The sequence below is a fragment of the Notamacropus eugenii genome, chromosome 4, assembly GCF_028372415.1.
Source record: "Notamacropus eugenii isolate mMacEug1 chromosome 4, mMacEug1.pri_v2, whole genome shotgun sequence".
NCBI classification, from domain to species: Eukaryota; Metazoa; Chordata; class Mammalia; order Diprotodontia; family Macropodidae; genus Notamacropus; species Notamacropus eugenii.
In genome coordinates this window covers 140,108,740-140,180,828 of record NC_092875.1, presented here as the reverse complement: position 1 = coordinate 140,180,828, position 72,089 = coordinate 140,108,740, and the positions used below count along the sequence as shown (strand labels likewise).

Here is a 72,089-nt window from a genome sequence, read left to right as displayed (position 1 = left end):
GGAATTCAGCATTCAAAATTCTGTTCTAATGTTTTTCCAGCTTCATTTTCCTTCAGTGGAGCCAAGACTTTTTTGAAGACTTAAAAAAAGAAAAAGTGACAAGTCATTTAACTCCATGAGAATTTATTTTCCTTGTATATAACATGAGGAGGTTGAATTAAATAATCTCCAATGTTCTTTCCTGCTCCAAAATCTTGACCCCACAATCTCCAAGAGGATGGAGCATTTTAAGACACCCTCCCCCAATCTCCATGAGGAGAACCAGACTTAGTGTCAACATAGGTTCTCCATAAGAGATTCCTGGTTTAAAAGATAATATTTTTCTTCTCCTGAGTTGATTGTCCCCTTGCCATTTTTGCAGGCATTTCTCTTAAGCCTAGGCAACTAAAGGAAATATCTTTCCCGCTTTCAAGCAGGCTGTTTCATGACCTCAAACACTTTCTTGCATTTTATAAAGCTATTCTATAGATCTTGTAACAAATCAAAATGGAAATGAGGGAAAATGTTAAAAAATATAAGGATGAATTTTTGCTACCTGCATTATGAAAAGATGGACTCTGGACCCAACACAGAATTATATGTTTTTACATGAGCTCATACCTTAAAATATAGGGTTAACAAGATTGATCCCCACTCCTGATCCAAAGGCATTACCATGCTTTAGGGCTGAGGAAAAGATGAGAACAAGAAAGGAAAAAGAAAAGATCAAGAAAAGAAAAAGAACCAAGATGACTGGCTTGAGGTGGGAGGAACAATGTCAAAGACATTTTATAATTGTTTCACCTCTCAGAAATAAAATGAAATTAAAACACTCTAGTCACTTATCTAATGCAGGAGTCGGCAAACTGTGCACCAAGCCAGCTTTTACCTTCCACCCGTCTTCATGACTTTTCACAGTCCTGCCTCACTTCAATCCAATTCACTTTCAAGTCAAGATATCATCCTCCTGAGATCATTGGTTCTCTTTGAGAAAAAAGGACAAAACACAATCTGTTAGTAGTAGTAGTTGCCTCATTGGGGACCCAACTGACCAGTTCCATTTAAGCAATACTTCCTCCTTCCTTCTTTCCTTCCTTCTTTGCTTCCTTCCCTTCCTCTTCTCTCTCTGTCAACATGGAGAATTATACCCTTACATGCGGGTGTGTTTTGCCCAAAGGAACATAAATTTTGATGCAGAAGCCTGGCAAGATATCTTGGAGTTTAGGATCTAGATTTTTTTTTCCTCTTCCCTACTTATTTATTTTATTATTTAAAAAAACTGGGAGCATTAACTCTTTTGTCCCATGTTATTTTACTTTTGATTCCTTGAAAGAGATCTCTAAAAAACCAGGCTTTAATAAAGCCCACTGGGATTCAAATGGAGCTACTTGACCAACAGCTTAAACTCAAATCACTCTGACTTTCAGTGATTGGCCAATAATAGGTCCCAGCCCAAGCCTCACTTGGTCATTATTCCAGTTTTGATGGCTCAGAGTGCAAATAGCAATTGTTTCTGTTCTAGCCAGAAACCCTGATGATCTTCCCCTTCCAGTTTGATGTTGGTTTGTGTGTGTGTGTGTGTGTGCACGCGCGCATGTGTGTGAGTAGGGAAATTAGGCCATCTTTTGCCTCATTTCTTACCTAATCTTAAATCACTGAATGGGTGCTGCTTCAGAAAAACTGAGACCTGTAGACCTTAGCTTAAAAAGGCCAAGGCCTCCCACTGCATCTGGGGTCATCTTTACTCATCCTGACCTGTGTCTTGCCTCTGGACTCAGATGATCTTGGAAGAGAAAGTGAGGTTGATAACTTTGCACAGCACTGCCTCACTTAAATCCAATTCACTCACAAGTCAAGAAATCACCCTCCTGATGTCCTTGGTCCTCTTCAAAGGAAGAGCAAACAACAAAAATGCCCCATAAGTTAAGAAGGATTCTAATTGTTCAAATTTACATAGTTCAGTTATTTATACCTTTCAAAGGAATTTACTCACAACAATTCTTTAAGGTAGATATTACAAATATTATTTCTATTTTATAGACAAGAAAACAAGGTCAGAGAATTTGATATGTTTTTTGTTGACTTTCCTTTGCATTCAGCCTATTATTTCATTCACTTTCAAGATATGAGCCATCTTGTCTGGATACATCTTCTCAGTGAAACATACACATACACATCTTAAATACTCAGTAGATTGGTTTCAGATGCTTACACCCTAGAAAACTAACAACCCATATAATTTCTCCTCCAAATGAATAGAATCCCTCACTTCCTTCAAAGCACAGTGCAGGTGCTGTTTTCTATGCAAGCCATTTGTGATCCTTACAGTTCCTAATGCTATCTCAGTCTTAAAAACACTTGACATAATTTGTACCAACCTGTTGCACGTCCTGAACAGCTCCAATAGGGTATAAATTCCCTGAGGGCAGGTGATAATTTGTGATTGTTGGGTTGGTTTTTTTTGTCTTTTCATCCTCAGAATCTAAAGCAATACTTTCTACATTGTAGATACTTAATAAATATTTGTTGCTTTACATTATATTGCATTGAATTTCAATTAATTTAATACTGATAATGACAGAAATATATTTAAAAGTCATGTATTTCTTATAAGTCACTAAAGAATCACCTAGCTATAATCTATTGGAGTAGGGTTATTATTAGCACCTTTTTGAGGCTCAGTCCCCCAACCAGCACCAGAACTAGAAGCGCAGGTGTTCAGAGGGGTAGTTACTACTACTACTCCAAGGGTTCTGTGGGTACATCTATGAATAACTAACCTCCCTGAAGCTCACAGTCACTCTGGTGTTGTTCCCCTTGAGAATCGATTAAGAGATTCAATTCTTTCGCAAGACAGTAATGCAAAGGCATAGCAAAAAACATTAGTTACAAAGCATGCCCTCTTCCCCTAAACTAGAGTTCATTCTCCCCACAAAAAGGAAGAAGGGCAGGAAATAAGCATTTATTATGTACCTACTATGTGCCAGACCCTGTACTAAAGTATGCTGCAAATATGATCTCTTTTGGTTTTCACAGCAATGCTGGGAGGCAGATGCTATTATTATCCTATTTTACAGCTGAGGAAACTGAGGCAGGATGCAACTAAATGACTGGCCTAGGATGACAGAGATAAGAGTCTGTGGTCTCACTTAACTCATGTCTTCTGGACTCCAGACCCAGCACTTTGTGTTCTATGGTGCCACCCAGCTGCTTCCAGGCCACAAATGCCATAGAGGCCACAGAGGGTAAGAGTAAGTACAAACTTAAGGTATAGCACATTAAGCTGGTAGTGAGATATGCATGAAGAAAAACATGTGTTGGGGGGAGGGGAACTTCCTGGCCTAGAGGGGTTTTCTTTCTTTTTTTTTTTCTTCTCATGGAAACTTTCAATGTGGGGCAGGATATTGGTGACGAACAAGTCCCTCTACTGTTATCTACTATGTATAGATTTTGAGGGGAGAGGGGAAGAAGGGTGATGTGGGAATCTGCCCTTGATTTGATTACTGTAGGGAACTTCACTGTGATTTAATAGTTCTAGAAACCCGAGAGTTTAAATAATTTCCCCCAGGCTGCATAGCCAATATGTAGAAGAAGAAAAATCATTTGAATTCAGGTCTTTTTGACTTCCAGGCAGGTTTTCTATCTCTTTGATCATGCTGTGTCTCACAACATTACTGTTTTACTTACTTAGCAGATAAAAAGAATAAGGGTAAGCAATAGCAATTCTCACAATAGTAAATTAAACAAAGTCCAGAAGCCATTTGATGAGTGAATGGTAAACTTGCCACATCCATTTATTACTTCAGTAGATGGAGGATCTCACTGGTGCTGGTAGCTAGCTACCCAACTTGTAAAAGTCATACCTTAGCCAAGACATCTCTTCTTGGATGATTCTTGTCTGTGTTCTTCCATAAAGTCTATAAAGAGGTATACCCAACTCTTTGAAGGCTAACGCTTCCCCAAGGCTCTGTGCCAGATTTTGCCTGGGATCTCCTCCATGTCCCTGGGGAGTGCCTTTCCAGGGGCAACTAGGATGGTACCTCTGGTAAATACATATCTCCTTGATGATGAACTTCTACAGGCAACCAAATTTTGACATAATTTTCCATAAGCCCTCACCACTAACAGTGTCAGAGGCCTTGGTCAAATCTACAAAAGTTGTGTATAGAACTCTGTTCTGCTCCTGGCATTTCTCCTGAAGTTGTCAGGCAGCAAACACCATATTGACTGTTCCTCAGCCTTTTCTGAAGCCACACTGGCTCTCAGGTATATGCCTGTCTTCCAGGTGAAGGATCAACCTATTAAGGAGGACTCTAGCAAGAATTTTGCCAGCAATGACTAAGAGAGAGATCCCCCTATAATTGCATGTTTGCCCAGGTTCTGGATAATGGACAATGCTGTCATGCTTTCCCAGTCACCAATGGAGTGAAACAGGGCTGTGTGCTTGCTCTCATGCTTTTTAGTATGATGTTTTCAGCCATGCTGACAAATGCTTTCAACGAGGATGAACATGGCATCAAGATCAATTCCCATACTGATGGTAAGTATTTGAAAACTATTTGAAAAGGCTACAAGCCAAGACCAAAGTGGAGGTTGGTACATGATTTTCTGTTTGCAGATGATTGTGCACTCAATGCAGCCTCTGAAGCTGAGATGCAACAAATTATGGATCAATTCTCTGCTGCCTGTGCTAATTTTGGTGTAATAATTAACACCAAGAAAACTCAGGTGCTCTATCAGCCACTACCACACCACCCATACGTGGAACCATCAATTACAACAAATGGAGAAGTTCTGAATGCTGTGGATAAGTTCACTTACCTTGGTAGTGTACTTTCCAGGGATGTACATATTGACAATGAGGTTGATGCACGCATTGCCAGAGCTAGCTCAGTGATTGGGAGGCTCCAGAAGAAAAGTTGGGGAGAGAAGAGGTATTAGACTGACTACCAAACTGAAGACCTACAGAGCCATTGTGCTGACCTCATTGTTGTATGCCTGTGAAACATGGACAGTCTACCAGTGCCATGCCAAGAAACTGAATCATTTTCATTTGAACTGTCTTAGGAAGATTCTGAGGATCACCTGGCAGGATAAGGTACCAGACACTGAAGTCCTTGTTCAAGTTGAAGTACCAAATATTCAAACTATGCTTCAGAGAGTGCAACTCTGATGGGCTGGCCATGTTGTTCAAACGCAAAATGTACACTTGCCAAAAAGATTGTGGAGAATTCTCATGGGACATGAGATCACATGGGTGATCACATGGTGGCCAGAAGAAGCAATACAAGAACACTCTTAAGGTCTCTCTCAAGAACTTTGGATTTGACTGTGCAACATGGGAGACACTGGCACAGGACCATTCAGCATGGTGTGCCCACATCAGAAAGGGTGCTGTGGTCTTTGAGCAAAGCAGAATTGAGACAGCACAAAGTAAACGCAGGATGCACAAATTTGGGATATCCAACTCAAATATTCACACGGACTATCTGTGCCCAACCTGTGGTAGAGCATTCCAAACTCATATTGGTCTGATCAGCCACAGCCAGACACACTGAAATTTCACTTTATCATGGCGATGCCATTTTGGTCCTCTTCAAAGACAAAGGACAACCACCATCTCCTTGGTATACGCTTGGTCTGATAACAATACTCCACAGCTCACTGAACCAAGTTAACTCTATGGTTTGAACTTTATTTTTGTGATTTTAAATGCTTTATTTGTGAAATATATCTTTATTAAAGAGTATCTTTAATCTGTTTTACTGAGTCAAATACTTTTCTCTTATTAACCAACAACAGAGAGAAACCTCATAATAGCGGCCACCTAAGGAATTAGTTTGCAAGGTGGAGAGAGGGCTGGACCTGAAATCAGGAAGACCTGAATTCAAATCCAACTTCAGACACTTATTAGCTGTGTGCTCCTGAGCAAATCATTTAATCTGTTTTTGTATCAGGTTCCTTATCTGTAAAATGGGGGTAATAATGACAACTACCTTCCAGGATTACCATGAGCATAAAATGGGATAATATTTGTAAAACACTTCATAAACAAGACTCTGTATAAATATGAAATTATTACTAATAACCAGTCACTCAATGAATCAGTTTAGCTTTATAGTTTTAATGAGAGATAGAAGGGGCTGGTGAGACCCTCACAAAGACCAGGGTACCAGGGTCAGGCTGCCTGGAAGTAATTCACAGATTCAAGCATTGTGGAGGTCAAGATAAAGATTTATCATGCTTTTCAGAGGGCAAGAGTTCTTAGGGAACCTGCAACTTTACAGGGGTATAGGTAAAATTTATATAGGATATTCTATAGTGAAGTATGTGTCAAATATAATAACTAGGTGTTTTGGGTTGAGATTAGGGAGTGGTTAAGGAGTGATCAGTTCTTAAAGGAATATGCAATTTGATATTTACTGTGCAGGAATTTTACCCAGAGTTCATCAGGGAAATAACCTAAGAGGGGGGCCACCTGGAGGTGTGGTTTTATGCCTGAAATGTCAGTAAGTCAATGAATGGTCAGGGCTGGCTCAGAAATACCAGGTTGCTCTCATAAATGTCTTGTTAGAAAAGATAAATGTAGGCGGAGCCAAGATGGCAGAGTAAAAAGATGCACATACTCTGGCTCTTCCCACGCAGCCCATAAAAAACATGTAAAGAAAGATTCTCAACAAATTCTAGAGCAGCAGAAGCCATAGAATGATGAAGTGGAGGAGATTTCCAGCCCAGGGTGAAAGCTGACAGGAAAAGTCTGTCACACCTGATGCAGAGCAGAGCCCAACCCAGCCTTGGCAGCAAGGTGCTGGGAGGAAGACTGGAGCAGGCTTCAATGTCAGAATTCCAGGTGGCAGCAGCCATAGTTCACAGATCACTCAATCCACAGATGCAAAAGGCAGCTTCAAAGGTCAGTGAAAGGATTTTTTCACTTCTGTGACAAGACAGCAGGGTCCTCCCCTAGCCCCAGATCCACGTGGCAACAGCAGGCAGCAGTGGCTATGGTGGCCAAGTAGGCAGCTGAGCAACCTTAGCCTCAAGTCTGGACAGGGAGTAAACTTCTCTCCCTTGAATGGGCCACCTTGGAGGAACTGAGATTTTACAGGTCCCCAGAATATATCCTACTCTTGACAAAAAACACAAAAGTCAAGTAACTGGTTGGAAAAATGCCCAAAAAAGGAAAAAAAAAAGACTATGTAAGGTTACTTCCTTGGTGAACAGGTATTCTCTCCCATCCTTTTGGATGAGGAAGAACAATGTTTGTCATCAGGGGAAGACAGAAAAGTCTAGGCTTCTGCATCCAAACCCTCCAAAATAAATATGCAATGCTCCCAATCCATGGAAGACCTCAAAAAGGATTTTGAAAATCAAGTAAGAGAGGTGAAGGAAAAATTGGGAAGAGAAATGAGAGCGATGCAAGAAAATCATGAAAACTGAGTCAACAGTTTACTAAAGGAGGAAAAAAAATGCTGAAGAAAATAACACCTTTAAAAATAAACTAATTCAATTGGCAAAAGAGGTCCAAAAAGACAATGAGGAGAAGAATGCTTTAAAAAGCAGAATCAGTCAAATGGAAAAGGAGGTTCAAAAGCTCACTGAAGAAAATAGTTCTTTAAATATTAGAATGAAACAGATGGAAGCTAATGACTTTATGAGAAACCAAGAAATTACGAAACAAAACCAAAAGAATGAAAAAATAGAAGATAATGTGAAATATCTCACTGGAAAAACAACTGACCTGAATAATAGATCCAGGAGAGACAATTTAAAAATTATGGGACTATCTGAAAGCCAGGATCATAAAAAGAGCCTAGACATCATCTTTCATGAAATTATTCAGGAAAACTGCCCTGATATTCCAGAAACAGAGGACAAAATAAATATTGAAAGAATCCACCAATCACCTCCTGAAAGAGATCCAAAAGGAGAAACTCCTAGGAATATTGTAGTCAAATTCCAGAATTCCCAGATCAAGGATAAAATATTGCAAGCAGTCAGAAAGAAACAATTCAAGTATTGTGGAAAAGCAATCAGGATAACACAAGATGTAGCAGCTTCAACATTAAGGGATCGAAGAGCTTGAAATATGATATTCCAGAAGTCAAAGGAACTAGGATTAAAACCAAGAGTCATCTACCCAGCAAAACTGACTATAATACTTCAGGGGAAAAATGCTCATTCAAGGAAATAGAGGACTTTCAACCATTCTTGATAAAAAAGACCAGAACTGAAAAGAAAATTTGACTTTCAAACATAAGAATCAAGAGAAGCATGAAAAGGTAAACAGGAAAGAGAAATCACAAGGGAAAGATAATATTTCTCTTGAAACTTTTCTCAGTATCTGGGTAGTTGGAGGGATTATACAGAGAGAGACAGAGACAGAGACAGAGACAGAGAGACAGAGAGCACAAGGTGAGTTGAATTGGAAGAGATCATATTGAAAAAAATAAAATTAAGGGGTGAGAGAGGAATATATTGGGAGGAGAAAGGGAGAAATGAAATGGGGCAAATTATCTCTCATAGAAGAGGTAAGAAAAAGCTTTTCTAATGGAGGGGAAAAGGGGGGAGGTGAGATGGAAAAGTGAAGCATACTCTCATCACATTTGGCTCAAGGAAGGAATAACATGCACACTCAATTTGGTTTGAAAATCTATCTTACACTACAGGAAAGTAGGGGAGAAGGGGATGAGCAGGGTAGGGGGATGATGGAAGGGAAGACAAATGGGAGGAGGGAGCAATTAGAAGTAAACACTCTTGGGGAAGGACAAGGTCAAAAGAGAGAATAGAAGAAATGAGGGGCAGGATAGGATGGACAGAAATATAGTTGGTCTTACACTACATGACTGTTATGAAAATTATTTGCAAAACTGCACATATATAGTCTATATTGAATTACTTGCCTTCTCGGTGAGGATGGCTGGGGAAGGAGGAAGGAAGAGAAGTTGGAACTCAAAGTTTTAGGAGCAAATGTTGAGAATTGCTTTTGCATACAACTGGGAAATAAGAAATACAGGTAACAGGGTATAGAAATTTATCTTGCCCTACAGGACAAGAGAGAAAATGGGGAGAAGGGAAGGGAAGGGTGTTAGAAGGCAGGGCATGTTGGTAGAAGGAGCAATCAGAGTTCCTGGCATTTTCGGGGGAGAGGAGAGATGGGGAGAAAATTTGGAACTCAAAATTTTGTGGAAATGAATGTTGAAAACTTAAATAAATTGTTAAAAAAGATAAATGTAAGGGAGCACACATATGTGTAAGTCTAGAATACATATGATTGGTCAGTGAGTAGCAAATGTCATTATGTCCCAGTATACAACCCATTCAGTCAATATACAACTGGTTCAAACTAATAAGTTCTATAGGTGCAGTTGGCTGCTATAGCAGGAAGGGAGATAACAGTTGTTGCTGGGGCAGACTGTGTCCTTGGGCTGGGGAGAAACTGCCTGAAATAATATTTTGAGGGTAGGAAAAAATGTAATTTTTAAAGAGAAATGTGATTTTAGAATTGGGGCCCAAGCTCATGCACCCAAGCACCTCATCAGTTTCACCTGTCATAGAAATGTGTATGTTTCTAAGTACCTTACATGTGAAAGACATTTTCACTCAAGACAGCCTTTAACCTGTTCTACTGATGTGTAGATAGATAGATGGACAGATGGATAGATAGATAGATAGATAGATAGATAGATAGATAGATAGATAGATAGATAGATAGATAGATAGATAGATAGATAGACGGATGGATAGATAGATAATCAATAGAGTCATATGTATATGCACATAAATATACATATATGTATAAATAGAGACAGAGACAGAGAGAAACAAAGAGAGACAGACAGCTCATAACCTCTATACCTCTCCTTCCATAGGGTGACTGGAATGATATGTTCTGCTGTAGAAACTCATCTGCCAAAAATTATCTGTTTCCTTTCTTTTTCATCAAAATATATGCAGAGACCATTCTCATAACGATTTTAGGGATGAGAAAATAGGCCTATGGATCAGTAGTTACTGATGGCATTTAAGAACTATATCATCTTCTGTGATCATTTCCATTTCTTTTAAATTTTCTCTCGACTCTTTCTGGAAAACCAATTCTCCAAGTGTCTTTAAAGTTATGTCACCTCTAAAAATTTTGTAGGTCTTTGGATAGTTGTTGGTTTTTTCTCCAGAAAATGATTATAGAATGGTAAAGGGGTAGATGGTGCTATGTGTATTGCTGATTATAGATTTCATATTCTTTTTTCTACTCCCAAATATGAAACTCTAATATATTTGGCATTAACGTATTTAATTAAAGTAATTAAAAAGTGCAATTGGCAAAGTCAAGTAGTTTATCTTTCCAATAATCCAGAGACAAAGAGAAAGTAATCTAAAGGAAAATAGAAAGGAAGACCAACCCGAACTCCCCCAAAGACAAACTTTAGGTGCAATTGACTTCTTGCATTAAACAAAACTTCAGGCTTTCATAAGAAGTGTAAAAACAGCATCACTTTGCAGGTAGGTTACATTATATAAACTGTTTTCATTTAGTCAAGGAAGACAAAGCATTCCTTCTGCTAATATTTGAAATGTCGGCAAAGAGAGATTTTGTCTTTTCTCTATTAAATGAAGGTTTTCCAAATACCTTTTTATTCCTTCTGTGGTTTACAGACAGCTTTGAAGTAAAGGGCCCAGTACAGTTTCCTGGGAAAAATTCCAAATAACAAAGCTTTTCCTGGAGCTCTCTCTTCTAGTATGTTATTTGCTCCTAACCTCAGTAACTAATGTCTTGTATCCAACAGAGAATGATGAATGATGCAGTAGAAAATCATGCAGCTGTGACAATTGGGTTCACTATAAATTTATTCTTTGCTCCTCCCCTGACTCTCATATACTCCACAACAAATATTCCATACCTTCACCCTTTCTCTTCAGATCTCCTACATTACCTTTTTTCACTAGCTCAGCTAAGGACCTCAGAACATAAAATCCCAACTTAGAGGTCATGTGTTTATAAGTTCTCTCTTCTCCATAGCTCCACACTCCAAAATTCCTTTGTCTCATTGCTCATTAACTCTTGCTTTGCTCAAGTCTTTGATGAAGAGATAGTTTTTATCTTTGCAAAGCTAATTCCTCTGTTTTTGCTTTTAATCCCATCTTCCATCTCTTCTAGGAGACAAGCTACTCAACTATTCTCTCTTTCATCTTCAGTCTGTCCTGTAACCTACAAGTATGTTCAGATCTCCTCTATCCCTAAGCCATAGTTGATCCTACTATCCCCTCCAAGTATTACCTTCTCCTTTTTGGAATGTAGAGCTAGGGAGAGGAGAGAATTCATAATATATGGCCTGTATGCCATCCCCTCAAGGTATCATCTTTTACTTTTTCTCCACTTATAACAACAAGGACCCTGACATACATAAGAGGGCCTGCTGTACAGGTTCCTAGATCTACTTTTCTAAGAAGAAAGCAACTTTTGAGGGGTCAACAATCACGTTAATCAAGAGCATATATCATTGACTTAGTTCAGCAGGAAAAGTCAACACCCTGAACTTCACAGAAAATACAAACAAAGAAACAAAGGTCAACCAACAGAGAGGACTTCCAACTGTCTGGCAGTAAGCAATACATACGTCACAGATCAGTAGACAGATCCAACTGTCTAATCATACACAAATAGTTACCAGAGAGAAAAGTACCAATATATGGGTTTTCAAAGCTCCTTAGTAGCTACTCAGAGATTTATCTGGCCAAACAAACACTTTCAATGAGTAAGCCCCAAAGTAAAACCTCACTTCAGAGTATTTATACATTTTTCAGAGTCAGAGGGCATCACAAATCTTGAGAACCAGTACATTAGAAATTATCAAAACTTGTGGGCCTTCCCTAATCAAACTTTCTTTAATGGGCAGGCCCATTAATGGGTGGAGAAGATCTTCAGCTCTCTAATTAGCATTACACCACTTCACAGCCAAACAACTAAAACATATTGTCTGTGATCTCAATTCTTTCACCTCCCTCTCATTTCTCAGTCCCTCACAATGAAGCTTGATTCAGACCATACCACTAAACTGAAAGTGTTCTCTTCCATGCTGCTAAGATCTCTCATGTGCTTAACCCTTCTTCAATTATCAGTCTCCTTGATCTCTCTTCAGCTTTTGGCACTATTGACCATCTCTCTCTCCTGGACAGCTTCTTTCTTGTTACTTTCTTGGTTCTCCTACTAATGGGCTTACTACTCCTCAGTTTCCATTGTTAAGGATCTTCATTATCCAACTACATATCCATACATAAACACATTTGTGTGTGTGTGTGTGTGTGTGTGTGTGTGTGTGTGTGTGTGTGTGTAGAGGTAATGTAGGATAGTAGCAAGAGAACTATCATGAAGCTAGGAATACTTGGACTCCAATATTGCCTCAAACACATCATGGCTACGCGTATTGGGCAAGTTACTTACCTTCTCAGTGCTAGACCAGAGGTGCCAATACTCTTCAGTGTAGGCTGAAAGAGATTAAAATATACTTGGGAAATTTTTAACAAAATAAATAAAAATACCATAAGATACAGATAATATTAATATATAGTCCTTACATATGGTCTAGTGGTCCTCCTTTTTATAGGTGCTGTGTGTGTGATATTTTGTGGCTAAAAAAAACTCCATAGTGAAAAAACTGCTTCTACCTACACAGAGTATACCCTGCTTTGCAATTTAAATTCTTTTAGAGTCCCAAAGTAATAGTGTCAAACACATAGAGATGGGGATCACTAAACCATATATAAGGATTCCCATATTGACTTAGAAAACTATATACTAACATCATCTATGTTGTATTATATCATATATGTTTATGTATATATACTATATTCTATGTGTATGTATTTCTATGTGTGTGCATGGGAGAGAGAGAGACAAAGAGAGAGACAGAGAGAGAGAGAGACAGAGAGAGAGAGAGAGAGAGAGAGAGAGAGAGAGAGAGAGAGAGAGAGAGAGAGAGAGAAAGCTACTTATATGAATCCCCTTATATGCTCTGAAGATCCTTATCTTAGCTCCTACTCCCCTTGATGACCTGGGTCCCCAGAAGGTGTGTGACTACATATCTCTCTCAAGGTTTTAGGGTTATCCCAAAGGGTTGGGAATGCCATTAGTTTAAACCCCACAAGTGTGCTTCTCTTCAAGATTATTAGGTGAGAATCAATTCAAACAATCAGCTTAAGAAGTTTTTAATTTTACTTTTACATATTAAAAAGCATAAGATATGTATTTATTAGATAACTAGGGATAAAGTCAATGTAGAATTATCCCACATGATACATGTATATAAATGAGCAAGAATAGTAATGAGCAACACTTCAAACTTGTGATTGGTTGTTGAGGATTTCAATAGAAAGAGTTCCCACTACATAGTGTCTAGGGATTGTTAGCTGGGGAATTAATTAGGATTATAAACTGAAAGTATGTAAATTTACTGAATAAAATTATCTGCTTGTAGCCTTCTTTTGACAATAAGTTATGAAATATTTACTAGGAAAATTACCCATGTACCTGGAGACCAATGTAACTTGCCAGAAGGAATTAAAATCTCCCTTGTTTTATTAGTATTTGTAATTGTTTTCAAAACACTTTTTGTATTAAGGAGTTGTGTCAAACATAAGTTAACTAGAAATAAATCACTAAAGAAAGGTAGGTCCAATGTATCTTACGATAATGACAGTAGCTTTCAGTTTTGATGATACGTGAATTCCCAGGAGTAATGAAAAACTCAAGATTTTTCTCTCAGTTCCATCCCAGATGTCTGCTTAAAAGAACCTTTTTTTTCAAGTTTCTAGACTTACCTAATCCTGATAAAGTACTACATGAGAATGTGATATGGTAGGAAATAACCTTTGACTTTTCATTGGTTGGCCATCTGACCTCTGCACTTTTTTTCTAAAGATATAGTAAGTGGTATAGTACAGTGATACAGTAAGGACAGTTGGTGTAAAAACATTCCCCCCACTAAAAAGAAAAATTTGTGACACACTCTCCCACCAAAACATATGGAGTCTAGGGGAAAGTAGGCTCAGGCTTAAAGAGTACCTAAGACAAAACGGTAACTCATAGCTCCCAGTTCTTAGCAGTTCTTTTCTCCCATTCATGGTGATTTCAGGAAATTCCCTTTAAGCATGGTGAATTTGCATTGTTTGTACTTGACTATGCAGGCATGTTGCCAGTTGATTTAAGAATGCCAGTTAGTTCACTGATTGGAAAATAGAAAGTCTAACATTTTCAAGCACCCTGGAAGCAGAAAAGTTCTTCCCAAGATAGAAGGGGTTGGGAAGAAAGATACCTGGCCAAGACTTCTCTCATCAATTTCCCGTGAAATCAGTTTCTCTTCAGGGATGCCCTAGAAAGTAACACTTTCTCAGATTTCTGCAGTTCTATTTTCGCTAACTCTGGGTTTGTTTTTATTTTTTTTATGTTTAAGATTTTTTTTTATTTTGAATTTCAAAATCTCTCCCTCTCTTCAGACTCTCACCCTTTAAGAAAATAAGTAATGTGATATCACTGTTACACATGTGGTTATGCAAAACATATTTTCATATTAGCCATCTTGCAAAAAGAACACAACAAAAATAAGGTAATAAAGACATGCTTCAATTGGTACTCAGAGTTTATCAGTTCTTTCTCTAGATGTGGATAGCATTTTTCATGATAGGTCCTTTGGAATTGTCTTAGATAATTGTGTTGATCAGAGTCAATAAGTCATTGCCAGTTGATCATTGTTACAAAATTGTTGTTACTGTGAACAATGTTTTGGTTCTGCTAGCTTCATTTTGTATTAATTCATATAAGTTTTCCCATGTTTCTCTGAAACTATCTCCCTCATCATTTCTTATAACACAAGGGTATTCCCTCATAATTATATGCCACAACTTGTTCAGTCATTCCTCAATTGATGGGCATCCCCTCAATTTCTAATTCTTTGTGCCACAAAAAAAGTTGCTATAAATATTTTTGTACAAATAGGTGCTTTTCCTCTTTGATCTATTTGGCATAGAGATTGGGTAGTGTTATTACTGGAATCAAAGGGTAGAAGCAGTTTTATAGCATTTGGGGTATAGTTCCAAATTCTTCTCCAGAATGGCTGGACCAATGCATAACTCCAACAATAGTGCATTAGTGTACCTATTTTTCCATAACTCTTAAATATACGTGTGTACAAGTTTTGTCATATATGTATATATATACACATAAATATAAATTTTGTCCACACAATCAGTCTTGTGACAAAGGTGCTGTTATTGCCTATTTAATAGTCTAATAGTCACAGAACCTGAGTCTGACAGAAGTTAAGTGACTTGCCAAAGATCACACAGTCCCTAATTGTCATAGCTAGGATTTGAACTCAGACTTCCTCACTCAAAGACCAAAGCTCCATCCACAATACCACCTAGATGCCTAGTATATCAGCAGAGTGTGCAGATTAGATAAAAAGCAAGTAAGACCTTACTAAGGAAGACCTGGATTCAGTTCCACCCTCTGACATATCCCAAGCAGCTCTCCAAGGTTTTAAATTGAAGAGCAGGTACCATTCTACATTGCAAGGAGTTTCATAACTGAGAGTTGCCAACACCAAAGAAATTGCAGATAGATAGATAGATAGATAGATAGATAGATAGATAGATAGATAGATAGATAGATAGATGGATGGGTAATAGATAAGGAGGTAAATTGATAGGTGGACAGCAATAGATAGAATGATAGGTAGATAGATAGATAGAGAGAGAGAGAGAGAGAGAGATAGATAGGATGAGTGAATGAATGGATGGATGGATGGATAGATGGATGGATGGATGGATAATAGATATAGGGAGGTAAATTGATAGATGGATTGCAATAGATAGATTGATAGATAGATAGATAGACAGATGTATCTAGATAGAAATGAGAGATAGGATTGATATAGAGATAATATTTATCTGTGTAAATGTTGTTTTTCTCCTATTGAATGAAAGCTCTTTAAGACAGGGACTTGTTTATATTTGTATGCTCAGTACTTAGCACATAGTAGACACTTAATAAGTGATTGTCAAACCAAATTTAATTGAAGTCTCACTGTCACTTCAGAAGATGAAGTTTGGGAGAACAGCTGGACCTGAGGAAATATAAAGTTGCAATAATAGCAGTTGACATTTAATTAATTCTGATATTTATTTACAATGTAATATATTTGCATACATTATCTCATTTGATCTTCACAACAAACCTTAAATGAATAACAAATTCTCTATACAGGAACATGATTTTCCTACTTTGAAAGAATTAAGTTATAGGTATTTTTCACTATCTTATCTGATAATGAACCAGTTCAGATGATTATGAATTTTTTGATGAATACATGACTTTTTTCTGATCTTTCCACCAGTTCTGATCGCTGGCCCTCTTCTCTGCACTCTCTTTTCTCTTAGATTCTCGTAATTCAACAAATATTTATTAGTATCTATGTGATGGGCATTAAGGAAACCTGGCATCATAAGAAGAAAGAAGATCTGCCTTGGAATGAGGAAGAGATTAGTTCAAGCCCTGCCTCCGATATCTAGAGGAAAATGAAATAAAGTCATGCTGTGGAGTCAAGTCACTTCTACCATGTGTTCTGCATGAAGGAGGCACTTAAAATGAATATAGCTCTTGCCATGTTTTCTTACTGTCTTCTTATAAGCACCCCTACTGATGGCCTAACTGGCCATAATCTTAGCTTTGACTGACTGTCAGGAATTGGAAGTTGGAGTTAGTGAAGATGCTGAGCAAATAAGGAAGAAAGGAAAGGGAATAAAAGTAACTACAATTTTTTGAGAGATGAGATATTTGGGATCAAGAATCAGGTCCACAAAGCTTAAGGGGGCAGAATTTTTCAGTCTAAGACTATAATTTTATCTGTATAAGAAATACCCACTGTAAAAACTACTTCTACCAATAGAGAATTACTCTCTGTAATTTGTAGTCTTAGAGAATTGCCTGTCACTGAGTAGGTGTGTGACATTAATATAACTTGTATGTTTCAATATAAAGGTGTAAACCTAGCTCTTCCTGACTCCAAAGCAAGCTGTCCATTCACCATGCCAGGTTTCACTCTGTCTTGCACATAACAGGGGCTTAGTAAATATTTGTGAAATTGATTTTTTTTAATATATTAAGAACAAAGGGAGAGAGAGTTTGGGATCTGCATTGATAGAGGAATTACTGACAAAGATATGATCTTAGATCTATCAAAATATTGATGACCATCTAAATTGGTTTATTTTCTGTCAAGGTGATGATATATAGATATAAACTATTTTTTAAAAAGGAAGTCATTCTCTTACATAGAAATTTTATTTAAGATTATTTTGATTCAGTGGTAAATTAGGCTTTTTGTAAATGTTGAATTTCATTGATAATTTCACTGAAGAACATTGGCAAATTGCTTCTAGTTGCATTTCTGCCAAGGTCTTTGAACTTCCTTGTTTTAAGAACATAATAGCAAGTTATAGGCAGGAGGGAAAGGATAACATACGGAATTAGGGCTTGCTCCAGGAAGCTTTTTCTTAGAATTTTATGCCATATTTTCAAGGATGCCATGATCTATGGTCAAAAATTCACACAATTTACACATGGTGAATTTATACTCTGCTATCACAGAATTTTGAAATTATACACTATCTATTTTTTTATCTTATTTTATCTCTCACTTTTATATCACCATAATTTCTGAAGATATTTCTCCCCTTTCCCATACTCAGCAAGTCATCCTATGTAACAGAATTTAAAAAGAAAGGGGGAGGGTGGCAGTTTAGGAAAAACAATTTAAATTAATCTGCTATGTCTGGCAGTATTTACAATATTCCCTACCCATAGTTCTCAGCAAAGAAGAGGAGGCATATTTTCTCAACTCACATTTCCTCTAAGTCCCAGTTTGCTCATTGTGATTACACAGCATTCAGTTTCAGGTTTTATGTTCTTTCCATTTACATTACTCTTGTCAATTTCATTTTTTTTCTGGCTATGGAGCATTTTATGTGTCTTCATAAACTTTTAAAGAATATATTCTTCTTTATCATTTCATATAGTACAGCAATATTTTATTATATTCCTGTGGCACAATTTGTTCAATCTATTCCCTAATCAATGAATTCCCTAAACTATTTCTGATCCATTGTGCCAACTACATACCTTTTGGGGGATCCTTATTTTTATCCAACATATTATCCATCACTGCCATCTCTCTAGCATCTATGAATCTGATAAATACACTCTCTATTCTTAAAAAATAAAAATGTTAAGTAGCATAGGGCCAAGGAGGAAGTGGTTCCTGGGTTTAAAATGTTGGAACTGACTATAACATTCTTAGAAATAAAAGTCAAGTATAATCTGACGTACTGCTATACTTTATCTTCAAAAATCACCTAGTACCCATTTTGTTTTGACTTTTATATGAGCGTATTTCTTCCCTAACTAGAGTATAAACTCCTTGAGGGTAGGGACTTTTCACTTTTGTCTTTGTATCCTCAGTGCCTTCTACAGTTCCTCACATGTAACTAACATATAATAAGAGATTGCTGACTAAGTGAGTGATATGTACTTAAACTTCTGAGAAGCAGATTTAAAAAACAAAACAATTTTCATTAATGTTTTGCTTTTCATTACATTTAAAAATTATTTCTTCATGAGAGGTCTCTTACAAGAAAACAAAGCAAGTAAATTTGGTAAAGCTTGATATAAATGTATATAATCTGCAAAAAAGTAATTATTTTGTTTTTCTTTATCTGTGTGTATGTATATGCATGTGTATGTATACACATACACACACATATATGTGTGTACATATGTAAGTATATTCTGCATCTTAAATCCACCACCTTTCTGAAATAGATGTCATGGTTCATCATTGGTCCTTGAGAACCATGAATGGTCGTTGTATTGAACATAGTTCTTAGCTTTGAAAGTTGATTATTTTAATACTGTTGTTAATGTGTAAATTTTTTCTTGGTTCTGCTATTTTCATCTTTCATCAGATTATAAAAGTTCTCTAAAATATTCACTTTTATAACATTGATTTTATAAATTAAGTGTAGATTATTCTTCAGGTTCCACTTACTTCATGATGTATCAGTCCATATGTGAGTCCACATCCATTTCCTCATTTCTTACAGAATAATAGTATTCCATTATATTCATAAACCACAACTTATTCAGCCATTTCTCAACTGATAGGAATTACCTTGTTTTCTAGTTCTTGGTTCGAGGTTTTTTGCCACTATCATAAAGAGCTTCTATAACATTTTTGTGCATTTTGTAGAGTTTTTTTCTTCTTTCTTTGATCTCTTTTTGTCTATAGACTTAGCAAATGTATAATAATAAGAATTACTCCTCAATTAATCTAAGAATATGAATACAGAGTTTTCAAGGGAAGAAACCCAGCGTATCTATAGTCACATTTTTAAAATGCTCCCAGTCAATACTAATCAAAGAAACACAAAATGGAGCATTTTTAAGACATTACACTCATCAAAGTGGCAAATATGACAAAGAAAAGGAAAATTATAAATGTGAGGGATTGTGGGAAAGTAGACACATTGATGCACTGTTGGTGGTCCTATGAATAGTTACAACCCTTCTGGAAAGCAATTTTAAAATATTTGCAAAGATGTTAAAATAACACAATACTAAGATTATACAGTATGATCAGGCTGGAATTACGCCATGAAGTTATTGTTAGTTTAATATTATCAGAACTATATATTTAACCATATTAATAATAAAATCAATAAGTTGAATAACTGTATCAATAGATTTAAATTCTATCATCATTATTATATCTTCTATAACAAAAGAAATATTTAAAACACAAAAGATTAATAAATTCAAGCAAGCAAATAAAATAAAACCAAAAAAAAGAGATGTAGAAAAAAGCTTTTGACAAAATATACTACCGATTTCTGTTAAAATCCTAGGAAATATAGGAATAAATGAATTGTTCCTTAAAATATGTATATTTAACTTTAGTGTCAACTCAAATTGCTTGAAACAATAGCTTCAGCAAAGTTGCAAAATATAAAAAAAGCCACACAGATCATTAGCATTTTTGCATATCACAATCCAGTAGGAAGAGATAAGAAGACAAATATCACTTAAGATTACTACCTAATATGCTACCTAATGTATTACTACCTAACTTCTAAAATATTCACAAGGACTATACAAATACAGCTATAAACCACTGTTTACATAAACAGAGATAGAATTTAGCAACTGGGAAAATATTTCTTGCTCATGAATAGAACAATATAATAAAATGATAACTCATAACCCCATGGACCATACTGGAGTAGTTTGCCATCTTCTTTTCCAGTGGTTTGAGGCAAACATAGATTAAATGATTTGTCCAACGTCATCCAGCTAATAAGTGTCTGAGGAGATATTATGTGGACTGGAAATAAAAAAAAAAAAATAGCTAATAGAGAGCTGTCATTAACACCTTGTTCCTGTTTCCCTCTCTTGTCCACAATGATTACATGAGAGATTTTTTTTCCCAAGTGCTTTCCTGAAGTTTAAGTAAACTATCTATGTAGCATTCTATCTGTCAAGTAATCCTATCATAAAAGCTAATGTTAATTTGGCATCCATTCCAGTGGAATAAGAATTTGTTTTTCAAAGAAACCCATATATCCAAATCATAGCAAAATAGAATTCAGAGAAAAGTACACATAGAAAAATATCTACCAGACAATACTGAGGGAAGGAGCTCTCCCCCTAGGAGCAATGTTACTCAGCTCAACTGAGAGAGCCCACCAAAGGGAAAGTTCCCCAAAGTCTCTAGTGCGGCAAGACAGGGGCATAATGGAGACAGCTAGCTCCTGTCATATTGACAATCTGAAAAAGCGTTTATATAGCACCTACTATATATTATAGAAAGGAAGGAAACAAAGATTTATTAAGTGCCTACCATGTGCCAGGCATTGTACTAAGTGCTTTACACATATTGCTTCATTTGATCCTCCCAACAACTCTGTGAGAAAGGTGCTATTTTTATCCATATTTTGCAGTTGAGAAAACCAAGGCAAGTCACATTAAGTGACTTGCCCAGGCTCAAACAACTAGTAAGACCTGAGGTCAGATTCAAATTCAGCTCTGACTCCAGGCTCAGAACACTATGCATTATGCCACCTTGCTGTTTAGGAAGAAAACCATCCCTACTCTTTATGATCACTGCTCCTTTGGATGAGCATGGTATAATGGGTATAATTTAAAACATGTTCTAGAATTTTGCCCACAGAGTCAAGTTTACCAGTTTCAAATGAAGCTCCAATATTTATACTTTTTGAAGATCAGGAAAATCATTGTTTTTCTCCAGTCCTACAACATCTGTCCCATCCACTATGAGTTTTCAAAGATCGGATGAGAGTAGCCCTGAAATCACATCCATAAGTTATTCCATTGTCCCATACAATGTTATCAGACTCAAAAGATAAATGGAGGCCACTAATCAGTACCTTTCTTAGGTTCCACGTGTAATGTTCATTATTATTATCTAATTAATAATCCATTAACATTTAAAGTATTATCTGTGTTTTATTATATTCTTATTCGAGGCAGCTATGCAGATAGACAGCTAGACCTGGAGTCAGGAAGATTCTTCTTCCTGAGTTCAAATATGGCCCCAGACCCTTACTAGATGTGTGACCCTAGGCAAATTACTTAACCTTTTTTGCCTTTGTTTCCTGATCCATAAAATGGGCTGGAGAAGGAAATGGCAAACTACTCCAGTATCTTTGCCAAGGAAACCTCAAATGCAGGTTACAAAGAATCAAACACAATTGAACAAGACCAATTTATTTTATTAAATATTTCCCACCTACATTTTAATCTGGTTCCGGCTGCATAGTGAAGATTACTGGCCACATGGGACTCTCTGGTTGAGTGTTTCATACATCTGCCCTAGAATATAGTTTAACTTGGCCTGGTATTTTGAACTTAGGGGCAGCTGAGCATTCTCATAATATTGTCTTATTTATCATTGAACTGAATTTCTTGTTCACAATTTCTGTTCTTTCTTTTCCAGGCCAAGGAGTGTTCTCCTGGGCAGAAAAAATAAGTAGCAGGATAAGAGTTGAGTTTTGCCTTGTCTCCATCACTGAGTATAATCATCCCATTTCTAGTTCATTTTGCTAGTTACCTATGCTTTATATATTTATGTATAAACATCTGATTCCTTTCTCAGATTTTATATTTTATTCATTACTTGCTGTCTCTAAAAGTCTTCTTATATTATAGCTATTTTCTGTGGATGAAATTGAAAAAGCATTTATTAAGAATTTTCTGTATGTCAAATACTGTGTTAAGTATTAGGGCATACATAGCAAAAAACAAAGTCCTTTCTATCAAGAAACTTCCCATCCTAGTTAAGGAAGATACGTATGAAGGTTCAGATGCCAGGTGAACAAGACAGATGACAAAGCCTAAGAGATCTTAAAATTCATAAGGATTTGAGTGGTCAATATTCTGAAATCCAGAGTCAGTGGTAGATTTAAACCTGGGTCTCAGGTATTTTTCTCCCTCCTCCTTTTTCTTCATTTTAAAGCCTTTTCGATTAGATTTTCATAGCTCAAGCAGAAAAAAATTATCAACCTGATTAGACACACTCCATTCCTGGCTAAGAGCCCATTATTTCTATAATTTAAACTGTGGTACAAAATTTCAAATCCTGTCCTCTTATACTATTTCCTTAACCTGTTATTCACTTCACAAATCTGCTTCTCTCATCTGAAGCCCTTACCTTTGATCAACTACCATGATGGGAAAACCAACTGACCCCTTTTTATTTTATTTCTGTTTTCTTGCCAAGAAGAATGACCTTTGAATTGGAATGTGCAGAACAAAAAAATGGCTTACAGGGAGTTGATAACCAATATAAAGAAAGAGACAATAAATGAGCCGTGAATACTTATCTACCTTGATGAATTCAAATCACCTGACCCAGATCAACTACATGCCTGGGTGCTGAAAGAACTGGCATTTGTGACTACCAAATTGTTCAGTGATGTTTTAAAGATTGTGCAGGATGAAAGAGGTGCTACAGGATAGGAAGAAGACAAATGTTGATCTGTTTTACACATCCACACCCACACCCACACCCACACAGACACACACAGACACACACACACACACACACACAGGTGTGTGTGTGGGTGTGGGTGTGTATAGATATATAGATATTTGATTATCAGGAATTTTATTTTTCTCCCTCCTATTTTCCCCCACCCATTGAGAAGGAAGGAAGGAAGGAAGGAAGGAAGGAAGGAAGGAAGGAAGGAAGGAAGGAAGGAAGGAAGGAAGGAAGGAAGGAAGGAAGGAAGGAAGGAAGGAGAGGAGAGGAGAGAGGAGGAGAGAGAGAACTCTTGTTCTATTTAAACAAAGTAAAGCACCCTGGTTTGACAATAGGAAAGAAAATAGAATCTCCAAACTATAAGCCAGGAACTTGACCTTAATTCCTAGAAAAAAATTAGAATGTATTATTAAAGAGGGTCTAGTGACCACCTAGAAAGGAAAACAGTGAACATGAAGACCCAGCATGGGTTCATCAAGAACTGGTCATGCCAAATTAACTTATTCCTTTTTTAACAAAGTTAATAGATGAGGGGAATGCTGTAGAGTTTCCTTAGATTTTAGTAAAATGTCTAATAAAATATTTCATGCTTTCTTTTTTACTTATAATATTATTTTCAGTAGTAGGTCACCACATTTTAGGAAGGGAATTGATAAACTTAGAGAGGATATAGAAGACAGCAGCTCTGATGGTGAAGGGTCTCAAGATCATGCTTTATATGGATTGACTGAAGGAACAGGGAAAGTTTAACCTGAAGAGAAGACTTATGGAGAAATAATAGCTGTCTTCAAGTATATGAAAAGCTAGAATAGAGAAGGGGGATTAGACCTGATCTGTTTAGAGGAGAATAGTGGGCAATGGGTACCATATGCAGAAAGACAGATTAAGCTTTGTTTTAGAGGATTAGGCAGATTTAGGGCTAGGAAATCATGATAAGAAACACTCTACAAAAGTGGAATGAATAATATACCTTAGGAAGTCTGGGAGTCTTTTAGCACAGATTAGATCATCAGTTGCCAGGAATGTTGGATAAGGAATTCTTGTTCAGGTGTGATTTTACTAAGTTCAAGCACTTATTAAGCACCTACTAGGTACTAGTGTCACCTAGTAGTGTCATACTTGTCACACTTACTATGACCCTAGGAAACTGTTTGATTTGGTCTCACCTCAGAGTAGAGCAAAGATCTAGTCAAGAATTTACAGAAAACAGGTATTTGGGAAGCTAATACGAGCATGAAGTACAGCAAGAAGGCAAAGACAAAAGCATACACACATACACTACAAGGCAAAAACAGAAATTAGGTCACACAGTGCCTTACTCATGTAAGGAAGACATAGACATAGACAAAGAAGGCAAAGATCTTGATGGAACTACACTGTCAGAGTGAGTCTTGAGTGGGCAAGTTTTATACATTAAAGATAAGCTTGGTTGAGTACTTGTCACTCATGCCGTATACGGAAGGGAGCATCAGACTTGGATGTGGTAGGGAAATTCTTTTGATTGCTTATGAAGACTCAAGTGGGAGAATTTCCTCATCTGGAATACAAGGCTCTTAATCCATAATCAAGGATCCCAGAAACAGGTGCTGGTGGGTAGTTGCTCTAGGAGCCTGATCTAATCAAGAGCCATGATTAACTATATGTTTGACAGAATTAAAAGGAGTCAGGACAGTTGAAAAGTACAAGCTATCACTGCTTCAAGTGGCTCCATATTGGAGTCCCATTACTAATAACCATAATATCAATGTATTTCAAAAATCACAGCTGTCTCAGAAACACATTGAACTTTTCAGTGCTAAAGGCAGCTTTCTTAATCTATAAATTACTGAAGAGTTGCAAATCTGTAGTAGTAGAGAGAGATCCATACATTGATTGAATCTCTCTGTACTATAAGTTAAAAAAAAATGCAACAGGGACAATGCTAGGCTTTGAAGATAAAAAGACAAAAACAAAACAGTCCCTCATATTCAACTAGAGAAACAACGTGTACTCCAGTAAGTAAATACAAATTAAATACAATTAATACAGATTAGTGGACGGTGTCACTGTCAACGAGGATGTATCAATCAATATAGACTTGGTTGGGATTCAGAGAAGTGGAAGTGAGCAGGGAGTGCATTCCAGACATGAAATAGAGCCTGTGCAAATGCATGGAGGTAGGATATGAAATGCCACAGATGGAAAACTATATGCATGCAAATTTAGTTGGAACCTAGAGGGTACAAATGGTAGTAACATGGATTAAGTTTGGAAAGGTAGACTGGAAACAGACTGTGAAGGTCTTTAAGTAACAGATGAGCTCTTGAGCAGAGGAATTATATGATTATATCTGTACTTTAGGGAAATATCAATTTGACAGCTCTGTGGAGGATGGAAGAGAAAGACTGGTGGTAGGGAGACCAATTAGAATGTGACTGCAAAAGTTCAGGCAAGAAATGATGAAAACCTTTGGTGTCACTTGCATTTCTGAGATTCTGTGAAACTCTAGCTGTGCCTGAGGAGTGTAAGGATAATAAAGCCTCACTTTTTTTTAAACCTTTTCCTCATCATGTCCATTAACCAATTTGAATTTGCCCCCCTTCCTGATGTGATTCCATAGCCTTTGGATTTTTCCTGTCCTTTGTTCAGATTTACTTGTTCTGAGTTGTGTCCTCTCAAGGCTCTGTCTTTTGCCAGCTAACCCAGAAAATGGGGTAAATTGAAGTACATTTCTATTTAAGGACTTTTCAATGTGGTGCCTTTACTAAAAGAACAGTTCTAATTCTCAAAGTTGTGGCCCTTGTATGAGTCTCTTAGTAAAGAAATTTTGAAGTAAGTCTACCCATCAGAATCTCAACACGCTGTTATGCTACTATCCCATGATTAGAAACATCTGAGTGGCGCAGTAGATACAGCACAGAGCCTGGAAGACCCAAATGCAAATGCAGCCTCAGACACTTATTAGCGGAGTGACTCAGGAGAAAGCACCTTTGTTTACCTCAATTACCTTAACTGTAAAATGGGGATCATAATAGCACCTACCTCCCAAAGATTTTGTGAAGATCCAATGAAATCGTATTTGCAAAGTGCTTAGTGCAATGCTTAGACTTAATAAACATTCCTTTCCTCCTTCCTTCTTTCATCCCTCCCTTCCTCCCTCCCTCCCTCATTTCCTTCCTTCTTTCCTTCCTATATATACATAAGGTCCAGCCCAGGTAATATAATAATAATTACACACATTTACATTGCCTTTCAAGATTTGTAAAGTGCTTTCCCCAAAACAACACACTGAAGTAAATGGTACAAGCATTAATTTCAGTTACTTTGAGGAAATTAAAGCTCAGAAGCTAAATGGTCCCACTTCCCCATAGTCATGTGGCCCATGGACACACAACTAGCAAATTTTAAGAACCCAGCTTTTGAAAGAGTGAATATGAATGACAAAGTATTTATTAAGTTATGATCATGGGCCAGTTACTGTTCTAACAGCTCCCATCCTCAAGGAGCTGACTTTCTAACAGAGGAAGAAAATAATTAGGGAGAATGCCAGAGAGGCCTGGTTTGATCTGGAAAGTCACAAGGATGGTGGAGGAGCAACTGAATGACACATCTTTTCCAAGAATGGTAGTGCTGATTTGATTAATTTTTCCAGAGCTAGGAACTTGGGGAGATGTAGTTGGAGAGGTAATAAGGAAAAAGATACCCGTGCAGCTGCATTGTGCAAAGATGACCAGAAAGCAGCAAGGTGGGATGACCTTAGGCTACATATGGAGGATTCTGAGCTTTTAGGGGTGAAGACCCTACCCAGAAGCCCAGGGCCCCAGGGCAAGAGCTGGAGTGCCCAGGGGGAGGCAGAAGTGGAAGCCAGTACAACTTCACCACATCACCACAAGATACTACTAAACTGAAGGCTAGAATCTAATGTCTATGAATATTTTGGGCTTCTAGTCTGAATTTCCACTCTCATTTATTTTCCAACACTAGTGTAAAGAACCTCGGGAATCTGAGGCCCAGGTTCAAATTCCATGGGTGATACTTAGTGTTTGTGTGATCTTGCCCAAGTCACTCTACTTCCCAAGGCCTCAGTTTCCTAATCTCTAAAATGAGAGAGTTGGACCAGCTGGTCTCTGATATCCTTTCTACCTCAAGCTTTATCATAGATTTTTCTTGTGGGCTTCTTGGCCAGCATTTGGGAAATATATTTTTCTCTTGGATACTCAGGGTCTGAAATACTAGAAGTACAAAACTTCCTAGTTGATAAGAACTTAATATGCCCCTTCCTGAATTCTCTGTATGCTACAGTTATACCCCTGAATTGGCATCATAAGTTATGTATAAATATTTGGAATAATAAATATTGACTGGTCTGGAGCTGGAGGCAATAACTTGATATAAATGCCATTGTTTTGTAAATGTGAATTTTAGGTGGGTATGAAATTGATTTATAGACACGGAACCTCTGCAGAATAGTTTGGGGCCAATATGACTATAAGCCAGGAGGTATGAGGCACTATGGAAAATATCATGGAGGAGAGTAAAAGAGAAGAAGCTGAGAATGGATGGTATGAGCCAAGAGTAGACTGGAGATAATAATTCACTCCAAAGCTGAAGTGAAGAGAATGACAGCTTGTACAATTGGACCAAGACTGGAAATTTATGGAAGAGATAAGTTCAAAAAGTTCTGGAATGGCAGAACACTGCATGGATAGCAGCTAGAACCCCAATCTGGATACTATGAATAGAGCTTAGACAGACTGGACCTTCCTTTTTATGAAGATCACAATCTGAGTATACCTGGCCTCAAGTGGCAATAGGTGCAGGGTTTCTGAAAAAAGTCGGAATTGTGTATGGGGATGAATAAAGATGGGTTGTATAACTATTCTAGGTATACCAGAAGTGTCAAAATCCGCTCTGCAAAAGTGGGAAATGTTAAACAAAATAAGTAAAAGTATAAGACAATGTAGATAATGTTAATTTGTTGGTTTCTGTCAACACATTACCTACAAGGACCTTTCGCTTTCTACTTGAGTTTGACATCACTGGTCTATACCATCAGATCCTAATATTATAGCACAGTATACCATGCCTGTCTGAGTTTAAGATAAACTGATAATCATCGATGGAGGAGAAATTTTTCTCCCTTCTCACCTTCACCTCTGGAGTCCCTCGCTTCTTTCAAGATTCAACTGAAGTTCCACCTTCTATAGGAGACTTTTTTTAATCATTTCTCTCTCCATATTTTGGAGTTTTTCCCATCTTACCTTGAAGATGCTTTATTTTGCATGCCCACATATCATATGAATGTCATGTTGTATCAGTTCATATAAGACTCCCCATGTTTTCTGAATTATGTATGGATATATACATATATATCCACGTATATGTATACACACACATATATGTGTGTTTGTGCATGGATAGATGGATGAGTGGTTGAATGTATGACTGGATGGAAAAATGAAGCAGATAATTACTACATAATCACTCTTCCATTCATGAGACATACATGCTGTCTCTAATTGTAAGCTCTCTAAGGATAGGGACTACTTCACTATTTTCTTTGTACCCCCAGAACATAGTAGGCGCTTAATAAATATTTACTAATTCATTCATTCATTAACTGATCAAGTTCTATTAGAGAGAAGCAGATGCCCACTCTATACTACCAAGGTATCCAAGGTACACTACCAAAGAATCCAATTCCCATTTTCCCTGGGAACAGCTGCAGAATCAATAACAGCCTATGACACAGGGTTCTATTTGAAAGTGATCTGCCAACTTCATCACAGTTCTAAATCAACACCTGTGTTTCTTGAAGATGTCAGTTGAATGATCAAGACTAATACTGCACTGGCAAAAGAAAAAGGTATAACAAATGGACAAAAAAACCCAGAGTGTTATTAAAAAGAACACTAGATTTGGAGTCAGAGAAGCTGGGTTCAAATCTCATGGCCGCTATTTACCATATATGTGAATTTAGATGTTTCTTTACCTCTCTTGGCTTCAGTTTCCCCACCTATAAAATGAAAGGAATTGAATTGAATGATCTTTAAGTTTCCTTCCAATGTTAATCCCATGACCCTTAATGCTAGAAGGTGCCATGATATAGTAGATTCAGTATAAGACTGGTATGAGTACCACCAGAGACGGTACTCAGTAGTGCTTAACCTCTCTAACACTCACTTACCTCATCTGTAAAAAGGGTATAATAATAACAGAACCTCCAAAAGACAGTATATTATAGGGATAATGTTTGTAAAGTACTTTGAAAATCTTAAACTATTATATAATTGTAACCTATTATAATTGTTACCTATAATTCATTATAGATAACGCCATTTACTCAATAGTGCAGTATAATGTGTACTTTGAGGAGATTAGGAAAAAGACAATCAGGCTTAAGTGACTTGCCAGTTACATGACTGATAAATATCTGATATCATATTTGAACTCAGGTCCTTCTGACTCCAGGGCTCCTACTCTATCCACTGTACCATCTAGCTATCCCCACATACAATGTATATTGAAAAAATCTTTTTTGGCATCTCACTGGTGCCTGGGACTATAAATGATTTTGAGGGCCTATAAATCACTAAGCAAAGATTTTTTTTATATACCTGAAAATAGTACCTGTTTATGAGGAAGAATTTCATACAGAAGCCATCTAATCCCATCTAGTCAACAAAAGGGTCATCTAACTTCCTACATTTAAAAAAATAAAGTTTTCTGAAATTTGTTTATTTGTTTTAAAAATCCATAACATAAGGAAGGTAGTAAATTAATGAAATAGCTCCAAAGAATATGTATCCAGGTTTTAAGAGGGTTGAGGAAGAAGATAATCAGATTTTTTTTTAGCCCGACCTCCTCTTCCTTATTTTCCTGGTGTTCCCTCCCTGCAAAAACAAAGCACTCTCTTGGTTATATCTGATTACATAAGGGCTTTCTTGGTATAATTAATTAGTGGTACAAGAGAAAGACTGCTGGATTTGGCATCTGAGAGTGTGGGTTCATATCCTGGCACTACTATTCATTACCTGTTTGGGCAAGTCACTTAATATCTCTAGGATTCAGTTCCTCATCTGTAAAATGAAAAGTTGATCTAGGTGATTTCTAAGGTTCTAGTTCGAAATCTAATTATATTCACTTGAAAAAATCTCTCTATCCTATATCACTTATTTACTTTTTAACTGATGAAGAATGGAAGAGAGTACGTATTTATAATGTACCTACAGGCACTATACTTTAATCTTATCTGAACCTCATTAGCAATGATGGGCTATGATAGGTAAGCAAAAGGAGCTTAAATGACTTGTCCAGGGTCATGCAGCTAGTAAGTATGTGAGGGTGGATTTGAACTTGGGTCTCCCTGACCGGCCCAGCACTTTTACCTAGCTGCCTCTGACAAAAAACCCTTAGTCCACCAGCAATATTGCTTCTAGTACTATATCCCAAAGAGGTCATAAAAATGGGAAAGGGTTCCACATGTACAAAAATATTTATAGCAGCTCTTTTTGGGGTGGTCAAGAACTGGAAATCAAGGGGATGCCCATCAATTGGGGAATGGCTGAATAAATTACAGTATTTGAATGTAATGGAATACTATTGTGCTATAAGAAATGATGAACAGGAAGACTTCAGAGAGGCCTGGAAGGACTTATATGATCTGATGCTGAGTGAAAGGAGCAGAGCCAAGAGAACTTTGTACACTGCAACAACCATAGTGTGTGAGGAACTTAGCCTTTCACAGCAATGCAAGGACCTAAAAAATTCCCAAAGGACTCTTGAGGCAAAATGTCTTCCACATCTTTCTGAACTATGGAATTGGATTGCAGAATGAAGCAGACCATTTTCTCTTGTGTTATGTTTTGTTTTTATAGTTTCTCCCATTCATTTTAATTCTTATATGTAACATAACTAATGTATTTAATAAGAATTTAATAAGAATGTATGTGTAGAACCTATATAAGATTGCACACCATCTTGGGGAAGGAGGGGGAAGGGAGTGGAGAAGGAAGGGGAAAAAATCTAAGATATATGGAAGCAATTGTAGAAAACTGAAAACAAATTAATTAGTTTTAAAAAAAAAAAAACCTCTTAGTCCAGGAGCAAGGAGTCTTCTAGACTGGATTTTTGGAGGGATGACCTTCAAGTGATTGACCAAGGGAATCAAAGATGTGCCAGATATCAGCACTCTTGAATTTACCCCTGGTCAGGTAGATAAAGAAGCACCATGAATTATGCTTTATATCCAGACTGACTGACCTTCCAACTAAATGACAATTCAAGCTTCTTTTTGAAAAATTTCTATTGACATTTTTAGAATTTATATCTCTTTTATTTTTAAGTCTATCCTTCTGCCCTTCACTCTCAAGATGATTATCCCTAGCAACAAGGAATAAAAAAGAAAGAAAAAGGAGTAGGGAGTTGTTCAGCAAACCTAATTAGCACATGCATTTGATAGTATAAGGAAGGAGATACATTGTCTCTATCTTTCTCAATAAAACTTGTTCATTATAGTTACAGTGTTAAATTTGTTTTGTGGTTATTGTTATTTCCATTCATATGTGGTTGTCATTATACATATTGTTTTCCTGGTCCTATTTATTTCATTCAACATCAGTTTATATAAGCCTTCCCATGTTTTTCTGAATACTTCATATTTATTGTTTTTGACAATGCTATAATATCCCATTCCACTCATGTTGAGACATTGCCTGATCAATAGACATCTAATTTATTCCTGAACTTTCTGTCAAAGGTGGGGAGGATGACATGGGGATAGTGAAAGAGTTGCAAATTGTCTCCTATTTCATAGACTGATCTTGCATCCACTTCACTATTACTGGGCCATTTCTTATACAGTCTGACCCAGTCCTCACTACTAGAATTTGACAGTTTCCATTGTAATCTCTGAAAGGTGGTATTTTGTCAAGATCAATTAACAAGACAGAGGAGGCTAACCACTGGTTTTGAAAAGACTAGTATTCTGGGTCTACTGAATTTGGGGAAGATGGATTTATTTTCTGGACTTTCAGTAGAGGTAATAATATTTGCATAGGAGTAGTACCATCAAGAAGTGAGAGTCAGGTTAATAACCCCCTGGGTCAACAATGTAGCAGGAAGATTGCTTTTTCTGGAAAATTGCCTCCAGGAACCTTCCTTTACAGGACTCAGTACCAAAAATCTGCCTTGAACTCTATTTCCATTAGAATCCTCTTTGACCTAGGAACAAGGTGCAATGGAAATACGACAACAGAAAAAATAGGGTGGTGCTGGAGCACAAATGAAGAAAAAGAAATGGGTGGAATATTTAGAATCATTTGACAAAAGAGACTAGTACTCCAGGGCCAAAAAGTTGTAAATTTGGGTCATTCCTACCCTCAAAATTGTGGTTTTTCATACACCATTTTAAAATATTTTTTTTCACAGACCCTGAAAGATTGAAACGGAAATGCTTCAGAATCGATTTAATCTTCCTTTTCTCTCTCTACAGTCTGAGAGATGAGAAGAGCCAATTTCTCTCTTTTGTGAGGGGAAACAGTCCACAGGTTTCTAAAGCAGAGAGTGAGAAATTGATTTCAGCTCAGACCCACAGACGTTTTCAAGATGCAGAGCCTCTGGATACCTCTTTAACTCTGAACTGAGGAGATGTTGCTAGCCCCTTTCTCACTGCAAGTAACATTAAATAGCAGGTGACTGACTCAGAGGCAGAAGTTTCATCAAAAGAGGAGAGAGCACATCCACATTTCAGGTTAGCTTAGCTTAGAAATGGGAATTTCTGCAGTGCTGCTCAGACTCCCCATAAGCAACTGAGAACCCTGCTTTCTGCCAGGTTTCTCTCTTCTGGTTTGTTGTGTGTGTGCGTGCGTGTGAGTGTTTTTTCAAATTCCTCTTAGTTAAGGCTGTCAGAAAAGGAAATCTCCAAAGAAAAGATTCTGAATTGGTGAATACTGGGTAGCAAGATCATGTGTGTGTGTGGGTGCTCTCCTTAAGGGGACGGTCTGTCATTTGACAGCTTTACTGAGGCTGTATGGTCTGCCGTCCCTTGGAAAGGGCTGGGAGGGTGGAGAGGGTGGAGGGAACTGCAGTTCTGAGGACTGAGCAGCTGCCAAGTGAGCTCCTCATGAAATAAAGTACAGACAAGATTTTCTGCAGGACTGAGAACTTGGACCTGTTACCTTTTCAGCTACCCAGGAAATCAGGCAGTGCTACAGAGAACAAGGTAAGGGAAGAAGCCCATCTGTCCCTATCTGGTAGGCAGGGACTGAAAAGTATTAGGTGAAATTACGATCCTAATATTTGCTACTTTGTTGCATAGGGACCTTTATAGGAAAAAGGGGGAGAAATGACTTACTTAAATGACTGGTGTTTCTCTCTGATTTTTTTCATCTGTTTTTATGCTTTCCCTCCCACTTTGTACTTCTCTATAACAGTTAAGTTGGACTGTTGAAATTTTCAGTTCTTTGTATTTAGTCTCACATTAGTTTCACATCACAGTCAGAATAAAGAGCTCTCCTTTTCTCTTTTTCCTCTCCCATTCAGTTTTCCCCAAGTGGGGGTAGGGGGGAGGCAGGGAAAGAAAGGCTTTATTTCTGCAAATTATTCCAATCTGCTGTCATATTCTACAACAGAAGGGTAATAGAATTACTGAATGTCCCTCTGCTAGACACACCATAGAAGGGGGAGAGGTTAAATGAGAAGTTAAAGTTACATGGGAGGGATTGTAATTTGCAATGAAGTGGTAAAAAAGGTGAATGAGTATCATAGAATCATGTATTTGTATCCACTTTGTTACAGAGAGGGCAGTAACACTGAATGAAAGTGAAGACCCTGGGGGATAAGATGTGCTGAGCACCAGGGGCTTGGAGAAGTTTCAAGCTGCTAAAGATGGAAAACAAGACAGGAGGCGAAGTGAACCAGACGCAACTTCAGACCCGAGCGTTGGTATCTCTAGAATACCAAGTGGTCACCATCCTCTTAGTTCTCATTATCTGTGGACTGGGCATCGTAGGCAACATCATGGTGGTCCTAGTGGTGATGAGAACCAAGCATATGAGGACCCCGACTAACTGTTACCTGGTGAGCCTAGCAGTAGCAGACCTTATGGTGCTGGTGGCTGCAGGTCTCCCCAACATCACTGACAGTCTCTATGGTTCCTGGGTCTATGGCTATGTAGGATGTCTCTGTATTACCTATCTCCAGTACTTGGGCATTAATGCTTCTTCTTGCTCCATCACAGCATTTACAATTGAGAGGTATATAGCTATCTGCCACCCCATCAAGGCCCAGTTCCTCTGTACCTTTTCAAGAGCTAAAAAGATCATTATCTTTGTGTGGGCTTTCACCTCCATTTATTGTATGCTTTGGTTTTTCTTGCTTGACCTCAATATGGTCACTTACAAAGATGCTACCGTAGTGTCTTGTGGCTACAAAGTATCTAGGAATTACTATTCACCCATTTATCTGATGGACTTTGGTATATTCTATGTCGTACCAATGATTCTGGCCACTGTCCTCTATGGACTCATAGCTAGGATACTATTCTTGAATCCCATCCCTTCAGATCCTAAAGAGATCTCTAAGACATGGAGAAATGACCCAACTTATCAGAAGAAGAATTTGAATGTTAAGACAGCCAGCAGATGTTTTAATAGCACCATTTCTTCCCGAAAGCAGGTAAGAAATCCAATTAAATGAATAAGCAATAGGGGGTGCAATACAAGAGTGAGGTGGGACTTTCTTTTAAGTGCTCAGCTGATGAAAAATATAACATGTCCAATTTCCCATGTTTCCTATCTTTGTGTTTCCCATGTTCAGTTAAGGCTAAAATCATCAAGTCTAATTCCAAAACAACTAAAAAAATCCAAAAACTCATATGATAAAGTTTTTAGTATATATGGTAGATCTTAAAAGTTGAGCTACTAATAAGATTCAAAGGAGTACCAAAATTCTACTTTTAATTTTTTATTCCTCTTTGGGAATTGTTGTAATAACTATGTTACACAGACCAACATCAAGAAGGCACTCTCATCTGAGGATGTTAGAAGTATGGTGTAATTGACTATCAAGAAATTGACAAGACCATAAGGCTGAGTAAAAACATGAGAATTTTTTTTAAAAAAAGTACTCTTGTCATTCTACAGTGACTTACAACTTAGACTCACAACCTCTATTGAGGTGCTTGAATTATTGCTCTAAAGTACAGTGAACAGAGAGAGAGAAAAATGAGCTGATAAATGTCCTTCCTCTTCCCAGGATAGGAATTCTCAAGAATGGTATTTAAGAGAGAGTGAGCAACAAGCCCAGTCTAATGCAAATAGTGATTGAAGTTTAAAGACTACCTTTCATTTTTGCAAAGCTGATTCTTACAAATTCTTACAATATCAAAAGCAATAGAAGCACATGTGGTCACAACTGCATGACAAAACTGTAGGGCAGCTATGTGTAATCATAATTATACAATAAACAAATGCTCATCAAAACAGAAAGATGAATAGCTACCAAATTACATATAAGGTACATATATGTTTCTATTTGACTATTTTCCTTGTTTCCATGCTTTTCCACATACAAGGGCAGATAAAAAACATTCAGTCTGTTTTAGGTCTTTGCTGAAGAGACAATACTTAGCAAACATCAATTGTCATTGAAAAAAGCGAACACACTAGAGTGTTGCTGCTTTTACACGGATGCTGAATATCGTCATGATGCTTGGATGATGAATGCAGTGCTTACTATGTGTAGTCAAAAAACAGTGTATTTTTGCATGTTTTTTTTAAAGGTTAAGAGTTAAAGCAGATACAAGTAAATATGATCAGATATAGAATACCCTTTTCCTTTCCAATCATTTCAGATCTATGAAAGACATTAGAAACAATAGGTAGCTGATAAATGTTTGCTGAATGGAATGAAATGGGATGGGATGGAATGGAACTGAGGAGTCAGAATGTACAGTGGAAGGAGCAATAGCTTCACTTAGAGGCCCTGGGTTCCGTTCATGGCTCCTACACTAAGTGATATTACACAAATCATTATTAGCCTCACTGGTTCTGAATTTCCTCCTCTCCTGGCCTAGATTACCTGAGTTTCATTGAAGTTTTGAATCAATCATCCTATGTATATCCTAGAATGGAAAACAAACTTTTTCACTGATGTTTTCCAATACAAAGTTTCAGCACTGACCAACACATTTGGTAGAGATAGTGAAAGCCCTAATTTGATTTGGGGAACTGTAGAGAACAGATTGATTGACCGCTACCAAATCTATGACTAATTGATATAATAAAATAGTAAAACAATGGCAGAAACGGGGGAGGGGAAGGGAGATGGCATGCTTAGTAGCAGAAAGGCCTGAGTTCAAATTCTATGTCTGATATTATGTGACCTGAACAAATTACTGATTGTCTCTATATCTCAGATATGTCTCTAGGAGCAATCTACTAATACTATATCAAGTAAATGCAGATATATTAAGCAGCTACTATGTGCCAGGCACTAAGTTTGCTTTGGTAAAGGGATTTTCCCCAATCTAGATGAAATCAAAGACATATAACACTGATAAAAGTCATGATATGGACTAATACCTGACACTAATACCAATTAAGAAGTTGATTAATTATGTTCCTATTCAAAATTCTGTTATCAATTCTAAGCACATTCTAAGCACAAGGTCTGAATACCTTTGATGCTTAGCATAGTATCTGGCATACAGTAGGATCTTAATTAATGTTTATTGATTGACTGAATGAAAGTTCCTATACTTCATCTCATTATTATCTAATAATGAATGAAGTGTGTTTCATGAATGTTACATTTTTTATACTCAAGCGTTTCAAAGCAGATGTAGAGGATCTGTACTGTCTCCCCTCCCATACCAATACCTGTATGCAAAGTAGAGAAAATTTTTATTGTTCAGTCATTTTCAGTCACGTCTGACTCTTCATGGCCTCATTTTAGGTTTTCTTGGCAAAGATACTGGAAAGGTTTACCATTTTTTTCTCCACAGAAATTCATCTAAGGTAAAATTTATTCATTCTTTTATTGCTTCAACAAAAATTCTTTGAATCTCTTCTGACTATTCCTACTGCCCCAAGGACCTTCATTTAAATCTGTTCTTTTCCCTTTACCAGGCAAGTGTAATTTACATTTTAATAAATGTCTCGTCCAAGTCAGCTTGTTGTTTATAATAAAGCCAATTTCCTGCAACTTAAAAGAACTATCCAGAAAGGAAATAAGGATATAAAAATCTTTCTAGGAAATAGGAGGGGCAAATAGTTTTTGTGAATTTCTTTCTAATGAAGGGACTGCAAAGAGTGGGGTGTTGGGATAGTAGAAAGAATGTTAAGCTAAAAATAAGGAAACATGGGTTTTAATTCTGGTTCTGACATATATATATGCTGTGTGACTTTGGTCACATTTATGACCTCTGTGAGTCTCATTTTTCATACCTGTGAAACAGGGATAATATTGACTGTATCTCTTTTATAGGGTTATTGAGGAGAAAGTGTTTTGCAGAATCCATTAGATGATTAAGCATAAATTGCTGTAATATTTACTTATATTGGAGTCCGTTCTGATGCCTCTTAATGGTTGGAAAATTGACCCTGAGTTCTCAAAAGCCATAATATTAGAGTCCAACTCAAGTAGGTAATCTAGAAAGACTTTGAGGTCTGTTGCGTGTCTCATCTGCAGACCTGTCTAGGTTAGTTCAATGAGCTTTAGCCACATAACAACAGTGATGATCTTTTGGGACTTAGAAATTCTCAAGACCATATGCCAAGTCATGGAAGGGTTGTAATCTACATTAGCCAAGGGAGTGCCCCCACTGGTGAAGTCAATAGTCCATGAAATAATGAAACATTATTATTGTACACAGTAGAGAAAAGTGGAGGCAAGATCCTTTTCCTAACATGAACATACCTAAACACCTAGTTAACTGAAGCAAATCACTGAAAAAAAAATTGTCAAACTAGTCCTTCAACATCACAGGTAAACCAATTGGCTGGTTTTTTCCCCTTTTCTACTTGTCTGGAGGTTAAGTAGACCTCAGCTGATATCAGGATCATTTTCCAATCATTTCCTTGCTAGTGATTTTTAAAATTCTGTGTGCCAAGTGTCTAAAAAGCCAAGAATTCAAACATTATCCAAATGATTGGTGTCATGCAAACAAAATACCCCAGTGGTGGACTAAATTCTCTACTGACCTGACTAGATATTTTCACATTGTGAGTACAGCCACAGCAGAACACACTTTGGTAAAAATATTGGTTTACAGGCAAATTGTAACACAGTGGAAAGAATCTGAATTTACATCCAGAGAACATGGGTTCAAATTCTTCTTCTGCTATGCTCTGTGTGACTTCACACAGGGACTAATGGACCATAGCTTTCCTTCTACCTCAAAAATCTATAGTCTAATAGGAATGTTTTCTTTTAAAATTAATCTGCCTTCTACTAAGTACAAGAGAAGCAAGTAAGACATTTTGCAGAGCAGATTTGTGCTTCTGCCTTCTGCCAATACCCATTAAAATGTTCCTTTGCTTTTCTCAGAATGAATGGTATAATAACAATGTGTCATTTCCCAAATGAGAAAACTTCAAGAGAGCTTGGCAAATTGTTTAGAGTAAGTTTTACTGACCACTAGATGTTTTTAATCAGTATCAAAATCCATGTATTCATCGGTGTTTCCAAGACATTTCTTCAAAGGGGCTATTTTAGTAGAAAAAGTCATTATTATTCATACCAACAATGCTGCAGACATTAGGTAAAATCATGGGTTCAGTAAAATTTTCCTTTGCTATTCTCTACATCCAGAAAGCTTTCTCAATACCTTGGTTTATCGAGTTTCTCTCCACTTTCACTGCCACCACCACAACAGTGTCCCTTTCATTCTGTCATTTGCATATCAATTAGTTACTGCTAAGGTGTTAACTGAGTATGAGTATAGTCCAAGGTATGACCCTCTCCTAGGAGCATTTATATTTAAAAAGCAAACTCTTGAAATTGAAAAGCAAAGCATCCTGATAGGCAGCCCTTCTCAAATTCAGAGAGAGGAAGCATACCATACTTCCTCAAAACAGCATAGCACATATGAAGCTGTTAAGTCTGTCTTTTCCTATGACCGGCCTCTGTCTTACATAATTGTGAACCACAGCCTGATGGGTAAGTAAATGGCCATCCACAAGGCTAAATAGACTCAGTAATAAATATTCACTCATATCTATGATGAGTATTATGGGAAATAATCCTTACCTTTCAAATCCCTCAATCAAAAGTATTTAAGTGCTATGATTAAACACTGAGGTTACAGAGGCAAAAAGTCTCTTCCCTCAAGCAACTTATATTCTAATGGAGAAAACTACATGTAAAAAACTACGTACATACTCTATAAGTAGGATGTCTCGAAAGTCTTAGTGCAGTGTTAAATTGCTGAAAAGTGATCTCAAAGGGAAAGCAGTAGACCAACAGCATAGAGGTGGGGTGGGCAGGAAAGGTCTCCAGCTGAAGGTGGGATTTGAATTTCAGTTTGAAGGAAGCCAGAAAAGTCATGAGGGAAGAAGAACAGCATTTCAGGCATGGAGAGAGCAACAAGTAGACATGTCTAATGTGTAACAGAGATAGCAAAAAGACTAGCATCGCTGAAACAAGGAATGTGGAGGGGAATAAAGTGTAAAAGGACTGGAAAAGAAGCAAAAGGTCAGGCTGTGAAGGATACTAGGTGTCAATGAAAGCATTAAAAATTTGACCTTGGAAGCAATGGGGATTCACTGGAGCTTACTGAGTAGGGGAGTGGCATGATCAGAACTGTGTTTTATGAAGATCACTTTAAGAGCTGATTGCAGGATGGATTGGAGTGGTGAGAGACTTGAGGCAAGGAGATCAGCCAGGCTGTTGTAATAGTCCAGGCAGGAGGAAATGAGGGCCATATATCTAGGGAGAAGGGGATGTATGCTAGAGATATAAAATTAGAAGTGACAAGACTTGGCAACAGATTGAAATGTTTGGAGTGAGCGTGAAAGAAGAGTCTAGAATGACATTGAAGTTGTGAGCATGAATAACTAGGAATTACTCATTCATAATAGGGAAACTCAGGAGAGGGGATGGTAGGGGAAAAGATAATGAGTTCTATTTTGGACTTGTTGAGTTTGAGGTATCTACAGATTATCTAGTTCAAGATATCCAAAAGATATTACCACCTTCAGGTAAGAAGGGGAGATGTGGAGGGGAATAAAGTGTAAAAGGACTGGAAAAGAAGCAAAAGGTCCGGCTGTAAAGGATACTAGGTGTCAATGAAAGCATTAAAAATTTGACCTTGGAAGCAATGGGGATTCACTGGAGCTTACTGAGTAGGGGAGTGGCAGTGTTATACAAACTTATAGAGAGAGAGTACCTAAGAGAAAATGGTGATGAACAATATCAAAGTGTTGAGGAGCATTTGAAGAAGGATATGGATAGAGAAAAGCTATTAGACAATTAAGAGATCATTGATGATTTTGGAGAGCACACCTTCAGTCAAATGATAAGGTCAAAAGATTAGTTGCAGAGGACTTAGAATTGAGTAAAAAAAGAAATGGAGTCATCAGTTGTAGTCTTCTCAAGGTGTTTATCCAAGAAGAGGAGGAAAGATATAAAAGAGAAAGATATAGAAGAGAAGATAAAGAAGAAGAGTGGTAGGATCAAGTGAAAGGTTTTAAGGATAGGGGAGACACAAATGTGTTTGCAGGCAGAAGGAGAGGAGCCAGTAGAGATAGAAAGATTGGGGATTAGAGGAAAGTGGAGATGATAGAGGAGACAATCTATTGAAGAATATGATAGGAAATGGGTTCAGGAATGCATGTAAATAGCTTTGCCTTGGGAAAGAAAAGGGTCTCCCCTCTTTATGAGAGGTAAAGGAAATAAGGAGGGAAGTGATGTGAGATGAGAAGAAGGAACAAAGTTCTTGTGGCTTCAATTTTTTAGTTAAGTATGAAATCAGATCATCAGCTGAGAGGACTGGGGGAAGGGAATATTGTGGAAGGCTTGAGAAAGGATGAAAAGACTTTCAAGAGCCATTAGGTAAAAGGGAGGGCAAATCAATTAGGGAGATATAAAAGAATTGTCTTACTCTAGAGAGGATCCAGTTAAGATTATATAACATAACTCCCTGGCAGTAGGCACTTAAATGTTTGTTAAATCAAACCAAATTATTGCATTCCATCTATAATCAAGTAAAGGAAATAAAAGACCTAAGCAAATAACAGCAATCTAAAATGAATTCTGATATGTAAAGTAAGAGCTATGGAAATTCATAGGAAAGAGAGGTCAATTTTTAGCCATGGTTGGATTGTTCATGAAAAATTTAGTGGAAGAGGTGACTTAGGACCTGGAACATGGCATTTGACCTGTAAACCATAATGATAATAAACACCAAGAGTGAGAGAAATCCTGAAGTCATATTTATAGAATCCAAGAGAAGTTGAAGGACTAGGTCTGTTATAAAAGACAATTTGAGGAATTCAGGTAAAATATAACATACAGGTATAAATATTTATATGCTTAATCAATCCCCCATAATAGAATATAAATTCCTTAAGAGCAAAGACAGTTTTTAATCTCTTTTAATCCCTAACACCTATTAAAATGCCTGGAACATAGTGGGCTATTAATTAATGCTTGTTGAATTGAATGTACGTGTCTATTGACCCAACCCCATAATAAAAATTGCTGAAATGAAATAGTATATAGTTAAAGGAAATGGTAAGCGAATAGGTAGCTTCCCTTGATAATTTTGTCACCTAGTTAAGAAGAACTATATCCTCTGTATTGAAATAATTGGCTGATAAGATTGCTAAATCACTGTCAGTGATATTTGAACAAACATGGGAAGCAGGAGAGATATGACAGGAATGGAAGATACATATTGTTCCTATTTTGAAATACATAAATGAAGGAAGGAAGGAAAGAAGGAGAATGAAATCTGCAAACTAGAGACAGCAAGCTGACTTCCATTCCTGGCAAAATTCTAGAATGAATTATCAAAAATATGAGAAGTGAACATCTAGAGAAGGAAGCAGCAGTCACAATAAACCATCATGATCTAATGAAAATAACGTCATTACAAACTAACATCATATACTTTTTTTTGAAATGAGTTACTGAACTGGTTGATCAGAAGTAAACTATAGATGTAATTAAATGAAGTTTTAGCAAAGAGGTTAACAAGGCATTTCATGTTATTCTTGTGAAAAATACTGGGGAATGTCCAGGGTTTTTTAAACTTTTTCCACTCGTGACTCCTTCAGCACTTCTTAAACTGTGGGTTGTAACTGACAGTTTAAGAAGCACTAGACAATAGTGTAATTTCATGGATTCAGCACTGACTGAAAAGCTAGACATAAAGTAGTTATGAATGGTTCCTCTTCCTCTGGTGGAGTTCCCTGGGGATCTGTCTGACCTTGTACAATTTACTACTGTAATATGCATTATTTATGTTACTTTGTTTTAACCAGTGCCTTAGATAAAGACATTTTGTTGAGTCATTTCAATCATGTCTCACTCTTCATAACGCCATTCAGGATTTTTTTTGCAAAGATACTTGAGTGGTTCATTATTTCCTTCTCCAGCTTATTTTACAGATGAGAAAACTGAGGCAAGCAGGGTTAAGTGAATTGCCTGGGGTAACACAGCTAGCAAGTGTCTGAAGTCAGTTTCATACTCATGAAGATTAGTCTTCCGGATGGTCCTTTTTGGTCTAGAGGATATTTTGTATATGATATCTCACTTGATCCTTATGTATCCCTGTGAGACAGATAATAGAAATATCTTTATTCCTATTTTGTATGTGAGAAAAACTGAGGCATGACTTGCTTGTATGGTTGGTTGGTTGTTGCCCCTCTTTCTCGAAGAGGACCAAAATGACATCACTATGCTAGAGTCAAGTTTCAATGTGTCCACCTGTGACTGATCAGACCAATGTGAACTTGGGATGCTCTATCACAGGTTGGGCACAAATAGTTCATGTGAATATTTGGGTGGATACTCTAAATTTGCACATCCTGCATTTTCTTTGAGCTGTTTCAATTCCTCTTTGTTCATAATGCATAGCACTTTCTCTGATGTGGACGTACCATGCTGAGTGATTCTGTGCTAGTGTCTTCCATGTCACACAATCAATTCCAAAGCTCTTAAGAGAAACCTTGAGAGAGTCCTTGTATCACTTCTGATCAAAATGCGCTTAATCTTGTCTGATCTCATCTGACTTGTTTGTATAGAACCTTAATACAGCCTATGGTTGGTATTATTTTTCAGTATAGATCTATGTTTTCTTATCCTTTGAAAAAGATCTCATTTTTTAGGGATATGGACTCTTTTTGTTGGTAGCCTATACCCTCCAAGTAGATATGTTACATTCAGCTCCCACACGTTTGTCTGTACTGTCCAGAGAGACACTCAGTACAATCTAAATCACCAGGTAATTGAACAATTCTATATTTCACTTCCACTATGAAGCACACGCTAAGAGAGAATTGCTGAGTTTGTCCAATTTATCATGTCTCTTCTGGTAGCACGTGGATTGGTATATGGGAACGCATGGAGTCTGAATTTCTTTGCTCTGTTAAGCTTGTTTTTCTTTTCATGGGTTTCTGGCTTAAAGCATCTCCTCAATCACACAGAGATGGCCAAGTTTAAAGAAAGGCAGTTTGATCATCAAGTACCTGGCTGCCTGTTTGCTCTTTCATTTTCTGTCTTAATATGGCACCTTTCCACAGCAGCCAGAAAACAAAGCAGCACACTGTGCAGAGCGAACACTTTCTGATTTACACATCGGACATGGGAAAGCTTGTGCATGTATTCCATCAATTGACTGGATGGAAATGTCCTGTAATTAGGAGCTTTTTTTCTTATGTTAAAGAATAAACCATCTGTTTTCATCTAATTTTAGATTCTTAGTCACAAACTATCTTTTCAACCCTAGGAAAAATGCTTCCCCCCCCCAAATGTCCAAGAGAAAATAGAATCTTTATTCTTACGAATTCACCAATTTGGCCAAAGTAAATTTGTTAAAATTACTATAATCTTGTCAACAAATATTTATTGGGTACCTACTATGTTCAAGGTACAGCATTAAGTACTAAGAATGGGAAGGCAAAAATTTGCGAACAGTTACTGTTCTCAAGGAGCTTACATTTTACTAGGACAACACAACATGTGAGAAAAAAGTATATTCTAGTCATAGAGAATGGTTTTCATGAATGAACAAAGGCCAGGATGGATTATTGAGCTTGGGAAATGATAAACAATCCAGTTTGGTTGGAACATATGGGAAGTATAAAATAAGACAGTTTCTTTGTTATTAAGAGTTCAGCCCAGTTTCTTACACATGCTAAAGTGCTTAAAGATTATTTGATGATTGACTGATTGAAAGCTAGGTAGGAGCCAGATTAGGGGAAACTTTAAATAAATGCCAGGTTAAGAAATGAGGTTTTCTAAAAGACTTTGCACACAAGTTCTTGCTCAAAACTTCTCCTAGTCACCATTTGCCTGTGTCTCAGTACATAGAGTCCTCCTTTTCCTTAGAGTTCCTCTTCACCCTCTCATCTTCCCTCCATTAAGGATAGATCCTAGAGTAAGACCACCAGAAAGTCCATCTCCTCCCCTCGCTTTCTCCTTCCTACCCTAACTGACTTTGAAACATCTATTTTGGTCTTTTTGAGTTCCTCTTATAGAATTGACTGAAAGTAAAGACTAAGAATCTTTTTTGGTCTTCTGGGATCCCCTTCCTACCTGCATTGGATAAAGATATAGGGGCTGGTCTGTGTGACCCCATGGAGACCCTTCAGTTGTTTAAATGGTGTTTCCTTTCATATCCAGGGATGATCCCTGAGAAGAAGAAGAAAAAGAAAATTATCTATGACTTACTAGTAAGATTTTAGCTCTAGAAGGACCCTGGAGGCCTACTAGGTCAAACTCCTCACTTTACAAAGAAAAAACTTGAATCTCAAACATGTGATTTACTCACAGTCACATAAGAAGTTTAAAGCAGAATTGAGACTAAAATCCAGACTGCCTAATTCCCAGTTCAGTTATCTCTTCATTAAATAGCACACTTTATTTAGCCACCAAAGCCCTCTACAGTCTGACCCTACTCAACTTTTCAGCTTTTTCTCCTGTTGTTGCCTTTTATAAACTTGTGAATCCATGCAAAATGCCTTATTCACCTCTTCTTCCCAAGAAGGAATTCCTTGCCTTCTATATTGTGCTCAAGTTTCTAGAAGATTTATATAGCAAAATAGACATATTTGCTTCAAAAGATAAATGTACTTGGCCAGTGGTTTAGGAGGAAGAACAAATATGGTCACTCTCTTCAAATATCTGAATAGTTGTCCTGTGAAAAAAGGATTAGATTTGTTTTCCTTGTCTCTGATAGGGTAAAACTACGACCAATAAGTAGATATTATATGGAGACAATTTTTAACTCATAATAAAGAAAAAATCTACCTAACAATACCTAGGGTTGTACAAAAGTGGATTTGGTACTTCATGAAGTAGCAAGTTTCCTATCAATGGAGGTCTTCTAGTGAAGAGTGAGTAACTACTTGTTGGCAATCTAAACCTTGATCCAAAGTATCAATCCTATATGATCCACTCCAGGGATAAGATTTTAAGCTTCTGTACTTCTATGACATTCACATGTTCTACATATTGCTGCAATAGAAAAGGTCCAGACTAGTTCTTAATTTAGGGTCCATGGAGCATTTGCAGATACATTCCAAGTGGTCCATGAACTTGGATGGGAAAAATAACATCCTTGCTTCATTAGCCTCTAATTAAAATTTAGCATTCCCTTCCATTATGAAGGTAGATTACTCTGAAACGGGATCTGTCCTTAGATAGGTTTCATCAGACTCTCATAGAGTGTTCCATGATTTTCTCCAAATAGTTGTCTCCTTAAAACTGAAAATTCTAGACTCAGAGTTGTAAGTGCTCTAATCAGGCCTTGTCCCACTGTGGTGCTGACATCCAAGTGGTAGGAATCTTGTAGCATAATGTCCTTGTTTCTCCATTCCTCTGCCGGGACCTTGCCATGGGAGACCCCACACACATACTGTGTCATGACTATTGCTATTCTCTCACCCCTGGGTGAGCTGTTACCCCTGGTGTCTTATCAGTACCATCTCCTGGAGTTTACATTCCCCTATCAGTAGCACCTCCTCCCATCTCTGCCTGCAAGTTGAGGTCATCTGCTGTGACACAGGCCAGATTCTCTTGAGGACCAGCTTCACCTCCTTCACAACTGCATTTGGCAAGAGCAGGCTACTTGGGCCTCACTTCCCACCACAAAATAAACTTGCCCCAGGTACTGGAATTGTTTCACATGTATGTCTCTGCCTATGTCAAATAAGGCCACAAAGAATTTAGAAATTTTAGCATAGATGAATCAGGTAATTCATCTCATATGTTCAACAACTAAAGAAATTGAACAATCAGTTGATAGGTATGTGTTGAGTGCCTATTAAGTGTCCAGTACCACAATAAGTAGATGTAAGAGAAGAGAATTTGTGGAATAATACTTCCTAATATTATTCATAAATCACATATCTAAAGATGATTAGGGGTAGCTAACACTTAACCTACAATTTCTGGATAGTCTTCTTACTGTTGCTTCTTCTGATCAACATCTATCTCCTCCTTCCAAAACTTTGGACACCACCTCTTAATCCGCCAGCTTTAATAGGTGAGATTTTGCCTTATCTTCCCAGGACACAGGCCCCTGTTCCATTTGACTGTCTCCTCATCTTATCTCTGCTGTTATGCCCATCTTTTACTAGCACCCCTTTACATGTTGTTTTTTCTCATTAGAATGTGAATTCCTTCAGGGTAGAAACTGTCTTGCTTGTTTATGCTTAAATCTCCAGGATTTAGCACAGTGTTAGACAAATAGTAAGTGTTTAGTAGATGCTCGTTAACTATTGGACTTCAAGTACTATCTTTGGAAGTACTGCATCATCGGTTAAACAAAAATTAGTTAGATTGCTTCTCAGAACAATTCTTCATAATGGGAAGACCTGACTGAGTAAAATGCCATGTTTTCATCTTCAGATCCCTTCTTAGAATGAACAGTACACAACCAAGGACCAAGGAAGAATGACTTTGATATATTGCCACAGGAAAGTGATTTCTGCAACTGACAAAAAGTGCAATAGAAAGTCCTGACTCCAAAATCATTTTAGAGTGAGTCTCTCAATGATAAATCCCTTACTCAAAAAAATCAATCCAGTCAATTTCATGAACAATCATTCTTCCTTTGTTTTTAGAAATGCTTCTGGTAGGAAAGATCAACTTAGTTTTCTGTCTCCTTAACTATCAGTTTTCTAGCAGATGAAATTTATTTTTCCTTCCCCCAAATGATCTCACTACTGCCCCGTTATCTTTCTGACCTTAACAAATGACAAACAATGCAAAATGAAATACTCCTTGAAACCATTATCTGAACTCTAAGATCTTACTCATCTTACTTATGATTCTTGACTTTCTCTACATAAAAAATAGATGATACTGCAAGATGCAAGCACATAACATGTAATAAATTGAGATTACTAGGGCCCGGAATTCTGGATACTTTTGTTTCCATCTCCTTTTATTTTCCAAATACATAATAGAACCATGAGATGGTGTACTCTGAATAACATTATTCTAATTTCTCTAAAAAGGGAAAGTGGACAGAATAGAAAGTGGATGCAATTTCTTTATCACTGGGCTTACTTCCTCACCTGTAAAATTTGGGAAATTGATGGTTTTCAGCATAGATATCACAGTGAAGTTTCAGATCTCATTTTGGATTAGAGAAGGGTTGTGACTGAATCAGCAGCTAGGTGGTACAGTGGATAAAACACTGTACTTGGAATCAGAAAGACTCATCTTCAATGAATTCAAATCTGACCTCAGACATGTGCCAGCTGTGTGACCCTGGGCAAGTCACTTAACCCCATTTGCCTCATTTCCTCATCTATAAAAATCAAGCTGGAGAAGGCAATGCAAACTACTCCAGTATCTTTGCCAAGAAAACCTTTAATGCAGTCATGGAGAGTTGGACACACTTGAAATGACCAAACAACAATAACAGATAACTGAATAGAAAAATCATAGGCTTATTACGCAGCATTAGTCCTAATGCAGAAACTTCTGTCCTGTGGCTGGAGAAGTTAACTTTTCTAATGATTTTAGTAGTCACTAGACAAAAAGGGAGAAAATATTTAGAAGGTATGCTGATTTTGCAACAGAATGCTACCTCAACCCTTTAATTTTTAAAAGAGATGCCAAATAAATGTATTGTAATTGGGTCTCTATTATTAATGTAGGACTGATGTCAGTTCTATAGATCTAGCCCTACAATACTGACAGGTAAGGTCACAGCCTTCTTGACACATTTTGTAGCCACCAGGAGTCACTTGGATAACATGTCCCCATTTATTGAGATTAAGGAAGGAAAGTTACTTAGTGGTACCTAAGCAAATGAAGCACACTTTTTAAAAAAAGAAGTCATTTATTTATTGAAATATAATTATAGAGGAAATTTGAAATGGAAGTGATTATCAAGAAACTTAGCAAAAAAAATTTCTAGAAATAAATGGAATCACTAAATGATAAACTGGAATTCTCCTGAGAAGTCATTGCTGTCCATAGTTGTAATGCTAAGGGAAAACGGAATACTCAAAAATCTTTCACAAACAATTTTTGGCTTTCCTGAGATTGCTTTGAGATTCTCAGAATGCCAGCTGCCCAACAGTCTGTATATTTGCTCCATTTGAGTTCATTGGCACATAAGATTTGTTTGTCACATGGTAGTACCACATTTAATATGACTTTGCTCAGGGTCTTCATGTCAGGGATATCTAGCTTATACCAGTTGGAGATGAAAGGTACGCATAACCTTGGGTAGAATTTTAGCTCTGTGACAAGTTGTAATGAGATTTTCTTGGTTTTGAGACACAAGGTCAAACTGGTTTAGCTTCAACAGCTTGGAAAGAACACTGGCTTAAGAGTAAGAAGATCTGGTTTTAAACCTCTGTTCCATTGGTAGATATGGGGGGAGACGCATACGAGTTTTGAGTTTAATTCTCTCCTTGTGAAATGGAGACAATCAATAAATTAATCAACAAGTATTTATTAAGTGCCTTCTCTGGGCAGACACTACGATAGCACTGAGGATTCAAGTACAAAGGATGAAACAATTCCTACTTCCTACTTTTATTCTAATAATGGAGATAAGTACATATAAAAATATGAACAGGTCAAATATAAAGTTAAGAATAATAATACTTGAATTATTATTATTATCCTACCTCATATAGTTATTATATATTTAGTAAACCATAAAGTATTGTATAAATTATTGTCAGCTCAAATTTTATTTTATTTTTAAATTAATTTTATTTATTTTCAGTGTTCTACAATCACTATTATATAACTTAGATTTTTTTCCCCTACCTTCCCCTTCCTCCCTAAGATGGCATACAATCTTATATAGGTTCTACACATACATTCCTATTAAATGAATTTTCACTATAGTCATGATCAGCTCAAATTTTAGAAGAAAAAACATAACCAGATCTGGGTTTCTCACAAGCCAGTTTCACTAATTTCAAGCTGTGTGCACTCATAGAAGTCATTTCATACCTATGGGACTCATCTCTAAAAAGGAGGATTGACCTGGATAAGTTCTAAGGACTCTTTCAGTTCTACATTCTTTGAAATGAGCTTATCCCTGCTAAGTACTTTTCATCAATGATCTCTTGACATTATTAAACCTTAAAACTGTAGTAAGACTTTTGGGAGAACATATATGTTGATAGAACACTACAACCATTAGGAACCTTAGTGACCGCTTAGTGAAAACATTTTTATTTCAGATGAATAAATGGAACTTGAGAGAGGTGAAGTGACTTATCTATCTCAGATTATCCAGATTTTCAATGTCTTATAAACAGGGAAGCCTAAAGGGAGGGAAAAAGATGATTTCCACAAAAATATTCCAAAAGTATCTTTATAATAATAGACGTCCAGGAAGCTTCCATCCCCAAGGATAGATGAGATTAACAATTTCCCGAATTTCAAGTACAGCCTTTATTAGAGTGAATGGCCCAGAGTCACAAGCACAAAAAACCAAGGAGCAAAGAAAGGATGCTGGCAGGAAATTTTGTTTAGCTACATTTTTAAGTGATGCCCTAGTAACACTAAGAAGAGGCCCATGGGCAATACTCCAGACCAAACCCAGCACAATGCAGAACGTCTTTCATTTTCTAAACTGAGATATTATTATAATTTTAAGCCCAATTCTGCCAGCTGAGTTTTTTTTTCTTTTCCTTTTCTCAGTACATTTTCAAATATTCACCTCCTGTGAACAAAAAAACATCCAAACAACAGGAGGGTACCGGGCTTTCATCATGTGCAGTTTATAGACCTCTGTAGTCAACATTCAAGTTTGTTAGTCACTGGTTGCTGGTATCTTTGGAAGGTTTAAACTTGATCCTTCAGTCCAAACAAAGGGCCTACCTGGCATACCACTATATTTCCCCCTTTTTCAGAGGTAGGTAGAGTCATTATGCTTATTTTACAAATGGAGAAAGTTAGTCACAGAGTGTAATGCACCCAGAGTCACACAACTAATATTAAACACAAACCCGAGCATTTCTGCTTCCAAATTTATTAATCTTACTAGTATACCATGATGTCTTTCAGGAAATTCAAATAGCCCCCTTTCCCTTCAAAGGGAAGGGAAAAAGAAATAATAAACATTTACCAAGTGCCCACCACTGCAATCACTATTCTAAGTGCTTTACAAACATTATCTCATTTGATTCTGACAACAGCCCTGGGAGATAGGTGCTATTGTTACCCCTTTTATAGCTGAGGAATCTTAAGTAAGACAAAGGTTAAGTAACTTGTCCAGAACCATACAACTGGTAAGTGTCTGAGGCTGGATTTGAACTCAGGTCTCTCCTGACTCCAGGCTCAATGTGCTTATCCATTTTACCATCTAGCTGCCTCTAAAGGTAAGATGATTTTTATAAATTTTAACCTTCTTTACTATTGCATTATGCCCTCTTTTTTCCTTTCCCTTGTACATTCCCCAACAACATCCTCATTAATCCCATCAGCGTAGAGAAAGAACAGTATCCATGAGTTGGTATGGACCTCATTAGCCATCTAATCTAGCCCTCACCCAAACAATAATCCATCTAAAACATACAAGTCATCATTCAATTTTTGCTTGGAGACTTCTAACAAACAGGAACAAAAATAACTCATTCCACATTTGAATTGATTGATTGTTGTCCTTCGTCTTCGAAGATGACCAAAATGACATCACCATGATAAAGTGAAAATTCAATATGTCCGACTGTGGCTAATCAAACCAATACGAGTTTGGAATGCTCTGCCACAGGCTGGGCACAGATAGTCCATGTGAAATATTTTGGGTGGATATCCCAAATTTGTGCATCCTACATTTACTTTGTGCTGTCTCAATTCTGCTTTGCTCATAGAGCACAGCACCCTTTCTGATGTGGGCACGCCATGCTGAGCAGTCCTGTGTCAGTGTCTCCCATGTTGCACAGTCAAATCCAAAGTTCTTGAGAGAGACCCTGAGAGTAAATAATACTAATTTGAATAGTACTAATAGGTAAGAAGGTTTTTTATGTGCAAGCAGGCATGGTGTGTGTGTGTGTGTGTGTGTGTGTGTGTGTGTGTTCTTTACAAGCCTTCTATTTTTAACCTTTGATAAGATGTGCAAGAACACAATGCACATTACTGGGCAGACTAGCCATACTGAATATGAAATATTTTGATATCGTGCTTGATTAGTGGAGAAGAGAACTTTTGCATCAGTCTTGGTGGCTTCCTTTCAAGACAACCATAAGCAATCTACGCTGAAGGGCATAACAGCTTCAAAAACCCTTTCACCATCAATCATGACTAAAATCATAGCCGTTTTTATTCATTTGAATGAATTTGGGTTGTATCCTGACCTTTTCCAAGGTCCTATACTTCATTTCATTTAAAAGTACTTGGTGCCCTAGATTATTTCCTTTCATGATTCAGAATTCTCTGCATGAATTATGTTTTCTTAATGGTCACTCATTCACTGGAGAGCAAGTAATACCTCCGGCTACAATAGCCATTGCAAAAAACAGCAAAACAAACTCTAGGGGAGGCTCCTCTTGAAGCCCTCAGCTCACAGGAGAGATTTGGCTAAATTCAGGGTAATTGCATTATTCCAAGTCCAGTTTACCTTTCAATTTGTCCAATTAATCTGCCAAAATTAAAAGCGTCATTGATCACTTAACAAGACACACCATTGAGATTTGAGTATTCCCCCTAATTGCATTAGTATATATGGCAGGATTGAAGTCTATGTACCTAAACCAAAGAGAGAGCATTTGGATAAGATCTTAAGGAAGATTATTTGGGCTCTTGTAAAAAGAAATGATTAAGCCAATTTTTTTTTCTAGCATGAAGTGAACTCTTTGAAATAGAAAGATGCATCAGAGAAGAGAGAAGGAACCTGAATAGTATGCTAATATAAAATGCACTAAATTAGAACTGAACTCTGCAACCATATTCTGAAATTGAGAGCAAATGGTAATTTATATTTCAGACTTCCAGGATATAGTGTTTTCCTTGAGGATAAGAGCAATCTTTATTCTCTTTAGTATTCAGTTTAATTCAACACACCAGGCAGTGTGCTAGGTACTGAGGAAAGGATAAGGCAATATAGAATTTGGATCCATAATTTCATTTTTTAAAAAGAAACTCCCTCCACCAAAGCAGGTCAGCAGTTTCTCTGCAGTTTATAGTATTAGCATACAACCTAGAGTATTGAAGAATTTAAGTAATTCATTCAGGGTCACAAAGATAATGTGTCAGAATTAAGACTTGAACTCAGGTCTTCTTTGCTTGAAGACCAGTTCTCTATTCACTCCAATGAAATGGCCCTCAAGTCACTGGGAGACATAAAGGGAAAAAATGAAGTATTCCTTGCTTTCAAGGATTTTGTATTCTATTAGAAAGATGCAATTTAAAAGTGGTTATGGCTTTAGAGTCAATAATCTCACTAACATGAAAACATCAATATTTTAAGTGTTTGTGATATCTCTGTATAGGTTATCCTTCCACCAGTGCAGATTGTAGCCTCTCTGTGATTTAGTAGATGGTTCATCGATCCATCTAATTGCCCTCCCTAAACCCCATCAAAAGTCTACCTGGTTGCTTTCTCAAAGGAGACACTAAATAACTATTTTCTATTAATTTACAATGCTACACACTGAATCTATTCTGATTCTGTTCAAGAGGACTGTTTAGTAATATTCCAAAGGACAAATTAATCAATAGAGAACTAGCTATTGTTATTGGTAAATTATCTTTAGGTAGAGCATTGCATTGCTTCAACACTTTCAAGGATTTGTTATATCACCGGATGGGGTATTCTCCACTAACACTTACTACATCTGCTATATAACTTAGTAGATGGTCTTAGAGAATCACTGTGGCTAAAAAATTTATTGCTCAGAGGGAGTTAGTGATGCAGTAGATTGAGCTTTGTACCTCAAGTCAGGAAGGCCTGAGTCAGATCTGACCTCAGACACTCACTAGCTGTGTGATCCAGGCAAATCATTTAATCTCTCTTGCCTTCAGTTTCCTCAACTGTAAAATGACAGTAAGAACAGCATCTACCTCACAGGGTTATTGTGAGCATCAAATGAGATATTTGTGAAAAGCACTTAGTACATAATAGGTCCTCGTATATAGCAAGTACTATACAAATGCTAGGTATTATTATTACCCAGTTTTTATCACAATTCACTTTCTACAACTGTGCTTCAATGGACTACGTTGAAATTTATATTCAACAGGTTGATCCTTATTAGCTAGTTTCACTTTGCTTAATGACTGTTTATAGAAATGCACTCCTATCTCCACTCAGCTATTTTACTAGGGGATTTTCTTGAGGACAAGTACTGTATTTTTTGCCTTTATTTATATCTTCAACATGTAGCTCAGTGCTTAGTACACAGTAAGTGCTTAATAAATGCTTGTTGGCTAACTGACTTACTGACATGTTATTGTTATCTGAGAAGCAGGCAAAGGATCAAGGAAAGTCTGTAAAAGTCACCAGAATAAGTAATTCTAAGTGCCTGCCCTTTTGAAAATGGATCAATAATGAAATTTTTTGGAATGAAAGGATATTCTTTAAGGTTTTCATTATTAAAGAACCTAGAGAAAAGACCCAATAAATAATTATTAAGTGAGTAAGTTGAAAATAATTAGGGCAAGGAAACTAGGAGCTATGGGTATCAGGAACATAAAGGACAGCAATGAAAGAAATGAGTATTTCAAAGAGGTAGAGGAAGAAGTAGCACTTTCCAGAAATGGTCAATATTCTGTGCAAAGTCGTGGAGATGGGGGATGAAGGGTCATGTCTGAGGAAGAGTAAGGAGACAAGAGTTTTGACGAAAGTTGTATAAGACCAAAAAGAACACTACAATCAAGTTGTGAAGGACTTTAAATGCCAAACAAAGGAGTTTGATATTTACAGACTTGAACAATGAACGTATATCCCCAGAATACAGCTCAGAGATGGAACCAAAAGAACCCTTTTGATTTCACTGTGAGGAGTCTGAGGTCACTAGAGGTGAGAGAATACCAGTTCCTTAAAAACGGTGTGGGGTATGAGGAGGGAAAAGAGTAATTAAGTCACTTATGAATGAAATAAGGGGCCCTTATGGAATCTGGACTCAGAGAAATGATGAAAGTAAAAATTATACCAATTTTAGAAGTTCACGGCAACAGCTGAGGAAAGAATTGGAAGAGTCTTTGGCGAGGTCAGGCTGAGGAGAAGCTGTGGCAAAAATAGCTGACCCAGAAGGCCAGGAAAAATTTGGCAAGCCAAAAAGATGGAAGACAGAAAGCCAAAGAAGTAAAGAATATGGTTTGGAAAAGGAATAGCAAATAAACCAAAAGAACAATTGAAAGTAAGGGAAGAACTGATGGAGAATGATAATATGGAGAGCAAGCGGCCCCCAGGGTATATATAAATGAGGAAAAACTCTCACCCAGATGGAAGTTTTATTTGTACACTATGGAATTCACCATGAGGAGGTTGGGATAGATGGTCATTAGGTTGTAGGTCCCTCTCTTGCCCCTCATTGTGGAGACATGCTTGAGAGACCACTACTAAACTCTGAGAAATCCTGACTTGAAAGAATGAGTGAGTTAATGAATGAATGAAAAATCATTGAGTGCTTATCATGCTTTAGGTGTTGTGATAAGGGCTAGTACTACAAAAACAAGTAAGGAAGACAACACCTTCCCTCAAGGAACTTGTAGTCTAACATATAATACAATGGCTAAAGGAGAACCAAAAAGAGGGATGCCATTTGTAGTGACATGGGTTAGAAAGGACTAAAATAAACCCAGATGCCTGATTCCACACAGGATGACAGGAAAACTCATCTTGGAAAGCCTAGAGTAATAGAGTCCAAGGTCCTAGTCAGAAAAGGAATCAGAAGAATGAGGATGCTGGCCAACATGTAAGCAGCATGACAGTCCACAGATAGAACTAATTATCGTCTGGTAGAGGGATATGTGAATCATTCCCTGGGTGCTCAGAGATACAGTTTCAAAATGAAATACGGATTGAGAATGAAATATGGATAGAGAGTTCACATTGCTGTCAGTGTGATTAAACTTACAAAGAGAATAAATGTAATTGGGTCCATAACACCCCTTTCCCAAAAAAATTATTAATCATAAACAAACACTTTCAGGCCAACTCTAAACCATGCTGCCTTCACTTCAGTCTTATTCTCACCAGAAATTTGATGTCTGTCCTTGGAATCACCCACCTTAAGATTGATAGGTAAGCTTTCACCCTATCTTGCCCAGATTGAGGTCTACTCCTCTCTTCACAGACATGTCCAAACCATACTGCTTATGGTATACATCCCCCACCCACACTTCTGCTTTCTTGCTACCTTTTTGTATGGTCTAAGCCCATTAGAATGTTAACCTCTGAGATCAGAGACTATTCTGCTTTCTTATATTTCTGTCCCTAACCCTTAGGACAGTGTCTGATACATACTAAATGCTTTATCTATCTATGTAAATATTCCTGCACACCTTTTTTCAGTCGTCTTTCCTCAATAAGAATCATAGACTGTTTGGTCTGGAAAGGACATTAGTAATCATCTAATCCAAATCACTTATTTTAAAGATGAGGAAATTAAGGCCCAGAGCAGATAAGTGCCTAAGATATATTTAGTTCATATCAGTGGCAGAGGTAGGGCTAGAACACAGGTGTCTAGATTGACAAGTCATTCCTCTTTCCATAATGTCTCCATTTTTCAAAGCCCATGCCCTGAATTTTTAGCATCAAATAATTATTGTACAAACAACAGCAAATCCCAAAGTCATTCACTGAATTCTTCCAGCTTTATAGAAAATGTTCGTAGTGATTTTCCATGTAGCTTTTGAATTGGAAATGAACTACTGGTTTCAGTGTAGGCTCTTCATAGAACATCAGAGTCCAAAGTATGCCAAGTTTTGGTCCAAGGGAACAGTCATCAACCAATACCATAGGTTGTTTACAGGTGACTAAGTCAATCTTTAACCATCAGCTGCTGTGTGAATCAGAACCCATTTAATCAAAACCCCCATGAGAACACTTTTTAATTGGACTGCAGCTAAACAAACAGATGCTTCTGTTTGCTTTTTATTTAGCATTTCCAATCATTCTTTGTTTCAAATCACAGATTAAATACACACTTGGCACAGACTTTGTTGTAAGAATCTATTTTTCCATGTGTTGTATCCCTTACTCCCACCATGTTTCTCCATCCAAAGCTGAGCTAAGTGAGACTCTCCAAGGTAAGTCATCTATGGCAGTGTGGTAAGGATCATAGTACTGGCTTCAGGAACAGAATCCCTGAATTTTCATCCCAAGTCTACAACTAACTTGCTGTTTTAACTTGGTGAAGTAACCTAATTCTCCGCAACTCAATTTCTTTGTCTATAAAATAAAGGGTCGAGATTTTAAGGTACCAGTTACAAAAGCCTACAATTTTAAGTTTCAGGACCACTAATGAATCTGTGCATCGATATTACATCCTGAATCAACCTCAAAGCAATTTGCCATCCATAACAGGAAAAGGCATTCTGGGGTCAGTAAAAACTTCTCTGCTTACAGCAGAAAGAGATATTCCTCCGGTGCCCACATATTATAAATACCCTATCCTCATTATAGCAAAGCTCAATGTGAGGTTGATAATTTATTTCCCAAATTCTTCATCTGTTTTATCCCCTCTCATAATCTTTATCTTCTTTCAATCTTATCTTTCTTACCTCAATGCCACTTCCTACACAAAGCCTTCCCCACTTTCCCCAGTTGTTAATGCCCTCTCCTTCAAATTTATCCCTTTACTCATCTGTCTATATCTTGGATCTTCCCAGTAGTGAATAACATCCTTGATGGAAGAGACTGATTTATTATTTAACCCCCAGCATTTAGCACAGCACTTCATATATAGTAGATGTTTAATAACTATTAGGTGAAGTGAATTCTTGCCCAAGTGGTCTGGAATATCCTCACACAATATCATTTCCAATTCCCCCTCTATTGTTTCACTTCCAAAAACTCTTCTCTCCCTTTTTCTGCCTATTCAATTTATGAATTTCCTGAAATTGGTACTGTCTCATAACCTTCTTTTAATCTATTCTGTTCCTCTTGAATAAATGTTATCCTTTCAGAGCCACATTCCAGTCATGAAGGCCATCTCAAGCAATTTTCAGTAATAGCTATGAGGCCAAATTTACTTGCTCACATTAGGACCTCAAGTTCACTTTAATTAATATTCCCTATATTTTTGCATTTGCAACTGCTGTACAGATGCAGCTTGGCATTGTTTCCCGCAGGTACAATAGTCTCAGTTATTGAAGACTTAGAAATGAAAATTCTTGCCACCAGAGACCTTGACGCTGACATGTGGTTCTGTATCAGAAACTGATATCATTTTGACAGTGGAAATGATAGTAAGAAAAAGGCATTAACATCATCTTTACTAGTACACTCAAAAAACTGGAACTTTTCCATCTTACTTGCAGCTGAAAAAGTTCAGATGTGCTGTTTTTCCTATTAGAATCTAAGCACTAGGACTGTCTTCCTTTTCTGTGTGTAGTTCCACAACTTACCACAGTGCTTTCCACGTATCAGGCACTTAATGAATACTTCATTCATTCATTCTCTTTAAAACAAAATAAACAACCAAAATAACTAGAAAGGCATTTAGTTCTCATGGCCAGGCTACATTTATATAAAAATGACAATACTGTCAAAATTAATTTAAGATTTAATGCTATGTCAATAAGACAAAAGGTTACTTGATAGATCCAGAGAAGATAATAACAGAATTCATTTTTAGGAATAAAAGGTCTAGAACATCCAGAGAAAAAATAAAAAGAGGAATAACACTTCTATACTGCAAACTCTATTCCAAATGGGAATCATTGAATTCATTTGATATTGGTTAAAAATAGTAAAAGCAGATCAATGGAACAGACTGGACAAGGAAGAATCAGGAATGATCATAGAATAATAATATAATGTTTGATAAACCTGAAAACCTAAGTTACCTTGAAAAGTATTTAGTGAGAATTTCTGAGAAAGCTGGAAAACAGTCTGGTAAAAATTAAGTTTAGATCAGCATCTAATACCATATATCCCAATAAATTCCCAATTGATACTTGAGCTAAATATTAGTTATTATACCAGAAAAAATAGAAGTAGAGTAAGTTGTATATTGTTCATGAACAATAAACAGTAGGGACTGAATTCTCAAACAAGAGATAGAGGTGATTTTGAGATAAAATAGAAAATCTTGATTAAGGTAAGAATAGAAGTAGTTAACTAAGGAAAAAATCTCTATATGAATTATTTCAGATAAGGTTCTTATCAAAGATTGATCACTAACAGGAATATGTAACAACAGAAGCCTTTCTCCAACAGTCAAATGTCCAAAGAATTCTCCAAAGAATACTAGGAACCAAGAACCATATGAAGGAATGTTCCACATGAGATAAAAATAACCCTGGGGCTTCAACTCATCCAGAGCAAGTTGGAAAAATGAAGGAAAACTGGGAAGAGTCAATGTTGAAAGGCAGAGTAATGCACTGATTATGGAGTTAATTGATCTAACTATTCTGAAAAGTAATTTAGAAACAGAGACACTAAAATTTCCACACTCTTTGACCCACCGTTATACTGTGAGGTGTGAACCCTCAAGGAGCTCAATGACAAAAATAAAGGCCCTATAGATAGCAAAATATTTCTAGCAGCACTTTTTGTGGTAGCAATTAACTGGAAACAAAATAGAAGCCCATTGATTCATAAGTGGCCAAAACAAATTTCTGCATTATATAAAAAACAAATATGATAAATACAGAGAAGCACACTAGTTTTATATGAAGCAACGTTAAGTGAAGGAGAACAAGTAAAACAATATTCACAAGGCTGATAAAGAAATTAACAGTAAAACAATGAAGTAATCAAAACTGAGTGCTGCAAAATTATAATGACCAAGCTTGGCGCCAAAGGAAAGTTCATTTAAGACACCCTTTCCTGCTTTGCACAGGTAGAGAACAATGACCAAAGTTAGACTTCTTTAATATGCTGGTTAGTTTTGCTGATTTTTTTTTTCTCTTTCTTGTTTTCTTATCAGTCAGGGCTCTCTGGGAGGAATTCAAGGTAGGAAGAGGAAGCAGGAAATATAGGTGACATAAAAAAAGGATGTAAATAAAAATAAACAAAAAAGAACTTTTTGAATCTGGTCACCAAACTAATTCTAAAGCTATATAATTGGATTATTTTCTGATTCATATCTCTCCATCTTCACCCCCCCCAAAAAAGCATATGAGTTACTTTAACAAAAGTGTTGCCAATATTTAGGCAAATTAGTTTAATGAGTCTTTACAGAAGAAAATGAGGTTAATCTGGAATAATCTGTTCTTGATGGAGTCATGTTCTCTCTTTTTAATCGCGTCTGCTTTCCATCTTGTGCCTTCCATCTGCTGCATGCATGTCCTCTAAGGGAAGAAGGCAAAGGACAGGGGCTACTTCCAATTGTCCCAATGTGACTTCCTTCCTCCTGCCTCCTGCCTCCTATCTGATCTCCAGCCTCAAGTTAGAAGAGCAAGAATTCCTCTAATTGGGGCCAGGTGACTACTATCTGCTCCAAGCTCCTACATATGAGATTTCTACCTCCTGCTGACTCCACCTAATTTCCAACCTCAGATGAGGAGAGTTACTGGTTACCAGTAGCCAAGATTCAAACCCAGGTCTTCTGACTTTAAATGGAGTTCTTATTTTTCTATTCTACCATGCCAAGGTCACATTGCTTAGCAGTGGCAGAGCAGGAATTACAATCTGAGTATCTCAATTATATATAGTATACTTTCCACTAGTTCTTGATGCTTCCTCAAGCCTCACTCTTCTAGTCAATAAGGCATGGGAATACATTTGGCTAGAGGAGAGAAATCTGGAGCAATCATACTTTGCCTATGTTTTATGTGACACCAACTGCTCCAATGAAAGAAAGACTCTTGAGCTGTCTTCTTCAAAGGATTCAGGGCAACATAACTGTCACAGAGTTTTGTGTCTGCATACATGATGCACCTTTTCCCATCTCTGACCACACCCCTTCTTAGACATGAGACCTGATGACACCATTCCATCTTAGGGTTCATAGTATACATAGATAGTCGCTGACCTGAAAGAGACCTTAGAGATCATCTGATACAATCCATTCATTTCTTACATGAGAAAACTAGAGCTTAAAACTAGATTATAGGATAATAGAATCATGGAATTAGACATAGAAAGGATTGTAGAGTTCATATTCACGATGAGGAAGACACTGAAGCCCAGAGAGGTTAAATGATTTGTTTAGGGTCACATAAGTAAATTGAAGAACTATGATTTGAACCCAAGGCATCTTATTGGAAAAACAGTGCTCTTTCTGCTATGGCATTGCGCTGCCATCCATAAGAGTGCATAATGATGACTCCCAGCACTGATATTGCATCCGTGGGGGAAACAGAGTAGTTTACTTTGTGTTTATTTGCCTACTATTGAAAAAGAATCCATGATCACAATCAATCATCAGTGAAGGATTCATCCTTCCACAGACTATATTCATCATACTATTTTTTAAAGAGAAACCTTCCCCTCTTTAAGAGAACTAAATTCTTTAATGACTGATATATCTTTCTTACTACCATAGTCTAAATGGTGAAGATTGAGGAGAAGATGTCTCTTACCTTATTTAGCCTGATGATGCTTCTCAATTTGCATTTGTCATATTATTCAAGATTAGAAACACTGACAAAACAAGAAACCAAGTAGCCACAGAGGTAAGGTCAACAGATTGAGAAAGCTAAACCCCTGGGTATTCTCATTCCCAGTGTGTTCCCTCCCGTGTTGATTCAGATTTGTTTGTTTGTTTGTTTTTAAATCTATAACAAAGCCAAAGGACAGGAATTGAAACACAATAAAGTGGAATAAAAACTTTGAGCATTTTCCAAAGTTATGAGCTCTTAGCAGATATTCAGTGATAACTGAAACATAATTATAGACAGTGTCCAAAACATACATGCTATTGTGCCACCACCACCTCCAACCATGGATTTAATGACCAAGAGGATGTATTTGTCCTCTCTCCCTCCCTAGGTGAACATGATTTCCCCTTCACTACAGCATCGTCCCATTCCACCATGTCTACTGATCTTGAGAGCTCCCTAACTCTCGCAACAGCCCCCTCCCTCCACTCTTTTTCTCATGAAAGAAAAGACTGAATATAGTCCTATTGAGAGGAAGGAGAAAATTAGCATAGGTGAAATACACCATAAATGGAAAAGGCTTTGATGGTATGATGGTATATAGGGCAGAAAAAGTTTTATAGGTACTTATCCCCATTGCCTCTAAAACCAGTCTTACAGGTGACCTAATCCAATCTCCTCATTTTACAGTTGAGAAAACTGAGACCCAGAAGGGTAAAATGAGTTTATCTAAGGTCACACAGGTGGTAAGGATCACAGTTGGGATTCTAGTTCATCTTTCCTAACTCTAAATTCAGTATTATTTCTATTGGATCATCATATTACCTCTCCATTCATCTTCTGGAGTTAATATATTTTCTCTAGCTTCCACTAGCTGCTTCTTTGCCACTAAAGATCTTCAGATCTTGAGCCAGAAAACAATAGAGGATAGATTCTAGATACATCAGTCAATCTAAAGCACTAAGCAAAGGACTGAGTATGTCCAGAACAGTGTTTAGATGAAAGGATTTGCCCAATCTTTTTCCCACTACCTGAAGTGGGGGCGTGCGGGGGAGTCTAATTCTGCTTTCAGTGGGCGAAAGTGAAAGGGTGCAAATTTAAGCAGCAGGAGGATATGGGAGAGGCTAGCATTAGTGACTGATGTTTCAATGCACTGGAGAGAGTCCTGGAATGAGAATCAATGGACATGATTCTAATCCTAGCTTTATTGTTATACAAAATCAAAGGAGTCTCCTCACCCCCACTATGTTGTTTCCTCACCCAATGGAAAGTAAATTACTTGAGGGCTGTGATCACTTCATTGTTGGTTTTGTACCTCCAATGATTGTAACATAGTATGTGTTCAACAATTGTTGACAAAATGATTAATTAATTGTTATAAAATAGGATAATCATAAGATAATAATATTGATAACACCTGTTCTACCTATTCATTAGATATTTCATAGAAATTAAATTAGATAACAGATATGAACATGCTTTAGAAAGGAAAAAGCTAAATGAAAAGGCATGTTTTTTGTATATGAAATAAATTACATTTTTAAACCAGACCTATGATTTCAGCAGTAGAAGGAATTACCAGTAAGTCATTTCCTCTATCAATGAAACTGGTACTTTCCCTGCAATTTATAGTCATAAAGAATGGCCTGGGGCAAGGTTATATAATTTGACCAAGGTCAAACCACCAATGTGTCAGAGGCAAGATCTGAAATCAGGGCTTCCCAACTCCAACTCAATCTGTTCTGTCACACACTGTTTCTCAAATGTCTAATATATGCAGTAAATAAATACAATACTAGAAGTAGTTATGAGACTTATATAAATATATCATGACTGAAAATGAATTAAAATACTTCCTACTTCACTGAGGTGAACTGAGCATTCTATATGTGGCCCCTTCCCCACCAAAGACCACAAAAATACATGATCTTCTTCTCAATCCACAATCAGCCTTCCAAATGTTCTCTCTCTATACTAAGGAACTCTCCTATGGAACTCCATGAACATCTTAATTTATCCAAGCAAATCAGCACAAAAATATTTCTGTTTCCCACTTGTGCTAGAACCACTCATGGGCTCAATTTTGGTTTATGTTGCACAGAATCAATAAGAAGTTTGATCTTCATAGAAGTGGAATTATTATAGCTCAATTATTCAAAGCTGTATTAATACTTTTTTAAAAAATCTCTGGCAGTGACTCCTTCCACCCCCACCAGCAACAGAAGACTTCCTTACATCAAAAAGTACAGCTAAGTGAAGCAAGCTGATAGCACAGTAGGCATTCTTTGATACCTAGAAGGAAGGAGGTATGTGTCAGCTCTCTGAGGTACAGATAGGCAATTTCATTGATCAGAGCTTTGATCAATAAATTAATAAATATTAATAACTTAATATTAATAAATAATTATAATAAATAAATCAATAAAATTAACTTTATTGCTGTCATCTTGTAAAATATTATAGTCATTTGTAATTTTTTTTTTTTAGCTCTGCTACTTCTCTCCATATCAGTTCATAAAAGATTTCCCAGATTTCTTTGTGTAATAATCCTCCCTAAAGGGGAAGGAAAGGAGGTAAATTCTTACACTCCCAAATGTGGAGAAGTAATGTGGACATTCTTGATTTCTGGGATTTTGAGTTTCTGCTCATTTCCCTGGTGAAGAAAATACCACCCAGTTTGGGAGATGAGAGAAGATTTAGAGAGCCTCAGGGATAAAATAAGTTTTGAAAGAAAAAGAGAAAGGAGGGAGGAAACTCTCCCTCCTTCCCCCCAGAAAAAGTTGGAAGCAGTTTATTAGCAGCAATGTCAAGAACAGTGACTTGAACAATTCCCCTCCAGAAAAAAAAAAACAGAAAAAATGAAAAATTGGGATTGAATGGAGAAGTATATATACAGACTGTTCTTTATCATTGTATCTTATCTGTATGATTGGAGCTCTTGTAAAAGCAGATGCATTGTATAGAATGTGTAAAAACTAAACAATCCTTATCCATTCCCCCTTTCCCTCTACTTCTGCTGGATATGAATAATGCCTATTTTTGAGCTTGATTCCTTATGTTGTTATATGTCACTGTCATCATTGTTGCCATTGCTGTTTTACCTAATCTAGTTTTACTTTGCTTAGTTCTGGTCATTTTAGCCACACAGGAGGAAATTGACTAGACAGCCATCTTTCTGGCTCAGGCAGGTCTGGGAACTCCAATTCTTGACCTGTTCTTACATCTTAATTCTTCATACTCATCATTCCTAATGATACAATCATATTCCATGACATTCTTTTACCACAATTTGCTCAGTCATTCCCCAGAGGGAACCCCACTATTGCCAGTTTTTTAACTACAAAAGTGCTGATAAATATATATATACATGTATATAATATATATACACACATATCTCTATGTATAGTATGTATATAACCCTCTCCACATACACGGAAGTATGCATATATATTTATGTATCTATGAGAACTTTCTGCCTTTGAGCCTCTTGGGGTAGAGATAACAGTAGGACAGCCATATTGAAAAATATATATACACTTCAGTGACTTTTCTAAGATAGTTTCAAATACTTTTATGGAATAATCAGACTAATTCATAGATCCCTTAACTGTTTTTTAGTATGGCTGTCTTTTTTACATCCCTCTCCAACATTTTCCATTTTTATGTTTCAGACTGTGATTCTTTGGTGGATTGTTACTATCTATCAATAAAGTTTAAACAACTTTACTTAGTTTTCAAATACCCTCCACCATCTAGCCTCTTGTAATTTTTCCAGCTCTATTCATGTTACTTTTCACAATTGTATTAATATTGGTATATTCATCATGCTCCTTAACAGATAATAAGCTCTGAAAGGGCAGGGCCTGTGTCTTACCTGAAATTTTAATCTCTCTCAATTCTTACACATAGTAGGCACCAGAAAATGGGCTCTTTCTAGTCCAATGTCCTTGTTGGAGAAACAACTAATAATTACTTATCTACTGCTGTCTACAAACATTACCTACCTTGGTTTCAACAATCCTTTAAAAACTTTCACCTGACTTACTTAATGCGAAAAACATTTCACTAATTATAACTGACTGAGAAAACACCTGGTAATAAAAAGCTACTATAATTCAGCAATGATTTTATATGAATTTGCATTTTATTCATTGCAACAGTATATACACACATTGGAAAAATAGCACTTCATGCATGTCTGAGGTATTCTGTGGATTCATTCTACAGGATATACGCTTGTTTATTTATTGCATTGAGTCAGACTTCACATTTTGTTGGAGTTAAATACAGATCCAAGTGCCAAATGCTTGGTGTATCTGTGGATTTGCAGTACTCTTGTAATTACTCTGTATCTTTCAAAGGCTCAAGAGTTTTTAAATACCACTCCAAAAGAGGAAGGGGCTCGGACTTAGAAAGGTCCATTCCACTTCTAAGTTTTTGTTTTGTCTCTTTGCACTATTGGTCATAAAGTCTGTATTCCTACAATTTGAACAATAAAACTTAAAAGGCTATGTAAATGACTTTATTTGAGACATTGTTTAAAAAAAAAAAAAAACAGAGCAGGGTCAGATCCCTTTGACATTGCTAGAGACCACCTTCCTACCTGATATCCACCAATTAATGACTGATTGCCTTTGGGGTCTGGTCAATTAATAAGTTCTAAAACTTACAAAACTATATGATGATCTAACCCAATAGTCTCTAAACTTTTTCTATTATGTACCACAACCAAATTTTAAAAATTAAATATCAGTGTCAAATATGTACATATTCATTTATTTTTAAAATATGTATATGCAATAATAGCTAACAATATAATATATGTCACATTAAAGTTTGCAAAGAGCTTTGGATATATCATTCCATTTGATCTTCTTAACCCTATGAAATAGGTGATATTATTAGCAACTAGATGGTGCAGTAGATAGAGCATAGGACTTTGAGTCAGGAAGATATGAATTAGAATCTTGTTTTAGATACTAAATGCATGACTTTAGACAAATCAATTAATCTTTCTGTGCCTCAATTTCCTCTTGTGTAAAATGGAAGCAATAAGAGCTCCTACCTCAGAATTATTGTGAAATCACATGAATTAATATATATAAAGCACTTTTAAGTCTTAAAACATTTTATAAATGCTAGCTAATATTATCATTATTATTATTGTTATTATTCCCATTATACAGATGAAGAAACTGACTCCAAGATTAAGGGATTTGCCTAAGGTTACACATTTGGGATCTAAAGCAGAATTTGAACTGAGCCCTTTCCTAATTCCCTGTGCTACCCAGGGGGCCTTCATATACAATTATGTTTATGATTAGGTATATTATAAAACAAACAGAAATAAAAATTTTAAAAGGATAAGATAAAGATGAAATTATATATATCCCCAGAGTTGATCATGAGTTTATTGAGTAGAGGATTGATATGATCAGACCTGCATTTTAGGAAAATTACTTTGGCAGCTCTGCAGATGAAAAGTTTGAAAAGAGGAGAGCTTTAAGGTGGGAAGACCAATTAGGAGGCTATTGTAATAGGCTAGTGAAAAGTGGTGAGAGACAGAATTAGGGCATTAGTGGGATAGAAATGGGGAGACTTGTCAACTGATTGGATATGTGTAGTGAAACAGTAATATGAAACTGTGAAAATGAGTGTATAGAAGAAAGATAGTACCTTCAATAGTAAAGGCAGTTTGGATGATGTTTAGGTTTGGGGAGAAAGACAATGTATATAATGTCATGCAAAGATAACGCATGACGTACGTCACAATGCATTCATGTCTGTTCTTACTAGGTGATACCCAAAATGAACAAGGGAAAGTTCTTACTCACCAGTTACTACGCCTCCTCTAAGGGGTGCCTGTCTTAGCCAGTATGAAGAGATTTTCTCTATGGCACTGGCATAGCTACTGCTCCCCTGAGGGGCCAATACCAGTGCAGAAGAGCAGAGGGAGGGGACAGAAAGGGAAATATTGAAAGATTAGTGCAAGTGGAGAAATGTTGGAAATAAGTCCCATGATGACTATATAGAGATGAGATTCAACTACCTTCCATTTGTTTTAATATATAGCCCTTTGGTTCAGACCATGACTGCTCTGAGGTCAAGCCATATCCCCTGCTTTGGAGACATTGGTTTGGTCCATTACCTACAAGACTGACATAAAAGAACTTGTCAAAAATTTTTAAAATCTAAACTATATCCATAGTGTTTCCTTGATTTGTCAGTCTAATAGCCAAGGAAATTGGGATAGTCAGAAATACCCAGTTTTTGATGAAGGCATGCTGACTCTGCTTATCTCTGCTTCTTTTTTTAAAGATATAAACTCACCAAACTTTCAATTATAATTTTACCAGGCATTTCAGGTAAGAGAGTTATTCCAGTCACCAAAGACTATCAGCTAACCTACTAGTTACCCACCCTAAGGTGAAATTGCTTCTGCGGTTGTTCTTAAGGTATGTCCTCAGTCTACTACTATTCTCTCAAAGCAGCTTGAGATGGTAGAGAAATGGGAAATATTCGAGCACAGACTTGGACAACACAACATCTTATATTACTGTTATACTTTTCAAAGATCTTTTGCATATTATCTCTTAATCTTTACAAAAAGCTACTGAGGTAGATGTTATTTAGCCCACTTTAGAGGTGATAAAACTGAGAACCAGAGAGGTTAAGTGAGAGTCAGAGTCACAAGGTTGGACTATAACCCAAGTGTTTTTTAATAGGACCTTTGGCCATCATTTTATTCAACTTACAAAGATTTTCTGCTCTGGGATTATTCTCCCCACTTCTCCAAAAGGCTACATAGTGCATACAAATGACTTTAATATTTAAACTATTTTACTGTAAATTCATTTTAAAAGTTACTTGTCTGGAGATACTGGGGGCTTCTTTCCCATCAGTTTTCTTTTTATTTCTTTTTATCCCCCAACAGGTTACCAAGATGCTGGCAGTGGTTGTGATTCTATTTGCTCTTTTATGGATGCCCTACAGGACCCTGGTTGTGGTCAACTCATTCCTATCCAGCCCTTTCCAAGAAAATTGGTTCTTGCTGTTCTGTAGAATCTGCATTTACCTCAACAGCGCCATCAACCCGGTGATTTACAACCTCATGTCCCAGAAATTCCGAGCTGCCTTCAAGAAGCTCTGCAACTGCAAAAAGAAGCCTTTAGAGAAACCAGTCAACTACAGTGTGGCCCTGAACTACAGTGTCATTAAAGAGTCTGACCACTTCAACACAGAGCTTGAAGATATCACAGTCACAGACACTTATCTGGCCACTACCAAAGTGTCCTTTGATGATACGTGCTTGTCTTCTGAGGTAACATTTAGCTGAAACTTGAGTTACAATATGAAACATGATGGACCACAAAGTGGAGGAGGCTATTGGACCATTATGAAAGGACAGAAAAATCTCCCTAAATAATTTATTATATGTGAAGTAGACCAGAGAGAGGTTTTTCTCTAGGTTCTTTAGCCTCTGTTGACTTTGTCACCCACTTGTTGTCCAAGAGAGGAACTCAGATCTTTATCTTGATAGAATAATCATCCAGAAAAATGAAGCTGGTCAGAGAAATACTTTGGTTATAGCCAATCAGAAAAAATATCCTTTTCTTAATTAGTTGAATCAATTCACTTTATTTTTCATAATTCAGTAACCAAATACAGCTTCTATGAGCTCTGGCTATCACTTCACTCAATTTGCAAAGACTTTCGATCTGGTATTATTCTCTCTACTTCCCCAAAAGGATATAAAATGCATTCAGATGCCTTTAATGCTTCAAGTATTTTACTGTAGATTCATTTAAATTATTAATTAAAAATTCAAGTTTCCTTAAAATTCTTAATATTCACTAAAAACACGATTTCTACTTGCTAATGGATTATTAAACTTTAGTGTAAAATGAGTCTCAGCTGTTTCCAAAATTGTACTAATGAGATTTACCTTTTGAAGGTAAAACCAGCTTCTTTCAACTATTTGTCTTTCATAAATAATGGTTGGATGGGATGAAAGAAATATTTTCAAGGAAAATTTTTTGGGATATCCCTAGGTATAAACTACTGAGTCAGGTCAAGAAAATTCACTTGAAAGTCTAAATCATCTATAAAAACTTAACTCACTTTCCAAGTCTGCCAAAATTTGCTTCCAAATATGGGCTATCCACAGAACAATCTATAGTCTGAATTAAAAATAGTTTTCAATAGTCTTTCCTGTCTAATTTTCATTATTCTTAGGTTCAACTTTTTTTGTCAGAGATATTCTGTTAAACATGAACTTTTTAGAAACTATACAATTACTGTTGGCTTAATTTTTCCTCAGAGTTTAGGCAGGCTCCTTAATATATTTAGTAGATCTGTTCAGTATATGGCTTATTCCTGTCCCTCCCATGAGCCATTAAGCATGTTTGAATGTGAATATGCCTAGAATATTTCATCACAGTCCTGCCTTGAAAGCTTTTGAATATGTCAGTCTCTTGCTCAGTGGTTTGGTAGAGACCATACATTTGTACTCACTGAGAGGTCATCAACCAGATCCTACCAGTACAGGAGTTTTGATGACAAATTTAAGAGATGTCAAATACTTGAAGTACTATATAGTCTGGCATCTGTCCACTCCAGACTACATTTCTGGGCCCTGAGTTAATTCTAGAACCTCAATCTCTATTCTGTATGGTGGAGTCAAACCTATACACTACTTCTAGCTTTAAATCCTTCTTCGTGGGGGTCTTGCCTCTGTCCATCGTGAAATGGACAATTGATTCAAAGAGGAGATTCTTCATTAGGCTCTTCAGCAGAGTCTTGAAATAGCATGTTACAGTGGAAATAATGTTTGCTGCCATTAGAGTGAGAGAAACTATGTTAAAATTCCAGCTCTACCACTTACTCCCTTTGTGATGGTGAATAGATCATTTCACACCTCAAGGTCTCAGTTTCCTTACCTTTAAAATGAGAGAGTTGGACTTGATGGCCTCTAAAGTCTTTTCTAGTTCTAAGCCTATGATACTTAGTTCTCTGATTAATTTTAGATTAGGCTATTGCTATTTTCATAGAAGAGGTAAAATTGTGGGAATGAGGTTAAGTGAAAATCCTGAGCATAGTGGAAAGACTACTGACTCATGATCAAGAGATACCTGGGTTTAAATCTTATCTCCAGTATTTTTGCCACCTGTGTGGTTGTAGAGAACTTAGTTAAATCTCTTTAAGCCTCAATTTTTTTCATGTGTAAAATGGGAGTAATTACAGCTGTTATCCCTTATCTCATAGGAATGTCATGAATGTTAAATGAAATAATGTATGGACAGTGCTTTAAGGTTAAAGAGCTATGGAAAATTACCCTTTTTTTTATTCAGGACTAGTAGTGGAAACTTCTAAGACTTTATGATGAAATTAGTTTAAAGAAAAGTATCCTTGGCTTAACAAAATGATTCTATAAAGTCAAAAATAGAAAGATGTGTATTTCATTGTACATTTTTTAAAAACACCTTTTCATTTCATTCACTTCAATATGGATTCAGTTCTATCCATTTTTAACTTTTCCCAAAAGGTTGTTAGCTAATAATCTCTAAGCTCTGAACAAAAAGGGGAATTAAAAAGAACAGGGCTCAGAGCATTTCAACTCTAAAACCAAATGTCATTACAAAATTAAATGTTCCCAAACAATGCCCTATAGACATGGGGCTTAGCCAAGAACCAATGATACATTTTAAATATTTGTCATCTCATAGTACCAAATCATTAAAGAGTTCTGTAAATAATAAAAACTGAATATGTGGTCAAATATAAAATGAAGGGCCAGAGCCACTGATTGTTAATGATATGACACTATTTTTAAAGCCCCCATTCACCCAAATACCTTCGCTTCTCTTTGTTTCCAGGTGTTACATATGTTGTTTTATGTTTGAACTTGAACCAGGAGATGATTTAGGCAAAGCCTAGAGAAGGCTGTTTGACTTTAGTATCCTGGACAGTTTTCAGAAACACATCTCCTATACCCCCAACCACCAAGAAAAAGAAAAACAAAACTTTCCCATTGTTAAGATGAATGGAAAAATAGCCAAATTTTAAGCTAGCTAGAGCAGAATACTTTAGCTAAGACACTACAACACCCAAGGCAGTGGTCATTCCAGCCAAATATCCAGATAACCAAGTCATGGGGAAAATATATATGTGTGTATGTATGTGTGTATGTGTATATATATATATACATACATATTATATATGTGTTTTATATATATATATATATACATACATATTATATATGTGTTTTATATATATATATATATATATATATATATATATATATATATATATATATATATATATATACACACACATACACATACATACCAGTGCAGGAGTCAGGAGGACCTGAGTTCAAATCTCACCTCAGACACTTGACACTCACTAGCTGTGTGACCTCGGGCAAGTCATTTAACCCCAATTGCCTCATCCTGGGTCATCTCCAGTCATCCTGATGAATATCTGGTCACTGGATTCAGATGGCTCTGGAGAAGTGAGGCTGGTGACGTGCATAGCCCTCCCTCACTCAAAACAAAGTCAAGTGCAAATCATGTCATTATTTCTCTGATGGCATGGTCTTCTTCGGCAAGGAAGGACGAATACACTTGAACACACAAACTTGATACACATATGTATACATAT

The 72,089-nt window shown here is 36.8% G+C and overlaps 1 protein-coding gene across 1 annotated transcript; it reads left to right on the top strand.

Annotated features, from left to right (window-relative positions):
- The first annotated feature begins 32,982 nt into the window (after nucleotides 1-32,982).
- Nucleotides 32,983-71,593, top strand: TRHR (thyrotropin releasing hormone receptor). Its single transcript, XM_072603276.1, has 3 exons — nucleotides 32,983-33,285; nucleotides 33,861-34,739; nucleotides 68,362-71,593. The coding sequence occupies exons 2-3, from the start codon at nucleotides 33,951-33,953 to the stop codon at nucleotides 68,761-68,763; spliced, it is 1,191 nt and encodes a 396-aa protein (XP_072459377.1). The 5' UTR covers nucleotides 32,983-33,285; nucleotides 33,861-33,950; the 3' UTR covers nucleotides 68,764-71,593.
- Nucleotides 71,594-72,089: the final 496 nt, after the last annotated feature.

Coding starts and splice junctions, on each gene's coding strand:
- TRHR (XM_072603276.1), top strand. CDS start 33,951: ATGGAAAACAAGACAGGAGGCGAAGTGAACCAGACGCAACTTCAGACC. Junction 34,740..68,361: donor CCATTTCTTCCCGAAAGCAG/GTAAGAAATCCA, acceptor ATCCCCCAACAG/GTTACCAAGATGCTGGCAGT.